General features: G+C 41.7%; 1 pseudogene; it reads left to right on the top strand.

Moving 5' to 3' along the window:
- The first annotated feature begins 39,539 nt into the window (after positions 1-39,539).
- LOC126459659 (5S ribosomal RNA) lies at positions 39,540-39,657 on the top strand (annotated as a pseudogene).
- The last annotated feature ends 32,432 nt before the right edge of the window (positions 39,658-72,089 follow it).

Raw genomic sequence — 72,089 nt, 5'->3', positions numbered from 1 at the left:
GGTCCTTGTCAGCGCGCTATCGGCCGACGTTTCCTCACCGCTTTCTCTGGTTTTCAGTTCTTCGTCTTCGTTCTGGCGCTTATGGTTACGCCAGAACAACTAGAAATGCCTGACCTGCAGTAGGATACGAGGTGTCGAGGATCAAAATCTATACAAAACACGTTACTATAATAAACAAACTATAAATATTAGGTATTGCTTTAATGCTGGGGAGGGTTGTAACATCTCCCCTTTTGTGAATACCTCACTTTTAGTACGATTTTCATATGTAATGATGCAACTGCAGATAGCGCTCCCATTAGGTTCTGTGATGGGCATAGAAGCCTATGTTCGGTTGTAACACCAAATGAAAAATGAACAATTCAGTAATTTGATTCTTAAAAAATTAAACGTCTTTGCTATATGGACGTGATGGTACGCAGAGTGCTTGTGTGATTACAAAAGAGAAACAAATGAATATGACCTCCAGTTCCGTACTGTTGATCTAAAAGAAATAATCGTACATACTCAAAGAGTTACATGTCTGTGACCCGTCTGTGGTAAGGATGCAGTGCCACTCATTTCTGGAAGATGGTGCTAAAATTTTTGACGAAAATTAGTTCTAGGTCTCTGAATTTAAGTACATAATGAGATTTAACAACATAGTGAGCTTACAGAAATTAAGGCTTAATTTTTAACAATGCAACACATGCGCTTAGACATCACCAATCCAGACAGAAAGGTGTTAAATTTTTTACTAAGCAAGCAACAACTATTTATTCCATTTTCACGGGACAGACGAGCGTCGACGCCTTGCTCAAATTAATGTTAACTTCTAGGGCTATTGCCATAGAGATCATTATATGAAATTCTCCGTCGTACAGAAAATCGTACTCAAAACGCAAACAAAGGGAAAGACTAAAGATAAAATCTTCTAGAACCAGTAAACCCCTGATTCATTAAAGACTCGAACACCCTTCTGCGAAAAGACTTCAGAGTTCTGATTGCAAATGACTTAACACAAGAGCATTATGTTTAACGCTAAGCGCTCTCATTATCTACACTGAGTTAGTGACTCTCATTAATTTGTGGTCCATTTCACCAAAAGCTAGTTTTTAAACCATCGTAATGCTTACATCATACCTCCTGAAATATGTGTCGTATGACGACATATTTCTGCAGGAAGATTTAGTACTATGTGGGGATTCTACTGTCTGCAAAATGTGTTCTGAACAGAGTTGGCAGTAAAGAAATAATAAATGAAAACGTTATGCATGATCAAAACGTTTTACTGTGTGAACAGCGAAAATGAAGTAAACTGTGAACTTTATTTCCTTTCATCATTTTGTGCAGGCTGTTAGTGTTATAACGTTTTCTGAAGGTTTGAAATTATGTAAAAATTGTTGGAAATCACTAAGTCCTCTCATTCTCAAATACTAGGTGAATATAGTCTGGGTAATTTGTGACCCATGAGTTCCATTGTCCCAAGGAAATAAATAGTTTATAATTGTAATTATTAAAATTATCAATATATTATGACAGCATTTTAAATTTTTAAATTTGGGCCTCAAGCCCAGCTAACAAAGGCGGGAGGGGGAGGAGAAACAACTCTTTAAAAAACCTTGGCTCACTTGGCCCAGGTGACACGACCTTGTAAGTGTTCCTTGCCTGGGTTACTATGGGGATTGCAATGGTCAATGAGGCATTGTGAGACCAGGCACTTCGTACAATGACTCGAAGAGCAGGAGAGAGAGGTTCCAATACCATGGAATTAGAGCTTATAGGAAACTTGAAACAAAGAAAAAAAAAACATGGCTGTAATAACGGAAACAAAGAAGAAACTGGGACGAAAAAAAGATTTAAATAATTACACATTAATGTTCAGTGGTGTTGAACAAATGAATAGTGAGTGTATTAGGCATTCTTACTAAATTCAAAAGTGATAGAGGACATTTATATGCCACAGAAGTATATACACTTGAAGAAGGAAAAACATGAAGATCCTGAGTTCTCTTTTGAAGAGCTGCAAGTAAAAGTAAATAAATGTAAAAAACTGATGATCTGTTAATGTTTGAAGACTTAAATACAAGAATAAGAAAGGTATCAACAGTAGGTACAATAGACACATTTTGTGAAATAATTTCAAATGTAAATGGCATGACATTAAGAGAGAAAGACATAAATAAACACACCTGGAATGTAAGAGGTTCACCCTTAGTAATTTACTATGTAATGGCCAAACAAAATAAAAACTAAAATTATAGACACTCATGTATTTAGTGGTAATAATATAGGCTTTGTTCATTTCCTAGTTACTTCAAAGATTGAAATAGGAGCAATATGGAGGAAAGAAGCAAATGTAAAGAAAACCCAAAGCCAAGAATTGAAATATAAAGTTCATCTTTTACAGGAAGACAGCATAATTAAGTTGTATTAACAAAGACTCACAGAGGAATTGCAGACGCTTGAAACTAAAGACAACAATGAAGAAGACAGGGAAGAATTAAAAACAGCAATGTTGAAAACAGCTATTGAGGTACTTAGGAAAAATAATGTATACACTCGAAAAGGAGTCTGAAAACAACTAATAATATTAGAGAAGAACGAAATGCTTATAAAGCCTGTTTACAAACAAGAACAAATGAAACCTGGGAAGTATATAAACAAAAAGAAATAAAACAAAGAATTTAATAAATATATACCATAGTCAATCCATAGATGGGTTCTTTGCTAATGTTGAACATGACAGTCACAGAAGATAGAATACAATGTTTAAACTTATGATGTATATGAATAAAATGGGGAATGACACTCCAAGCATTAACATAATAACAAAAATCGATGGAATAACAGAAAATCAATGGATACAACATTACTGAAATTTATGGTTTGATGAAGACAGTGAAGAAAGTTATTTCATAAAAGGTGTTGGTAACTCTGTACATCAAATAGACATAAATGAGGTAAAAGCAGCCTTAAATGCAACAAAAAATAGAAAAGCTACTGGCCTAGATGGCTTTAATGCTGAATTAATCAAATATGAAGGAACCAGTTTAGAATTTTTCTTCCTCAATTTGCTGAGTAGGTGTTGGAAGAACTTTTCTGTACCTGAAGCAAGCAACACAGCTAAGGTTATTCCTATATTTAAGAAAGGCAATAGGAAATTATAGAGGAATAAGTCTTCTAAATTGAAGATATAAAATTTATGGGAAAATTCTTAATCAAAGATTACAAACTGTTGCAGATGCAGTAGCCTCAGAAGAATAATCAGGCTTCAGAAAGGGACATTTGTGTGATGTTAATAACACAAATTATTGAAAAAACTGTCCCGAATTTGGCACAGAATCGGATTTAGCATTTCTTGCTTATATGAAAGCCTTTGATAATGTAAAATCCCTTTTTGTGAAAAATAGTGGAAATAAAATGTTTTTGTAGACAACTTTGTGATATTAATATATCTTAAAGAGTTTTTGTATAAATACAAAAATAGTTATGAGTTTGAGTTCTAAAATGTCACATGAAATTTCAATAAGTGAAGGTGTTCAATGATGGTGCGGTCTATTACTCACTTTATTTAATTTATATATTGATGGCCAGTTGTGAGATGGAAAGATAAAGTATACTTAAGAATTTAAATAGGATATAGTTCACTGTTATGTACTCTGTTATATAGCAATGACTTTTACTACATGTAATGTGCTAGAAATTAGAAGCTTTCACTTACTCTATTATTATTTGCTTTGTTTTTATTATTTCTCACGTAACAACTAATATATGAAATAAAATATGTTATTACGAAAAGAGCCCCAAAATACCTTTTAGTGATGCTGTGCTATGACTTTCTTTGGATCATTAATTTTCAACAAACCAAAATATATTATGTTCTTATTGTTCTGGATCTGGCTTTCTATTAAAGAAACATTTTTTCGTTACTGTAACTCGCCATAAAGTTCAACATATCTACATTACTTTATAGTTATTGAAAAGGTTAATGAAAATTACTTCGTTATCAATACTGATGTTACAGTACGCAATGATTGTTCAACATCAAAATTTTGCAGTGCATTTTTGTTAACAGTAAAACAACAATATGTACCATGACTAACACAAGAACATGAGACTATTATCGGAGAAAAAAGATGTTTTTACTTTAAGGTTTGCCAGACCAGAACTACGCACAGCAAGATGTCTTTTGTTATGAAGGTAAATTCTCTTTTTGCACTGTTAGTAAAATATTATTAGCAGCCCGCATCAACCTGTAAAACACATCATAAAATCTGCTGCTCTGCTCTGCAATTCCGAAAGCTGAAAGAAATAATTTTATTTCACTATTACCTGCCCGCTTCTTTGCGGTATGATAGATTTAATTTAATGCAGTTTGAATGCGCCGCGGCAGTGGCTCGTTCGTTCGTAGCGCAGCTCTGCACCATGAATAATATTTAAATAACTGAAAATGTCTTAAAGGGATGGGATAAAATACCAGGCAAGCTTATTACAAATCATAATGCAAGGTTTCACTAAGTAACTCTATTCAAAACATTTAAACAATTCAATTAATTACACCTTTCCAAGCCTATGTCTAATGGCGTCCCTCTTACAATCTTGACAAAAGAGTGCTACGCTAACGTACAATATAACGTCACAGGCTATCCTACTCACGTAACTCCAAGAAGAGGACAGAGAAATTAATGTTCGTTCTGTATTATTTATACTAGTCACATATACTCATCTTTGTTTGATATTTAATAAGTATCGTCTGTGGCGGTTTCAATACTCGCCGTCACAGATATTATCTAAAATAAATAAAAAAAAACAGTACATAATTTTATACAAGGAAAAAACCTGACACATAATGCTTTCTCTTTATTACATAATATGTCTTTTGCTAAGAGACGTTACAAAGCACTTTCTTCAGAAAGAAAAACATAAATAAGTACACCTGGAATCTAAGAGATTCACCCTTAGTAATTTACTATGTAATGGCCAAACAAAATAAAAACTTAAATTATAGACACTCATGTATTTAGTGGTAATAAAATATGCTTTGTTCATTTCCTAGTTACTCCAAAGATTGAAATAGGAGCAGTATGGAGGAAAGAAGCAAATGTAAAGAAAACCCAAAGTCAAGAACTGAAATATAAAGTTCATCTTTTACAGGAAGAAAGCACAATTAATTTGTATTAACAAAGACTCACAGAGGAATTGCAGACGCTTGAAACTAAAGACAGCAAAGAAGAAGACAGGGAAGAATTAAAGACAGCAATGTTGAAAACAGCTATTGAAATACTTAGGAAAAATAATGTATGACACTGGTAAAGGAGTCTGAAAACAACTAATAATATTAGAGAAGAACGAAATGCTTATAAAGCCTGTTTACAAACAAGAACAAATGAAGCCTGGGAAGTATATAAACAGAAAAGAAATAAAACAAAGAATTTAATAAAATTATACCATGTCAATCCATAGATGGGTTCTTTGCTAATGTTGAACATGACAGTCACAGAAGATAGAATACAATGTTTAAACTTATGATGTATATGAATAAAACGGGGAATGACACTCCAAGCATTAACATAACAACAAAAATCAATGGAATAACAGAAAATCAATGGATACAACATTACAGAAATTTATGGTTTGATGAAGACAGTGAAGAAAGTTATTTCATAAAAAGTGTTGGTAACTCTGTACATCAAATAGACATAAATGAGGTAAAAGCAGCCTTAAATGCAACAAAAAATAGAAAAGCTACTGTCCTAGATGGCTTTAATGCTGAATTAATCAAATATGGAGGAACCAGTTTAGAATTTTTCTTCCTCGATTTACTGAGTAGGTGTTGGAAAAACTTTTCTGTACCTGAAGCAAGCAACACAGCTAAGGTTATTCCTATATTTAAGAAAGGCAATAGGAAATTATAGAGGAATAAGTCTTCTAAATTGAAGATATAACATTTATGGGAAAATTCTTAATCAAAGATTACAAACTGTTGCAGATGCAGTAGCCTCAGAAAAATAATCAGGCTTCAGAAAGGGACATTTGTGTGATGTTAATAAGACAAATTATTGAAAAAGCTGTCCCAAATTTGGCACAGAATCGGATTTAGCATTTCTTGCTTATATGAAAGCTTTTGATAATGTAAAAGTCCCTTTTTGTGAAAAATAGTGGAAATAAAATGTTTTTGTAGACAACTTTGTGATATTAATATATCTTAAAGAGTTTTTGTATAAATACAAAAATAGTTATAAGTTTGGGTTCGAAAATGTCACATGAAATTTCAATAAGTGAAGGTGTTCAATGAGGGTGCTGTCTATTACTCACTTTATTTAATTTATATATTGATGGCCAGTTGTGAGATGGAAAGATAAAGTATACTTAAGAATTTAAATAGGATCTAGTGCACTATTATGTACTCTGTTATATTAGATAATTATGCAGTAAACAAAATATAATTTACAAAGAGTAACGTATAGACTGAGCCAAAGTGTGATATATTACAACTTAACTGTATCTGCTAATAAGACAAACATAATGGATTTCAAAGGAAAGACTCCAGTCATATCAACAATTAAAAGTAAAGAATAAAATTTTATCGTTCTTCAGCTTCTCCCAGCATACTTAATGTCGAAATAGTTCATGAACGAACTTGGACGCCAAAATCTGGCAGGTCACACGTGAACTATATTGACCAAAAAATTTTAGGACATGTGTCCCTCTCCAATTACTTAAGTTTTTATACTAGTTTGAAGTATGACAAAGAAATTGAGGAAAAGGTTAATAAGAAAATTTTAGAACACATTTCCCATTTAAAACTATTTAAAATTTTAGAACATGTGTCCCACTTCATATACTTAATGTGTGATATTATTTCGAACTATGGCAAAGACATTGAGAAGAAAATTAGTAAATATCAAGTTATCTGGAGAACTACTGGAAGAACTTGAAAAAGAAAAACAAGAAAAGGAACAAATGAAATTCTAGTACCCTCTCTTGTATATGGTTACGAATCATGGACAGTAACAAACAAAGGAAAATCACGCATACTGGCTGCAGAGATGAAGTTGATGAGATATAATGAGGCTGTAATAATATAGATAAAGCAAGGAATGAAACAATATCAGATTTAAAAATATATTCAGTTAATGACAAAATAAAAGAGAACAGAATGAAATGGAAGATCATGTTGATAGAAGAACAGGTAACGGGTTGCCAAAAAAGATAATGAGTTGTCGTACAGGTGGCTACAACACGCATTCCTTGGAAGGAGATATTATGCCAAGTCACACGCTTGACGTTTCCATCTCTCTGCTGGGACCTCCTTCAGGATCTTCTAGTGTTCACGCTTAGCTAACCGCGAAGTCAAACGATCCTGTAAGAGATCCCAGTATGGGATTGGAACGTCGATCGTTTAGAAGAAATTCAAAATTAACACAACGTGGCCTAACATCCTACAACATTTTACCTTCAAAGACAATGGCCACCAAAGTCTACAGACTTACATAAAAGGGGGTATGTTGCAGGGTACAGTGTTGCTTTTTGGTGTTTATTATCTTCTGTTATACTGAAGTCGTTATCATTCGGAGATTAAGCAATGCATCGAGGAAAAGTTGATCTCATTGCAGGAACTGCGCCGCAGAAGGAGGTCAGAGAGTTGTAATTTGTCGGGAAGCCGTAACGGGAGATGTGCCCCGTGTATCTCCGCTCGGCTGGGCGCCACCTGGCGGCGGCTCCTCCTCCGCTGCTGCATATGGAGCAGGGCTCCCCCTGCCTGATTCTGGTCCTGCTGCAGGCGCCGACCGCGAAATTGCGCCGGACAGCCGCAACCGCTGCCGCCGCGCCACCTTCGCCCGATTACGGCCGCGTCTGCCGAATTACTTGCCGCCCACACGGCCGCAGCCGCCGCCGCAGCCGCGGTACCACCACCACCAGCAGCAGCAGCAGATGCGACCCGCCTGCGCTCTGTAGACCATCGCGTCTGCAGGCCTCGCTTTGTCCTTGGCCGGCGGCGCACGCTACTGCGGTGAAACAAAGGCCAGGGAATGCCGCTACTGCGTCTCCAAGACCACTCAGTAAAATCCGCTTTCTTTCGCTACTAGTCGTGAGAGCCGTCCAGTAACAATGCAGCCCAACGAAAAAATACGAAATATCAGACCAATTGTGTGACTGGATCGAAGAGTTTCTAGCAAACAGGACGCAGCAGACCATTCTGAACCGGGAGCAGTCTCCAGACGAAAAGTAATTTGAGGCGTGCTGCAAGGGAATGTTATACGCCCGTTACTTTTTACACTGTATGTAAACAACTCGGTATAAAACGTCGGAAACCGTAACAAAATACAAGAAGACCTGCAGAGGGTTCAAGCTTGGTCGAGGGAGTGGTAACAAACAAATGTATTGCGATAGACAGAAAGATCGTTTATTGCATGACTAGCTGTACCATGGTCATACTTTGCTGTGGACCAATCTGCTTAAATCAAAAATATGCAAAAGAGATAGTAAACCCTTCTAATATGTATGGAAACTGTATATACGTTATAATCTCCTCCTTTCCCTTCTCTCTGTCCATTTTTCCTACCCCTCTCTTTGTCCATCTCTTCCTTTCCCCTCACTTTGTACATCACCTCCTCCCCCTCTCTCTTCCCATCTTCCTCTCTCTCTCTCTCCATCTTCTCTTGCTCCTTTCACGCACCGTCCCTCAGTGTATCACCTCATCTCTCCTCTGTCTCCCCCTCTCGCATTTCCTGCCCCTTTCTCTGTGGATCTTCTCTCCCTTTTATTCCCCATCCCCTCCTGGCCCCTCTGTCCTTCTCTCATTCACGTTTTCTACGTTAATTTCCTGTCAACCCTCTGTCCATTTCCTCTCCCGCCCGCACCCTTTCCTCTCTGACTTTGACCCTTATTTATTGTTATTGCAAATTCAGGTTTTGCTGTCGTAATCATAAACCAATAAACCACAAACAAAACTTTCCTGTTTGGTAATAACGTTTCACTGTTTTACAGTATATATAAATATATGTATTTATATATTTAAAATTGTAAGTATGTAGGTGTTAAACGGTTATTACAGTAACGGGTAAAAAGTCGAAGTAATTCGGAAAGGTGTTGTCTGATATCTTTGGTAACAAATGTATATATAATAAAGAATAGGGTACCTAAAACACGCCCTTTTGTTACATCATATTGCATACATACCAGCTGGCGTTCCAGTAGGTACATAAAACATTTGAATATTTGGATGCAACGTTGTGTCAAATTTCAATGCAATTCGTGAAGAAAGTTTGGAGATTTGAGATTTTCAATAGAAGAACATCTACGTTTTTCCGTGTATAGAAAGTGGAAATGTTCCTAATGGGAAATTTACGAAAACTTTCGACCAAATGCTTTGAACTTTTGACACAACGTTTCATTGGAATGTGTATGCATTTTTATACATCTATTCTTTTAAAGCAATGTAATTTGTAATTTTTGTACATGGAACAACAGGGAAACTTTATTACAAAAAAATCTTAAAGAAATAGGTACTTAAAAACAAATCTGTATTAGAATTAAATGTTGCGTCAAAATTTCAGTGCAACTGGCCAAGAACTTTCAGAGAAACACAATTCTGAACAAATCAACACTCACATTTTTATTTATATAAATTACACGATTGCAGAACAATCACTAGATGCAGTTATTGACATAAAATATCTATGAGTATGCATAGGGAGCGATTTAAAGTGAAACACTCACATAAAATTAATCGTGGGTAGGGCAAATGCGTAAGTGAGATTCATTGGAAGAATATTCAGGAAATGGAGTCCATCAACAAAGGAAGTATCTCACAAGACACTCTACTCGTTCGACCAATATTTGAATATCATTCGTCAATGTGGGATGTGCAGCAGATAGGATTCATATGAGTCATTTATTTGTTTGCTATTTTCTTTTAGTCTGTTATTTAGATACAAGAAGAGAGCAAATGTTTCGCCTGAACTGACACGAGTATAGCGAATAATAGGACTGATAGGGGTAACAGACAAGATCCGAAGAAGAGCAACACGTTTTCTTATAGGTTCATGTAGTAAGTACGAAAGCATCACCGAGAAGCTCATCATACTCTAGAGGCAGACTCTGTAACAGAGGCGTTCCGCATCACTGTCTGGTCAGCTGTTAAAATTCCGCGGGTGTACAGTTATGATCAGACGTAACTACAATCTTTTGGTCATAAATGTGCGGTCTTAGATTGCTCTGGGAGATGACTTATGTCACTTACAAAATATGAAATATTAGTTCACTATATTACATGAATAATAAAAGAATTTACATAACCTGACATAATCAGGAGCCCTTTATAATTTACAACTGTCATTGACTATTAGAGCATCACTTGATGCACTAACTAATAAATTGTTCTCTTGAAGTAAAATGTTCAACATTCACAAAAGTACATTTTCGACTAAGACTTGAATAACTCTCTAGTCCTATGCAGCGACGTTAACTGCTTCAGCTGACGTCAAGAGCTGGGGCAGAGCACTTTCATGCTCGGCTCTAAATTGACCTCCATGCAAGGGTGCTGCTGTGCTAAGAGAGAGGGTGTGTCTTCTTCAACCTCTCTCATTCGTCATTGCGGATTGCAGCGAATCATCAGTGGTGTCTGTGGTATCGATGTGCGTAGTCGACTTTGGTGTGCCGCTATGATCTTTGGGTGATACCACGTGTACAGTCAACTAATATAGGGTGTTCCAAAATTCCCATTATAAACTTCAAGGAGTTGTAGGGGGGAGCAACTATGTAATGTTCTGGATAGGAACCCATGTCGGCAAATGTACCATTTCCGTGCTACAGTCATTTGAAAACATGTTAGCTAGATATGTATCCAAAAGGGTAGTCATGGTGGGGGGTTGTTATGTCGGAACGGCTGAAACCATTTGACCTCCATCCTACCTCTCTGACCTGGTTCGATCCTCGTTCACGTCTCTGTGAGTGTTAGAGCAAAATGGTTGAGTACACATTTGCAGAAAACACGTACTTGATTCTTCTGAATGGCGCAGCTCACGGTAATGGGAGCGCTGCTCATCGCCTTTATCAAGATTGTTGTCCACAACGTCCGACTCAAACTCCATCGTATACGCTTTTAGCCACAATTTCGGAACAGCGTTGCCTTCATCTTCAGCAGGCGTAACTATGGTGCTCCGAGTAGATGTCGCACACACGAATTGGAAGAGGCTGTACTGCATCACGTTGAAGAGAACCTATCAATGAGTACACAACCACTTCCTTTGGCCAGTAATGAGTGGAAATGTAAAACCAGTGATGTACTGGGTCACTCCTAATAAGTTACTTGTGAAAGTGGTCGCATTACCAACTCGTTTTCAAATGGTAGTGGCAAGGAAGTGGTACGTTTCCGGCCATGGATTTCAATCCAGAATATTACCTGTCCACTCCAAGTCCAAGTTTGTAACGGGAATTTCCAAACCACCTGTGTATTTCCTCCACCTAAGTGTATTCCGCGAAAGGGCTGTGAAGATAAAATTCAGGAGATTCGAGCCCTCAGAGAGGCTTACCGGCAATCTTTCTTCCTGGCGAACCATGCGCTACTGGAGCGGGAAAAGGGAGAAGTGACAAACCACCCTCTTCCACAAACTGTAAAATGGCTTGCGGAGTATAGACATAAATGTAGATGTAAATGTAGAACATGGGTTCACAGAAGTTCTCTGTGCAGTTTTTCCTTGACCATGAACAAACCTTTTGCATTGATTGAAATGTTCGATCTGAGTATGACCACAGATGAATCATGCTCCTGTATTGATAATGTTATCAGGTCAGTAGCGCTTCCAGTGGACGCTAACGGAAGTTATTTTCATAGGAAAAAAGAAATTATACTGCAGTTAAACAGTCTTCAATTGAAAACACTTGATCGATTTCAAGTCTTCTAGCCTCATTGGCAGATACACATAAATTGAATCAATGTGTGGGATCTTCATCTCAGGACCACTTCTTAATGGAATTGTAACCTCCTCCTCATTAATCGGCCTATGCTGCTTGCGATATAAAATATGACCGTGGATCGCGTGTATGCCTAATGGATTTTTAATAATTGGATAAGGCTATCTTTCCCGAAGAAATTGGGTTGTTTGGGGAAGAAGACCAGACAGCGATGTCATCGGTCTCATCGGATTATAGGGATGGACGGGGAAGGACGTCGGACGTGCCCTTTGAAAGGAACTATCCCGGCATTTGCCTGGATCCATTTAGGGAAATCACGGAAAACCTAAACCAGGATGGCCGGACGCGGGATTGAACCATCGTCCTCCCGAATGCCGAAGAAATAATTCCAATGAATAGGAGGAAAATGTACAACAGATCCTTGTGATGGAAAAGTCTACTAAAAATAAAAAGTTATTAAACCGAACAGGGTTATGCTTCGGAAAAATGAAAGTTATCCCACTAGGGCAATTTAGATCCAAAATCCTGTACAAGATGAGGGGAAAGAAACGCATGAATTATTAAACACTGGCGGGGCAACTGAAGGTTCTCACTTTTTTTACACTAACTTTAAGTGTGTATGTAATAATAAAGAAAACTGGGAAGTCACTCTTACGTTATGTTTGTCACTAATTTTTGAAAAAAAAAACAAGAGAGTAATGATTTGAAAATATGCAATTAAACTGTATGTTAGTATAGAGCTTCGTTATGTGAACAATGACTTTCAGTGACCTCAACGTAACGTCATCAAAGAAATTTAGAAAAAAAAGCAAGCACTTTTTACTTTACCGTTACTTATTTTGCAAATTGTATTTCAAATTAATGTCTGACCAACTGAGCCTTTTTTTTTACTGACTTGAACAGAAATAAATAATAGAATACGTACTAAACCAAACAGCCGTTTGCTCCAAGCTATTTGCAAAATAAATAAAACTTCCGCACTTTTAATTTGTGCATTTGTTTAGATTTGGATTTTTTCCAGTGATTGATTCTCAAACTTGAAAAACGAAATTGCTTTACTTTACTCATATACTGAAACCTCTGTTGTACAACAGTTAATTGAAAGTAGACTGAGGCTAAAATTCTTAAACGTGAAATTATTCATTAATATACTGGCTGTAACTATTCAATTTATTTCTTATGACACTCGGTTAGCATATAAGGAAAAAAGGGACTAGGGCCCTGCCTGGTAACAATGTCTGAGGACAATGAGGGCACAATCGCCCTGAGTTTAACTGATTATTATTTAAATTAATTTTATCGATCAAATCACATTCAGTTGTGCTGCTGGGTTAGCCGTTAATACTTTCTGCCAATGAACAGTCTTATTTCAGTGCTGTGCATGCGATGAAGCTAGGAGCCGACGACGAATCTGTGTTGCTGGAACTGCTGCTGTTGTTGAAGACAGTAGTATCTTGTGGAGCACAGTTAATTACAGGAATGGGCAATCACAACTAATACAGCCTCTTCCTCCCGTCCTCTGTCCTTACTTCTGCCACTAGACATGTGGCCGGCGCACGTACATGATGCCACCGAAATGGCACTCTCTACTGCGAGAGCGTTAACACCACACTTCTGCGCACTACAAGCGCTGGAACCCGTCTCCCCTATCTGCGCGCTCCACGCAACAACTCCCTACCCAAAGATTTTACAACGTACAAGCACTGCTATTATCATTGCTAGTCGATGCAAATAACAATTCCTTTGGCTTTTTCCCAGAGCTTATAAGTTTCACAGTAAGACACAGATAAATACAATGAAATGTCAACAGACTTCTACCTAAATTTACACGTACAGTGAAGCAATATCCTTACTTATTAAAAGAAAGCATTTAAATTACAAATATTTACATACAATTCAGCAAAAAAATTTATATGTCGGTAGCAGGTGGCATGCGTCCTGCATTTTCGGTGTTACAACTTGTCCTGGGGTCCAACAGCGTAGACTGGATGACGTATACTGTGTCAGACGGTCACCTCATGTCACTTAACGTATGCAAAGTTCAATTTACGAGACTGCTGTAGAGACAGAGGAAGATCTGGTGGCACGAGCTGTGCCCACTGCACTAGAAACTGAGTAGACACCAGGCGGTGGTAGAGAGTGTGTACCATAACATACTTCATAGGTACAATGTCAGTAACAACGCTGGTGGTCGTCGGGAGCCGCAGTTGCAATGCGTCAATACTGTTCTGAACGTAGAGTATGCTCTTTTTGTTTTGGAATAATGTAAACACGTAATGTTTGAGTGTTAATGCAAACAAATGTGCTTAAGCGATAAATGCATGTTTCGTTGTTAACACAAACAAATGTGCTTAAGCGATAAATGTATGTTTCGTTATGTTTCCTTTCGAATTGTTACCGCCGGCCGAAGTGGCCGTGCGTTTAAAGGCGCTGCAGTCTGGAACCGCAAGACCGCTACGGTCGCAGGTTCGAATCCTGCATCGGGCATGGATGTTTGTGATGTCCTTAGGTTAGTTAGGTTTAACTAGTTCTAAGTTCTAGGGGACTAATGACCTCTGCAGTTGAGTCCCATAGTGCTCAGAGCCATTTGAATTGTTACCTAATAACTGCACTGCTCCACCCCTAGTTCAGTTCTTCATACAGGAGTGGGTGAGTTAAACATCTGAATTGAAACCGTCCAAGAACGGAGACGATACGTTTCAGGACATGGGTTCTTATTCAAAATATTATTTACTCACAGTCCTCTCATAGACCTAGTAGTGTACAACGGGAATTTCCAAACAGCCGTATATTAGGAAGCATAGACTGGCGAAACGTGAGCTTGTATTAATAGTTAAACATGAAATACGAGTAAATCGTCTGTTCTCTCCCTTTGGTGTACACGATACCTGACGATTGAAATCTTTAGTAGCAAAGAAGTTTATTTATTACCAGCACATGAATTTGAAGCTACAGTGACGGAAAAAAGAATCGCAACACCAAGACAGAGTAGTGCTGCATAAAAGAAAGTTGGTTGGCGTATTTCTACATCTGAAAACTGACGTCTATTCAAGTTTCGCTTCAGTCGCGTAAGAGTGACGATAGTAGCACCACAATGGGGATTCAAATCAGTTTTTCTTTACATACGCGCTGTAACGGTTATGAGCGTTAGTTATCTTTATGACTAAATGTGGTGAGATGTTGTTAGTCAGAAATGTCTTTAAGGCAACAAAGGCGTCATTATCAGAAGCTCACTGAGTTTGAGTGAGGTCGTGCAATAGGGCTACGAGAAGTCTTGCGACATTGCAGAAAGACTTGACAGGAATATAGCCACTGTACATGACTGCTAGCAGCGGTGGTCACGGCAATGTATGGTCGCGAGAAGACTGGGCTTCAGACGGCCAAGTGGCACTACCGAGAGGGACGACCATCGTGTTAGGCGTTTGGCACTTCCACATCGTACTGCAACTGCAGCAGCAATTCGAGCAGCAGTTGGCACCACAGTAACACAAAGAACTGTCACAAATCGCTTACTTCCCGCACAGTTCTGAGCCAGACGTTCTGTAACGTCGTTGCACTGACCCCAAACCACCGCCATTTGCGACTTCAGTGGTGTCGACAGAGAGCTCACTGGAGGGCTGGGTGGAGGTCTGTTGTGTTTTTTTGATGAACGCTTGCGCTGCCTCAGTGCCAGTGATGGACGTGCTTTGGTGACAAGGAGGCCAGTTGACCTCCTGCAACCAACCTGTCTTTGTGCTAGACACAATCCACTACAACTGGAGTTATTTTCTGGTGACAGCAGGAGCACTCTCGTGGTTATCACAGGTACCCTGTTTGCAAATTTGTACGTCAGTCTGGTGATTCGACCTGTTGTGCTGCCATTCATGAACAGCAATCCAGGGGATATTTTCCAACTGAATAACGCTCGCCCACATACCGCTATTGTAACCCATTTTGCTCTATAGAATGGCAACATGTTGACTTGGACTGTCCGATCACCAGATCCGTCTGCCTTTGAGCACATATGGATATCATCGGACGACAACTCCATCGTCAACCACAAGTAGCGCAACCGTACCTGTACTGACCGACCAAGTGTGACAGGCATGGAACTCCCTCACAAAAACTGACGTCTAGCATTTACACAACAAATTCATGCACGTTTGCATGCTTGCTTTCAACATTCTTGCGATTACATCTGTTATTAATGTACTAGCATTTTACATTTGTGATGCCTTCTGTCTCGCTTACATTATCCAGTGATATTGGAATGTTAATCAGTTAAATATGTTGTGATTCTTCAACTTCTCCCGGCGTATTTCTTGCTCGAACAGTCCACCGGTGTACTGCCGGTCCACAGTGTCCAACGGGCACAATATTTCGGCGATCAGACATGTCGCCATCGTCAGGTGCGCTGACGAACTGAGCTCCTGAGGGCGGGCGGCCGTCCTAAATCCCCTTCCCCCGCAAGGCGTTCTCTCTGCGGTCCGCGCCCGCGGCCGCGCGTCGGCGGTCGCTGAGAGGCTGGCGTCGGCGTCTGTGATGGCGTCGTACACCGACACTGCCTCGTCCACCCTGGTCGCTCGTTCGTTTTCTTTGCTGAGCCTCTTTTTAATTAGACTCAGTGCTGGTTCCCATGCCTTGCTGAGGTTATAGCCGCAATCTCTGTTGATGAGTCCGTCCCTGGTACGAGTTTCGATAGTCTCTCTAACGACGCTATCCCAGTATTTAGATGTCTGTCCCAAGACCCCAGTATGTTGGTAGTCCATTTCGTGATTCTCGTACAAACAGTGCTCTGCGACTGCCGACTTGTTGGGGTACATAAGTCGAGTGTGCCTCTGGCCCTCAGGAGGTCGGTTCGTTAGTGCACCTGACGATGGCGACGTGTCTGATTGCCGAAATATTGTGCCCGTTGGACACTATGGACCGGCAGTACACCCGTGGACTGTTCGAGTTAAATATGTTACCCAGAGAAGTGTATTCCCGAAATTTCATTACTCCACGTTAATTATTTTGTTGGTGTTGCAATTTTTTCTGTCCATTTCGTGATTCTCGTACAAACAGTGCTCTGCGACTGCCGACTTGTTGGGGTACATAAGTCGAGTGTGCCTCTGGCCCTCAGGAGGTCGGTTCGTTAGTGCACCTGACGATGGCGACGTGTCTGATTGCCGAAATATTGTGCCCGTTGGACACTATGGACCGGCAATACACCCGTGGACTGTTCGAGTTAAATATGTTACCCAGAGAAGTGTATTCCCGAAATTTCATTACTCCACGTTAATTATTTTGTTGGTGTTGCAATTTTTTCTGCCTGTGTATAACTATTCTCTGCGCTAGCGCCACGCCGTGTTAGAAATTACGAACATGTTCCTAACTGAGCTTTAACGGACGGTCAGAATAGAGCGTGATTCGTTATATTCCAAGCTGACAAAATGCACTTGAGGATGGGCCCGTATATTACACTACTGGCCATTAAAATTGCTACACCACGAAGAAATGCAGATGATAAACGGGTATTCATTGGACAAATATATTATACCAGAACTGACATGTGATTACGTTTTCACGCAATTTGGGTGCATAGATCCTGAGAAATCAGTACCCAGAACAACCACCTCTGGCTTTAATACCGGCCTTGATACGTCTGGGCATTGAGTCAAACAGAGCTTGGATGGCGTGTACAGGTACAGCTGCAGCTTCAACAGGATACCACAGTTCATCAAGAGTAGTGACTGGCGTATTGTGACGAGCCAGTTGCTTGGCCACCATTGACCAGACGTTTTCAATTTGTGAGAGATCTGGAGAATGTGCTGGCCAGGACAGCAGTCGAACATTTTCTGTATCCAGAAAGGCCCGTACAGGCCCTGCAACATGCGGTCGTGCATTATCCTGCTGAAATGCAGGGTTTCGAAGGGATCGAATGAAGGGTAGAGCCACGGGTCGTAACACATCTGAAATGTAACGTCCACTGTTCAAAGTGCCATCAATGCGAACAAGAGGTGACCGTGTAACCAATGGCACCCCATACCATCACGCCGGGTGATACGCCAGTATGGCGATGACGAATACACGCTTCCGTAGCCAAACACGGATGGGACTATCATGATGCTGTAAACAGAATCTGGATTCATCCGAAAAAATGACGTTTTGCCATACGTGGACCCAGGTTTCGTGTCCGCAGCTCGTGGTCGTGCGGTAGCGTTCTCGCTTCCCACGCCCGGGTTCCCGGGTTCGATTCCCGGCGGGGTTAGGGATTTTCTCTGCCTCGTGATGACTGGGTGTTGTGTGATGTCCTTAGGCTAGTTAGGTTTAAGTAGTTCTAAGTTCTAGGGAACTGATGACCATAGATGTTAAGTCCCATAGTGCTCAGAGCCCAGGTTCGTTGTTGAGTACACCATCGCAGGCGCTCCTGTCTGTGATGCAGCGTCAAGGGTAACGGCAGCCATGGTCTCCGAGCTGATAGTCCATGCTGCTGCAAACGTCGTCGAACTGTTCATGCAGATGGTTGTTGTCTTGCCAACGTCCCCATCTGTTGACTCAGGGATCGAGATGTGGCTGCACGATTCGTTACAGCCATGCGGATAAGATGCCTGTCATCTTGACTACTAGTGATACGAGGCCGTTGGGATCCAGCACGGCGTTCCGTGTTACGCTCCTGAACCCACCGATTCCATATTCTGCTAGCAGTCATTGGATCTCGACCAACGGGAGCAGTAATGACGCGATACGATAAACCGCAATGGCGATAGGCTACAATCCGACCTTTATCAAAGTCGGAAACGTGATGGTACGCACTTCTCCTCGTTACACGAGGCATCACAACAACGTTTCACCAGGCAATGCCGATCAACTGCTGTTTGTGTATGAGAAATCGGTTGGAAACTTTCCTCATGTCAGCACGTTGTAGGTGTCGCCACCGGCGCCTACCTAGTGTGAATGCTGTGAGAAGCTAATCATTTGCATATCACAGCGTTTTCTTCCTGTCGGTTAAATTTCGCGTCTGTAGCACGTCATCTTCGTGGTGTAGCAATCTTAATGGCCAGTAGTGTAATAGTATTTTACATTTGTGATGGCTTCTGTCGCTCTAACATTAACCAGTGATATTGCAATGTTAATCAGTTAAATATGTTACCCAGACAAGTGTATTCCCGAAATTTTATTACTCCACGTTAATTATTTTTTTGGTGTTGCAATTCTTTATGCTTGTGTATAACTATTTTCTGCACCAGCACCACACCGTGTTGAGCTTTAATGGACGGTCAGAATAGAGCGTGATTCGTTACATTGCAAGCTGGTAAAATGCACTTGAGGAAGGGCCCGCATATTATCTGTTGAGCCGCATTGCACCATGCGCTTTTGCGCTTCACTGTGTTCCGTGCGAGTGGTATCTGGCAGCCCCTTCGGAAATGGTTTTACGACGTGCGGATGACACTGTGCCGGCTCGGCTGTGATTACTTTGTACGGCGAGTAGTGTCCACGTCCGGCTCGCGGGGCGGGCGGAAGCCTGCGTTAATTGCGGCGCCGCAGTGGCGTCGGCGCCGGCCTGCGTCGCGTTGCGTCGCGTCGACTGTTCCCACGCAGCGGCTGCGGCGCCATAAACACGCCGTCGCTGGAGCGCCGCCAGCCGAGGCGGCTGGAGCGCGCACCAGCCCGCCGCCGCGACGTATTTCCATATTTATGATTGTGTCGCGTGTAGCGGAATTACCAATTTAAATGCGCCCGCCAGTCACAGAGAGAACTAGTTAATCTCGGTCAGCGAACTCGACCGATTTAGCTCTAGGTGGCGGCACCCTAAGCGTCATTGTCGGCAAGGAGCGATGCAGAACGGTCCCCCGCTATCGAGTTGTGTCCCAGGACAGAAATTCCACACGCTGCTACCTACGTCACCAGGGTACCTCTGCACTGTGATATTACACGAGCCGCCACAGCAAAACCTGTATCACGATTTGAATTTCATATTCTCAGTCATATTATGACTTCGAGAGTCCACAGGCGCAATTTGTTTCAACAAGTTTAACTGGCCAACTGCTATATTTTATTAATAAATACACTCTAGATCAGAGTAGATTTCTGAATTACAAATTCCATCATCAAATGGTACATGTGGGATTACCGGATATTCACATTAATTACAAAATTATAAACTTTGCAACGCGATGTTACAGTGCCTGCGTTGTTCTGAGGTACGACGCAATGTTCCTTCGGACACTCATACATGCATGTCGTGCTAACACCGGGCAAGCGAGTTTCCAGTAAAATGTCTTCCCTGCACTGGAATATACATAATGAACGTGCGAGTGCAAGTCGTAGACACTTGGTTGACGATATTTGAAAATTTTGGTCGGGCCATAGAGCGTGCTCAAATAGCCTAATAGTAAGGCGACCACTCGCAATAAGCGGAAAATCCTGGTTCGAGCCCCGTCTGGGACAAATTTCCATCGTCATTTAATTATACAGCTGATAGTTGTCGATATTCGCAACTGCGAATACATTTCATGGATAAACTCTCCAGTCTCTCTCCTCTATTGTTCAACCTGTATGTGTGCAATGAAATGATGGAAATGAAAGATCAGAAATAGGAATAATTTTTCAGCTGAAAAGGAGCAGAGCATTAGGGGGTATAGTAGCTAATACAACGATCTTTTCTCAAGGTTACTGACAGGACGTCCGGGAGCACCCTCCCCTTTCCCCTGGCACGTGGCGAGATCATGCACCTCGCGAAGGTCGAAAAATGTTGATCACCCGACCACTGTACCAGCACGAGGCCAGGTAACAATATTGGATGAGATCACGGAGGCAATTGCATTTGTTCAAAAATAAAAAGGTGGGAGAACGAACCAAATCATGCCCTCTCCATTTCTCCACCACCCCGCCTCCTTTTTTTTAAAACTAGAACCTTGTCATTTGCTCTCTGTATTGTGTAGGAAGAGGAAGGAGAAAATGGCAGCAAAAAATAAGACAGTACTGCATGTGACTAAATTACTATGACAGGTTACAAGCGGTCTGGCTTGCCTCCTTGCGTTAATAAGCTAACACTACATGATCCTTGTCATGACTGGAGGTATACGGGACACATGTTTGTGATCACTTTATTTAAGCCTGATTACCGTCCTTGATTCTGAGTAATGTATTTCATAAAAAGTGCAGGGGTCATCTGGACTTATATTACTACGGACAAGGGAATTCATGGGAACGTTGCAGTTCGTTTCCGCAGGAGTTGGAGGAATGGCCGATTCACACAACACTGGGAGTAATGGGTAAGTTTGCTCGCTGTTCAGAGAATTAAGTCGCGACTTATGAGGGAGGGAGGGAGTTTACCATTTTATAAGCGTACACCGCTGCAACAGCGCCGTTATGTTCCACAAGAGTGAGGCTTGTAAGTCACTCAAAGGAAGAGGAGATTTGTGATGTTGCGGCGTACTGTCAGATGCCCGGCTAGCCGGTGTGAGTGTTAAGGGCTAGTCCTGCATCTGATAACATATGGACAGAACTCACTATTCTTGAAGCGGACAGGCCTGGTGGAGTTCCAGTCGCGTTCGCTTCGCGTGTTGGAAATCCTGGGTTGTATAAACAACACTTTGCTTCGCCTATCGCTTCTTGACATGGGACGAGAACTTCCACAACAAACTTTGAGAGGGGAGTGTGCCGTGATTGGCCCTCTATTTGGTATTGTCTGTGGTGCGAAATCATTTGACATTGAAGTTTGATGAAAGAAGTAAATAATATTTTCCCTCATTGGTGCTTGCCCCCGTGTCAGGGAAGGCGGTTCAGGGACGCACGATCGAGAACACTCTTGAATAGGTCGTCTTAGAGGTGACTTCACACGCTCCATTGCTTTGGGGGGGGGGGGTGGGGGGGGCGGCGATCATTCTGGTTTTCTGCCCTGGGACGTCGTTCCGACGACTTAGCGCGACCCGCTGATTCCGGGGTGGTGCAGATCTCGTGCTGCCCCACATCGTCAGGTCCCTCGAGACATATTGTCCACTAATTGCTCAATAGGTGGGAGTTTACCATTTTATACACCGATGCAACAGCGCCATTAGATACCAAGATAAGTTTTCATTTTAGTTCGGACAACGAACCACTGCATAGTAAAATTGAGATACCTGGAATTTATTCACATCATTCAGGGAAACTGCAGCTTGAATCCATTATCCTTCTCTGGACATAATACTAGTGTTGATTAATTGTCTAAAAAGATAGATTCGTATTGTAAGTATATCGGTCTTTTTGTGTACTAGGACAAACTTCTATAATGAACCACCACTTTATTTGGATTTGAATCTCATTTAAAGTAGATGGTGTTCCCTTTAGCTAATCTCATTATTATTTATTTTTAAAGTACAGTTACTAAGCATTACCATTTCGTTAAGGTTATCACCACTAGGGTCTTAAGGGATGTGGCAGAATCTAGATGGTCTCTGGCTGCGGTAACAATTTCTAAGTTTACATACACACGGTATTGCAGCTACAAATTAATCACGTCATCAAATTTTCTGTGAGCACTCCCACCTCCGACCGCCATTTTCTAATTTCGAGTAACTTCTTTTTTTCTGAATTTTCAGCGATTTCTTCCACTTTTCAAGATAGTGAGTCAAAGACGTACATAAAATATGAGATTGAATAATCAGCGTAATATTATAGTTAAACAAATTACACCAACATTCCACATTAAAAAATTTCCGCACTGCACATCCATGCCCAAGGCAGGATTCGAACCTGCGACCGTAGCAGTCCCGCGGTTCCGGACTGAGCGCCTAGAACCGCTAGACCACCGCGGCCGGCAGAAACACTTCGGTGGTTAGCGTCTTCAAGACGATGAAGAAGTCAAAACAATGGTGATGTAGTGGTTAACAAGTCAGGCGGCAGACTTCTATGAGGAGGGTATTCAAAAACTGGTACAACGTTATGACAAGTGCCTCAATATTGATGGAAATTATGTAGAAAAGTAGATTAAGGTACAGGCTTTCACGTAAAAATAAAATTATTGAGATATCTCACCACGTCTTTTTTTAATTTCAAAACGGTACTTACTTAAAAAACACGCCTCATATTAAAAAAATAAACTAAAGTAACTTACGTTTAATACTCTTCGTGCTCATGCGCAACGTACCAGGAAACCGGTCACCGAGCGCCTGACTCCGCGGCCTGTGATACGCGCGATACATCCCGCCCACGCTATAATCTTTCCAGCCCTGATAAATAGGCAGCTGGTCGACGACATGTGCTGAGACCACCGCCCACGCCTCTCGATCGATTGCGGCCGATTCTGGGGTGGATAGCAATCTAAAACGAGGTCATTCGCTGCCATTCTCTCTCTCTCTGTCTCTCTCTCTCCCTCTCTAGACCAATAAGCATCAAGCTCCCTATCCTCACCCTCCCCCCCCCCCCTCCCCCACGTCATCTTTAATTACTACAGCCTCGACATTTGTGCTCTGTTCACCGCAGTAAGAGGAAGGATTATCATCATCTACACAGTACTGAAGTTCTACAGTGTTGCTGGAAGCATTAAAAACCGTCAAATAACTTGAAGTAATCATCTGGTTCAAATGGCTCTGAGCACTATGGGACTTAACTTCTCTCCTAGATTTTTTTTGTAATAGTAAATTTTTCCATTATGCACAACGCCTCTAATTCAGTGGCTGCCACCTAGGGAACATAAATATAGATACAATAAAGTGGCGCTTTAATTGTAACTTGGCGGGTGTACTGCATCTTTGGACAGTAAAACGACTCATACTGCAAAACTTAAACGTATCTGCAAAGTTTCTTCAATGCTTGTGATTCCACACAGGAAATTATCGGATAACGTGCGAAGTGTTTAGATGACTGTTTGGGGAAGCACATCGCCACATAACCCATGATTCGTTCAGACAACTCCTGCAAGCTTGCAATACATTTAGCGTAACAATACCTGTGTGATCAGAACGTCTACCCCCAGGAAATGCTATTTTAATGATGACAGTTGTCCATACGCGTAGCAAAACCGTCTCAAAGGTGAAGTTGTTGCTAGCCTCAGTTGCCAGTGCATCACCCCAAATAAAAATGTTTCCCAGTCTTGGTTCCATCGGATACTTAGCAAGGACCCGAACCCAGTCAGCTGACTGCGGAGTCGATGTAATACAAGTTACTGAAACGGTTAACACAGTCTGCATTGTGTGGTCGCTGACAACGGACCGTCCACTCCGCATGCAGAGCATATGAGAGATGGGAAAACAGTGGCACACTCATACGCCAAACAAAATACTTCTCGGTGATGCACTGTGCCGATCACGTTGTTGTCGGTGTCGACTGTCATGTAATATTCTCGAGATCGTATGAAATAAGAGCGACGGCCCTTTTATTAATCCAAACTTGTAAGGTTCTCAGGCTGACGAGCAGATACTCTTAAAAAAGATAGATGTAATAGACGTCATGTAGCCCACTTTCCCAAACGACCGAATTACGTTCCTTCAGATTTCTATACAACCCGCATAAAGTAACTTTCTCACAGGTATTCTGAACTCTTTTCGCTACTCTCTTACTACAAGAGACCGCTAGAGAACATTCCTCTGTGCGGTAACCAGTCCCAATACTAATTAATACTTCAATAACCTACACAGCCACAGTGGCTCGCCTTCCATGTATTCTTTTAAAAATTTTTGTGACTAAAGCCTTTCTGGCTTGATTTTATTTTATACGTGGCATGTAAGCACTGTCTCTTTCTTGTACTGTTAGTCAGTACTTACACTTTTGTACAAAAAAATTCCTATAAATTTGTACTTGTGTTATAGGCCACTTTAAATATTTAAATTCTGATGAAGGCACTCATAGAACTGTTGAAACCTGGTCAAAGAGACTACGAATTGTGACCGAGGGCTTATTTAGTTAAACTTTAATTTATAAACGGTCACTGAACCAAGCAGCCATGTTTAAAACTCTGAATATGTTGTAGTCCACCACTATGGTGTATCCCCCGTTGCGACAAAATTATGAGCTATCCATAAGAGCAGTTTGCACATCTGTCTACTGATTAAATAAACCGATATTTATTCGCGGTAGAAAACAGCGGCGGTAGATGCCAGTTTTAAATCCCGGTAAGGAAAACTTTTTTTTTCTCGTCATTTCAGTTTCAGTAATGTCAGAATTGGTCAAAAATTTCAATTTATAACATTTTATTGTGCTTAGCCGGACGGAGTGACAGAGTGGTTCTAGGCGCTACAGTCTGGAACCGCGCGATTGCTACGGTCACAGGTTCGAATCCTGCCTCGGGCATGGATGTGTGTGATGTCCTTAGGTTAGTTAGGTGGAAGTAGTTCTAAGTTCTAGGGGACTGATGACCTCAGAAGTTAAGTCCCATAGTCCTCAGAGCCATTTGAACCATTTTTGAACTGGTAACTCCGAAAGAAACAAGAAGTGCTGCCCTGCGCTCGGCATGTTATCGTTTTGTATCTGCTCGCGGACCAGTGGTATACATCGACTGTGAGACCATTTTCTATTTTATTTTTTAAACTACAATTCGCCTCTTTACTATGTCACTCTAATGGAAGTTAAAAGCTAATTTATTTACTTTTAATCCGCCAGTGATAGCAAAATTTCCGAAAATGTTACCGCAAAAGTGCCCGCAACAGTTTGTACGTACCAGAACAATTTCTGCGTGAGAATTTCCTCTAGCTGTAGGAGATGCGTATTTTAGGCGACCAGCCGTCCTGATTCAAGCCGGTGAGTGTCAACTCATATGATCGCGATGCTTCAGACATGTCAAGGCAGTGGCGGTAGTCGGAAGCATATATGTCGTGCCGTCGAAGAAATCGCCTCAGGGAATAGTTATCTTATTTCTGGTAGGGTACTTTCCAAGAGAATTGTTCGTCATTCTGAAAGACAGTGGGCATTAATGAAGGCCGTCTTTATCGTTTCCACTATAGACCATACCATTGTACCCGTTAATTGCAAAATGCGATGACCAAGTTCATGTAACCGCAACACGAAATTTGCTCTCAGTGGGTAAGGTTCTAAAATTGGGTCTAATTCAGAGCAATAAAAAATTATGCTTCTTGTTGGACTGGAATCCAGTCATGTGTTTTCTGTGAAATATTCTGAACAATTCGTGCGTAAGATGTGACAATTGGCTAGAATTTTAATTTTTCGATTGTAAGTTTTCGTGTATAGTACAGTTTCTACCCAATTTTATCTTGCTAGATGTAAGCCAGGACGCTCTTTTCCTTTAGTTAATGCAACTATAGCCATATATTCGAAATTATCTGTCGCTTTGGTATATTTCATACCAGTTACTTCCTTCTTCTCCATTTCAATTGGAAACAACCACAACACAAGCTTAAGAACGTCGCTGAATTCATCCTACATTTATGTCAGAACAAACGAACACCATTTGATAACTAATACCTTATGAAACTATGTTTTTGTCGAGCTTTCCGATTAAATTGCCTGATGTTAGTTGCAGGTCATGTGAAAACTGACGGCAATGCGTGTTTCCGTTTCAGTAGTATGAATCTGGAAGCTAGCTGAAGGTAGTCCGACTTCTGCAGATATGACGGTGGTATAGATTGGTGATTTTTTGTACCGTCGTCTTGCGGGTCAAGACGATGCTGCTTAATATTATCCAAACAATTTCGTTAAAACCATAAGGAAGGGAGTTCATCCGGGTCCCCCGATAAATTTTTCCCATAATGGTACAACTGCGTTTCTTTTTTGGATGGCGTGCTGCATTGCACCGGGATTCGAATGATAATAGTAGCTATTGTCGCACACTACTTATCAAGATCTCGTGTTATCAAAGGGAATGCCTAAAACGGCTGGGAGAGACCTTCAATAGCACGCACCTGGAGCTTTTTCGTCGTGCAGAAGCTTTTTCAACACAGAAATGCTTACGAAACTGGTGAATTTCGTTTGATCCTAAAATGTTTAATTTTTTTCATCACCTCATACCATCTAAGACCGTTGCCTCATCACAATTCGGCATCTTAATGACTTTTTCAAGTTATTCCACCGTGATGTCAAAAGTGGGATGTGCAGTCTTTACGTCTATTTGTCGGTCTGGTTTGCTTTATCTAATGAGACCCCAACCTCTAAATAAGCGAGAACAGGTAGAAAAGTTTATATCTGCATAAGCTACATTGAAAGTGCTATTAAGCATTTCTAATAGTATTCAAGATGAAAAGAAAATTACAGTTAGTATTGTCCACTGGCTCAGAAACCGCAGCAAGTAGTGTAGTATTTAACGTGTGAGTCTGTTGTAACAATTACACCTCGATAATTTCCATAGCAATGAACTGGTAGTTTAGCAGAGTCGTTAGTGGGGAGAAACCTGGAACGAAACTATACTATCGTTTGTGAAAATTGCAACACCAAGAAGGAGACACGGGATTTCAACGAAATTTACTTTACGTGTTAGGGACATGACAATATACAAATGTTCTGAATTAGAGAGCTATACGCATATTCTGACCGTGAGAACTCACTACGGTGTGAAGCCACCACTTGCTGCACTCAGACTTTCTAGTCATCGTGGCAGAGAATCAAACAGCGACTGGATTTACAGCTGGGATACACATCGCCATGCCGTTTGCAGGCACGTCAAGAGAGCATCGACAGTGGTTGCAGCACGATCAGAATGAACAAATTACGGACAGCTCTATAACATCCTTGGTGTAGCACTTGCTGTTCAAATTGCTCTCAATACGAAGGAAGCCAGATCGAAAGCAATAGGCAATGGCGCCCTAAGACATCACACTTGACATTTGTCCGCTATGCTGCTCAACAGGGGAAACTGCCCAATCATGGAAGTGTATAACACATACACAGCCATCACTATAGAAGACATTGGAGTGGGACTCGTCTGAACCACTACATTTTGCTACTCGGTGCACCAGGGACCAATGTTCGCGTGCTCATTGCCGAGTGGGGCTTCGGTGATTTGTGGTCAGTGGAAGCCGATGCAGTGAAAAGCGTACCACCAGTCCAGGGCTGCACGGATGGCTTTAAACTGTCGACGCAAACATGTTTACTCCCAGTGCAGTGCTTCATAGACGAGCCAGTACAGTGGACGAAGCTGTTCTGTCGGTTACGGCTCGCGGCTGAGATGGTGGTCATCCTGGGCTGTGATCATGTTTTATGGTCCAGTACTTTCTCATCGCTGTGTGTGAACATTATTTATCTACAGGCTGCACACAGGCATCACTATCGCAGCAGCGTGCGCTGTACGAGCCATAATGTCTCAATGTAACAAATCAGTTTACTGGAGATCAATCACTCTGCCCCATTCCAAGACACTGATAATGAGCCCTTTACGTGGGCGAGACGTTCCGGCACTTGCTTCCGCTTTTTCGCTTCGCTTGACGGCTTTGCAAAGAATGAGTGTGGTGTAACACTGACCTGTTCGGTTTTATAAAAGAGGCCGCTGCTGGGCCTACTCTCTGGAACCTTAATCACTTGTTATAGTTCTACACATCCTCCGATTTTGGAGTGCTTCAGACGATTCCGTGGAGTACGAACGAAATGCGCAAACTATGAGGAAACGTATAGAAATATGTCTTTTGTTCACCTAGGTTAAACTCTTTCTGTTCCTTGGTTTGTCTCTGTCGTTAAGTGTCCTGAAAATAAAAAGCTCATCCATTCCAATTTTCGCTTTTGTTGGCAAAGCGTCAACAGCAGTTACATTATAAAATTGTGGGTAGATGATTCTTTTCTTTCCTATAGTTCATATGATCTGAATGACAATTTTTATTACGATCACGTATTCGACACGTTGCTGACAGTGTCCTTGTGTTCCTTATTACACATTCTGATAGCAACTGCTACTTCTTACACGTAACCACTAACTGGAATAGAACTTGCACTTCACTCATTCACGTGTTTCATTTTATTCACGGCCTTCTGAGTCCAAATTTTCGATCAATGTGCCTGATTTCCTTGCACGGTTTGCTGTTTTTTGTTTGACGTTTTATGTTGTTCAGAGTACATGAAATTTATTTGTGGAAGTTCCTATTATTACATCAGTGTTTGGTTGCTGTTCATTTGTGTTATTGTATGTTAGAGGTGGTGCTAGTGAAAGCATCTTTAAGAAAACTGATATTATTTGTGTAATATTTACAAGAAAAGGTTATTTAATCATACTGTTAATTGCGCCTGGTGATGTTGATAAGTGCCATTCGCTTCCGACGATTGGGTTTTAGTTTGCAGCAAGGTTAAGACACAAAACAAAAATAGGTATGACACCTACTGAGGAGGTATTTCTAACTCACGGCACTTACAGTTTCTTGCACCGCCCAGCCCGCCGCGGTAGCGCTGCCATCGCACTAGCACTTGGAGAGGGGGCGCGGTGGGACAGCGTGAGACGAGGCTGGGGCTATCACTTGCTATTTTCAAACGTGCTACACCTCCAATAGTCGCGACCATGGCCGAGGTTGCTGGCTGCACTTCGAGGTGCGTAGTTCGGTGGGAGTCTAGAGCTGGCCTAGTAGTTTCGGAAGTAGCAGTTACGAGCAGTGTGGTGAGTTGGTAGATGACAAGGAACGAAGCAGCGACTACAGAGCCAGGCATGGGGAGCCTCTATATGCTGGATCGGTCAGCGTGTGGGGCGGCCGTGTGTGGGTACGACAACGTGGTGGAGCGAGTCGTATCTTTTCATGCGCTTTTCTCCACCACCAGTGGAGGTGGAGAAAAGCGCTTTTGCATGCCAAGAGTAGAGCTACATGCTTGCTTTAGAAGCTGCTTGTTGCATTCCGCTGGTTAAGTGACTCAATACAGTATGCAGTGCTAAGTACAAAGCCGTGTTGAGTGTATGGTAGCAAGTAATATTACACACAGAAATCTGTCGTCATCGCGTGGCAAGTTGTTGTTGTTGTTGTTGTTGGATGGCACACCGTGCGTACAGTTGTGTTCTCTGAGAAGCAGAGCCAATCTGAAAGACAGAGCCAGCTGCATTCAGCGATTACTGTTTCTCTGTATGACACAAAAGATGATTTTTTTGTATTACTTTGTGAGCGTGACCGGTTTGTTGATGCCATTAATACAAAGTAAGTCACCTTGTCATTTGCTCTGCGCGAATGATCAATTGTGCATTTTATTGTCGTAGTAGCTGATTGGTTATGGCAGTAATAGTAGATCAATATTCAAACGAAACTTCCTGGCAGATTAAAACTGTGTGCCCGACCGAGACTCGAACTCGGGACCTTTGCCTTTCGCGAGCAAGTGCTCTACCATCTGAGCTACCGAAGCACGACTCACGCCCGGTACTCACAGCTTTACTTCTGCCAGTATCTCGTCTCCTACCTTCCAAACTTTGCAGAAGCTCTCCTGCGAACCTTGCCGAACTAGCACTCCTGAAAGAAAGGATATTGCGAGCCATGGCTTAGCCACAGCCTGGGGGATGTTTCCAGAAAGAGATTTTCACTCTGCAGCGGAGTGTGCGCTGATATGAAACTTCCTGGCAGATTTAATCTGCCAGGAAGTTTCATATCAGCGCACACTCCGCTGCAGAGTGAAAATCTCTTTCTGGAGATCAATATTCATTTACATACTATGTAGATGGCCTTAATTAAATCTGAGAGTTGTTTTAGTATGTTACAGTTAATTACATAAGATATATCTATTGTATTTCCTGTATGAGGATGAGGACCACATATTGTAATCGTTACTGCTGTTTCCCGATTCTATGTGCCGAGGCAAAGGTTTAATTTTAATTCTGTTTACTATATTCAAGCCAATTTAATTGTGTTCTCTTGTATGAGCCTTGCTTTAAAAACTATATGGGGATACAGTGTAAGTTGTCTTCTGCTGTTGTTGTATTCTTGGTCAGTTATTAAGAAGACGTTTATGTTTAGCCCGGACCCCACTACGCCTAAATCATATGCCACAGAAATGATATACATTTATTACTGTCCGAACCTATACGGTGAAGTCAAATGAAAGTGATCAGCGCTTACGTTTGACATCAACATGCAACAACTATTCACAGAACGGTTCAAATGGCTCTAAGCACTATGGGACTTACCATCTGAGGTCATCAGTCCCCTAGACTTAGAACTAATTAAACCCAACAAACCAAAGGACATCATACACATCCATGCCTGAGGCAGGATTCGAACCTGCGACCGTAGCAGCAGCGCGGTTCCGGACTGAAGCGCCTAGAACCGCTCGGCCACAGCGGCCGGCTTTCTGGAAGGCACAGAGGATCAACACAAGTATACATCTCTCTTTGGGACCATGTTGATCCCTTAATGGGGTTTGTTTCTCCTTGGCGCGATGACATCTACCAGGAGGACAATGCAACATGTTACACAGCTGGCAGTGTACGTGCGTCCTTCGAAGACCACAAGGATGAGTTTGCCATACTGACAGGGATGTGGAGCCCTGTCGACTCCACTGTCGAGGACTCAGCAGAGCTCTACGTCCCTGTCAGTACCTTCTAGAATCTCACTGACTCTCTTCCTGAAGGTCTTGCAGTGGTCCGAGCTTCAAAATATGGTTTTCAGGCTGATGACAGGTTGTCATATTAATGTGTATACAGTAATAAGCTAGAACATTATGACCACCAACCTAACAGCCGATATGTCCACCTTTGGCATGGATAACAGCAGCAAAGTGTTGTGCTATCGAAGCAATGAGTCCTTGGTAGGTCGCTGGAGGGAGTTGTCCCCCGTCCGCATACACAAGTCACATAATTCTCTTAATTCTGGGGAGTGAGCGATAAACTCTGACGCCACGTTCAATCACATCCCAGATGTGAGTATTCAATGAACTGTGGATGAAGCTCGATCAACAGCCATTACATGCACTGATGAAAAATGATAGTGCATTGATAATGGCCAGTTTCTAGCTGAAATCTAGATCTGCCAATAAAATTTCAAAAGGACGACTGATAGCTGAAATCTATTATTTACAACATCCCAGATGTGTTCGATCAGGTTCTAACCTGGAGAGTTGGGGGGGGGGGGGGGGAGGGGGGCAGCATATTAATCGGAAGTCATCACTGTGTTCTTCCAACCAATCCTTCATACTTCTGGCCTTGTGACATGGCACATTACCTCGTTGAAAAACGACACTGTAGTCGAGAAACATGGTCCCCATGAAAGAGTATAAAGCGTCTACAACCAGTGCACGATAATCCTTGGCCATCGTGGTACCTTGCACGTAGATGTCCACGTAAATGTTCCCAAGAGTAGAATGGAGCGGCCGCCAGCTTGTCTCCATCCTGCGGCACAGGTGGCAAGGAAATGTTGCTCTGGAAGACGACGGATTCGCGCCCTCCTATCGGCATGAAGAGGAAGGTATCAGGATTCTTCAGCCCATGCAAAGCTGTCCCGCTGTGCCAACGTCCAATGCCGATGGTCACGTACCCACTTCAGTCGCAGTTGCCGAGGTCGTCGTGTTGTCGGCCGCGGAGGCCCATCGTTAGGAACATTCGGTGCCCTTTGTGTTCAGACACACTTGTCATTTATCCATCAGCAAGATCTGATGTTAGTTCCACCACAGTTCGCTGACTATTCTGTTTTAAGGGTCTGCCCAGCCAACGACGTCTGACATCTACATCTACATCTACATCTACATTTATACTCCGCAAGCCACCCAACGGTGTGTGGCGGAGGGCACTTTACGTGCCACTGTCATTGCCTCCCTTTCCTGTTCCAGTCGCGTATGGTTCGCGGGAAGAACGACTGTCTGAAAGTCTCCGTGCGCGCTCTAATCTCTCTAATTTTACATTCGTGATCTCCTCGGGAGGTATAAATAGGGGGAAGCAATATATTCGATATCTCATCCAGAAACGCACCCTCTCGAAACCTGGCGAGCAATCTACACCGCGATGCAGAGCACCTCTCTTGCAGAGTCTGCCACTTGAGTTTATTAAACATCTCCGTAACGCTATCACGGTTACCAAATAACCCTGTGACGAAACGCGCCGCTCTTCTTTGGATCTTCTCTATCTCCTCCGTCAAACCGATCTGGTACGGATCCCACACTGATGAGCAATAGTCAAGTATAGGTCGAACGAGTGTTTTGTAAGCCACCTCCTTTGTTGATAGACTACATTTTCTAAGCACTCTCCCAATGAATCTTAACCTGGTACCCGCCTTACCAACAATTAATTTTATATGATCATTCCACTTCAAATCGTTCCGCACGCATACTCCCAGATATTTTACAGAAGTAACTGCTACCAGTGTTTGTTCCGCTATCATATAATCATACAATAAATGATCCTTCTTTCCATGTATTCGCAATACATTACATTTGTCTATGTTAAGGGACAGTTGCCACTCCCTGCGCCAAGTGCCTATCCGCTGCAGATCTTCCTGCATTTCGCTACAATTTTCTAATGCTGCAACTTCTCTGTATACTACAGCATCATCCGCGAAAAGCCGCATGGAACTTCCGACACTACCTACTAGGTCATTTATATATATTGTGAAAAGCAATGGTCCCATAACACTCCCCTGTGGCACGCCAGAGGTTACTTTAACGTCTGTAGACGTCTCTCCATTGATAACAACATGCTGTGTTCTGTTTGCTAAAAACTCTTCAATCCAGCCACACAGCTGGTCTGATATTCCGTAGGCTCTTACTTTGTTTATCAGGCGACAGTGCGGAACTGTATCGAACGCCTTCCGGAAGTCAAGAAAAATAGCATCCACCTGGGAGCCTGTATCTAATATTTTCTGGGTCTCATGAAGAAATAAAGCGAGTTGGGTCTCACACGATCGCCGTTTCCGGAATCCATGTTGATTCCTACATAGTAGTTTCTGGGTTTCCAAAAACGACATGATACTCGAGCAAAAAACATGTTCTAAAATTCTACAACAGATCGACGTCAGAGATATAGGTCTATAGTTCTTGAAGACTGGGACTACCTGTGCTCTTTTCCAATCATTTGGAACCCTCCGTTCCTCTAGAGACTTGCGGTACACGGCTGTTAGAAGGGGGGCAAGTTCTTTCGCGTACTCTGTGTAGAATCGAATTGGTATCCCGTCAGGTCCAGTGGACGTTCCTCTATTGAGTGATTCCAGTTGCTTTTCTATTCCTTGGACACTTATTTTGATGTCAGCCATTTTTTCGTTTGTGCGAGGATTTAGAGAAGGAACTGCAGTGCGGTCTTCCTCTGTGAAACAGCTTTGGAAAAAGGTGTTTAGTATTTCAGCTTTACGCGTGTCATCCTCTGTTTCAATGCCATCATCATCCCGGAGTGTCTGGATATGCTGTTTCGAGCCACTTACTCATTTAACGTAAGACCAGAACTTCCTAGGATTTTCTGTCAAGTCGGTACATAGAATTTTACTTTCGAATTCACTGAACGCTTCACGCATAGCCCTCCTTACGCTAACTTTGTTTGACATCGTTTAGCTTCTGTTTGTCTGAGAGGTTTTGGCTGCGTTTAAACTTGGAGTGAAGCTCTCTTTGCTTTCGCAGTAGTTTCCTAACTTTGCTGTTGTACCACGGTGGGTTTTTCCCGTCCCTCACAGTTTTACTCGGCACGTACCTGTCTAAAACGCATTTTACGATTGCCTTGAACTTTTTCCATAAACACTCAACATTGTCAGTGTCGGAACAGAAATTTTCGTTTTGATCTGTTAGGTAGTCTGAAATCTGCCTTCTATTACTCTTGCTAAACAGATAAACCTTCCTCCCTTTTTTTATATTCCTATTAACTTCCATATTCAGGGATGCTACAACGGCCTTATGATCACTGATTCCCTGTTCTGCACTTAAAGAGTCGAAAAGTTCGGGTCTGTTTGTTATCAGTAGGTCCAAGATGTTATCTCCACGAGTCGGTTCTCTGTTTAATTGCTCGAGGTAATTTTCGTATAGTGCACTCAGTATAATGTCACTCGATGCTCTGTCCCTACCACCCGTCCTAAACATCTGAGTGTCCCAGTCTATATCTGGTAAATTGAAATCTCCACCTAAGACTATAACATGCTGAGAAAATTTATGTGAAATGTATTCCAAATTTTCTCTCAGTTGTTCTGCCACTAATGCTGCTGAGTCGGGAGGTCGATAAAAGGAGCCAATTATTAACCTAGCTCGGTTGTTGAGTGTAACCTCCACCCATAATAATTCACAGGAACTATCCACTTCTACTTCACTACACGATAAACTACTACTAACAGCGACGAACACTCCACCACCGGTTGCATGCAATCTATCCTTTCTAAACCCCGTCTGTACCTTTGTAAAAATTTCGACAGAATTTATCTCTGGTTTAAGCCAGCTTTCTGTACCTATAACGATTTCAGCTTCGGTGCTTTCTATCAGCGCTTGAAGTTCTGGTACTTTACCAACGCAGCTTCGACAGTTGACAATTACAATACCGATTGCTGCTTGGTCCCCGCATGTCCTGACTTTGCTCCGCACCCGTTGAAGCTGTTGCCCTTTCTGTACTTGCCCAAGGCCATCTAACCTAAAAAACCGCCCAGCCCACGCCACACAACCCCTGCTACCCGTGTAGCCGCTTGTTGCGTGTAGTGGACTCCTGACCTATCCAGTGGAACCCGAAACCCCACCACCCTATGGCGCAAGTCGAGGAATCTGCAGCCCACACGGTCGCAGAACCGTCTCAGCCTCTGATTCAGACCCTCCACTCGGCTCTGTACCAAAGGTCCGCAGTCAGTCCTGTCGACGATGCTGCAGATGGTGAGCTCTGCTTTCATCCCGCTAGCGAGACTGGCAGTCTTCACCAAATCAGATAGCCGCCGGAAGCCAGAGAGGATTTCCTCCGATCCATAGCGACACACATCATTGGTGCCGACATGAGCGACCACCTGCAGATGGGTGCACCCTGTACCCTTCATGGCATCCGGAAGGACCCTTCCCACATCTGGAATGACTCCCCCCGGTATGCACACGGAGTGCACATTGGTTTTCTTCCCCTCTCTTGCTGCCATTACGCGCCTGACGTTGGAGCTCCCAACTACCAGTAAGCCCACCCTCCGAGACCGCCCGGATCTTGCAGACTGAGGGGCAAACTCTGTAACGAGGCGTGACCGCACAACCACTCAATGTCTGGCTTAATTTCGCCACGTGTCGGAGACATTCATCACAGAATTCCTTGAAGACCCAACATGTCGTGGGGTTACCGAAACGATTTTGTCGAGCCTCCAGGCCATCACAGTCTGCCCTTGGTCAAACTCAGATAGATCGCCAACAGTCTAAACAACAACAGCTCGCTTACTGATACAACATATACCGTGCATGTGCCTAACTGGCAGTCATTCCTTGCCAGGTGGTGCTCGTATCGCCTGACTGATCAGTGTATGTTCTACATATATGGAATATTTGAAAACCTGTGTAGAATTGTATTCATGGAATGGTGGTCAGGCATGCATACGTTCTTTTAACCACGGTGGTTGGTCATGTGAGAACGTTGAGAAGGAAGCCAGCAAAGGAGTTTTATTTTTAAGACTCTTCTCGTCGTTGTTCTTCGAGGAGTAAGGTGTTATCGTGGGGTGTCGTTGGACTGGATAGAGCCATTTCAGGGCAACATTTGCAATTTAGTGAGCTAATATGTTGTTTCTTGTGGTCGTCAGTTCGAAGACTGGTTTAATGCAGCTCTCCCAGTTGCTCTATTCTGTGCAAGCCTCTTTATCCCTGAATAACCGTTGCATCATACATCTCTCTGAATCTACTACTTTATTCATCTCTTGGTGTCTCTCAATGATTTCCCCCCCCCCCCCCCCCAACATTGCCCTCCAAAACTAAACTGGTGACCTCTCGATATCTCAGAATGTGTTCTGTCAACCGATCCCTACTTCTAGTCCGGTTGTGTCACCAATACCATTTCTCCCTAATTCACTTCACTACTACCTTATTAATTACGAGGTCTACACACGTTATCTTCAACATTCCTCTGTAGCTTCACATTTCAAAAGCTTCTAGTCTCTTTTTGTCCTAGCTGTATATTTTGGACACGGAATATTTTTGTTGCTGAATGGGTTATGCAGAAAGACTTGAGTGAACTGTTATATTTGTGGACTTTGTTCAGTTTAACAATCTGGTGTACGGCACAGATGCCTTTGGCACAAGTTAAAAGTTGCTTGCTCTGATTGCACTGCCATTCCAAATCAAATTCTGTGTATAATGTTCGCTCCTGCGTGGTCAACATTCAGTACAAACTGTTTCCTCAAGCTAAATAAAACTTACATTGAATATTAATTCTGTGTGGCAGACCGGGACTAGAACCAGGGAAGTTTGCCTTGTCTCGGTCCGGCACACAGTTTCAATCTGCCAGGAAGTTTCATATCAGCACACACTCCGCTGCAGAGTGAAAATCTCATTCTGGAAACATCCCCGAGGCTGTGGCTAAGCCATGTCTCCGCAATATCCTTTCTTTCAGGAGTGCTAGTTCTGCAAGGTTCGCAGGAGAGCTTCTGTAAAGTTTGGAAGGTAGGAGACGAGATACTGGCAGAAGTAAAGTTGTGAGGAGGGGGCGTGAGTCGTGCTTGGATAGCTCAGTTGGTAGAGCACTTGTCCGCGAGAGGCAAAGGTCCCGAGTTCGAGTCTCGGTCAGGCACGCAGTTTTAATCTGCCAGGGAGTTTCATATCAGCGCACACTCCGCTGTAGGGTGAAAGTCTTATTCTAATTCTGGACGACTTTCTATTTGAAGTGTCTCCGTAATGCACTATCACAGGATATCAGATCGGGAATTAGGTGGGGGGTGGGGGGGGGGGTGGGGGAGGGGAGGGGAGGGGAGGGGGGCCATTGTAGAGGGTGCCGGTAACACTGGTGATCGTATTCCAATGCATCTGTATCTGAACACATCGGTAGGGTATTCCCTTACACATATCGCAAAATAGGCTGACGCCCCATCTTGTTGGAACCAGATACGACCAAGAAGTCCAAAACCTCCCAATTCCGGTAAAACCAGTCACGCAGCATGGAGAGATACGTTTCCTAATTCACTGGCATGGCAGCATGAGTTTCAGTATTTTCTAAGAAGTATGGGCCAATAAAATGCGTGGCACACATTGCAGCCCACATCATGACACGAGGTCTGTTCGTTTCAAACTCCTCAAAGAAGTGCGGGTGCTCCTTATTCCAGAAATGAACATGTCTATCTGTTTTAGTACGGTACACAGACATTCGTCTGAGAACATAACTATTCCACGTTTCGGAATTGTGTCGAACACTTCCAGAAAACGCGCGCAGGCTTCACGTCGATTCTCCAAGTGTTGGTCACTCAGTTCACTCCTAAACGAGGCTCTGAACTGTTTTAGGTTTACGTCTGTTGGCATATGTCGCCATAAAGCCGTTAATGGGACGGCCATTTCCCTTGATCGCTTGCTTAGTGACTTCTCCGGCAGACGTCCCACTGATGTTGCAACTTCCGCACATGTGTCTGCTCTCCTTCTCGATCTTGAGCGTGGTCTGTCTTTTACGGAACCAGTTTTAAACAGTTTCTTTTCCCAGTGTAATATTGTTGGTTTCGGTTGTGCAGTAATATTAAATCTAATGATGAAATTATGTCGAACTCTCTCAGTGTTTGCCGGCCGGAGTGGCCGAGTGGTTCTAGGCGCAACAGTCTCGAACCGCGCGACCGCTACGGTCGCAGGTTCGAATCCTGCCTCGGGCATGGATGTGTGTGATGTCGTTAGGCTAGTTCGGTTTAAGTAGTTCTAAGTTCTAGGGGACTGATGACCACAGCAGTTAAGTCCCATAGTGCTCAGAGCCATTTGAACCATTTTGAATCTCTCAGTGTTTTCCCAGTGTCAGGTCGTTCATAAACCCTGGTACTCATGACGATTCGTTGTTCCAGGGTGTAATTGGACTCATCAGCCATTCTTCTCACAAATCAATACCATCTGTGAGAAGAAAAGCAATTAGTACACAGTCAGATGTGGGGTAAAGGGACTCTTGGTACAGACTCTACAATTCTGATGTACAGTAGCTGTTGCATTACGAAATGCTACGGGGAGTAACACAATAATGCCTTTACTGTGAGATAAGGGTGTTATGGTTACATCTGGTACACATGTTAATTTTTTGACTGTGGATACCCTTCCAAATACTCACTTTTCGTTTATCTCGAAGTTAATTTGTAAAAAGCAGTTATGACGACGTGTCTAACTTCAAAGACGGATGTAGACACTACTACCTTGTATAAAGTAGTAGTCTGTTTGCCTTTATGTACATTCAAGTTGAATATTGGCCAGTAACACGCTTCTTAAATATTTTTCAGATCTGAAGATGGCAATTTAGTGTGCTGAAACTCGCTATCTTTGTACAAATGTTCGCGATCTTGGCTAATAGAGTATTCCCACAAGGAGACTACAGAATCCATAATTATGCAGGTAGATCTCTTTTGTAGAACAGAAAATGTCAGGTGATAGCAATATTTTCTAGTCCTCAAACAGAAGGGATGAAGATGCGATACAGTGAAGGAATACAGTAGGCACCGCAGAAGCTACTAAACACCCTAGAAAAGAAAGATTTCGAGGATGCTTTTAAAAAGTGGCAGAAGCTTTGAGATCGGTGCATTTATTCCCCAGGGAACTATTTTGAAGGTGACGGTGTAGATCCCCAAAAGGTAATAATTTTAATCAAAATAATTTGGGAACTTTAGTGTACCACATCGTAAATTTCTGGGCATTGTAGCGAAATGAGCGGTACTAAATGAAAAAATCGGAACAGAAGAGAATTTAAGAATTTCAATCTTGCTATTACGGAAAGAGGCAACGGCCTCGCCGCAGTGGATACACCGGTTCCCGTCAGATCACCGAGTTTAAGCACTGTCGGGCGTGGTCGGCACTTGGATGGGTGACCATCCGGGTCGCCATGTGCTGTTGCCATTTTTCGGGGTGCACTCAGCCTCGTGATGCCAACTGAGGAGCTACTCGACCGAATAGTGGCGGCTACGGTCAAAGAAAACCATCATAACGACCGGGAGAGCGGTGTGATGACCACACGCCCCTCCTGTCCGCATCCTCATCTGAGGATGACACGGCGGTCCCGATGGGCCACTTGTGGCCTGAAGACGGAGTGCTTTTATTACGGAAAGAGTCTGAGAGTTATGTGATGTGATAAGAAGTGAGGATATCCACTAAATGGACAAGGAAAAGAATATGAAGAAATCGCTGGCTAGAAGAGGGATGGGATGATAGCACATGATTGGAGACACCAGAAAATAGCTTTTATAACACCAGTGGGAGGCGTAGAAGGCAAAAACTGTCGGGGAAAACAGGGATTATAATAAATCTAAGAAATAAGTGAAGACATTTAGTACTGCTCTGAGATGCAGAGGTCGGCGAGAGAGAGCCGATCGTGACGGGCCACCGTATCATACCAGTCAGAAGCTCATGAAGCGAAACGTTAGAAAACACACAGTTGAAGATGGAATTTGTATTTTCAGAATGGATTATGTTTTTAGGTGAACTTATTGATAACGCGCAGCTATTGGGAAGTTTTTTCCTTCAACCGCGAAGCGAATATTTTATCACTGTCTATGAATGATTTTTCGTAGGGAAATACCTACAGGTTGTTCAACTATCCTAGAAGAACACCGTATAACATTTGTGTCTTCATTGATTCCCTTCTAGAATTCGCTTGCCCAGCCAGAAGTAGGAGGCTCTACTGTTTAACGCAAAATCCGAACTACACTGTAACGCGGATTTTTTCAAAACAAGGAACATTAGTTGCTAAAGTGCGTTTTTCATTGAATAATTTATCAACATCTTATGTAATAGTTCTGTGCAGCTTTCAGAAACTTAAAGAATACGACTCTGAGAACAAAAAAAACTTATGTAGAAATTTCATCCTTGAGGATGGAATTTTCGATACTTTCTGATTGTAATTTGGTTGACAAGTACATCACAGTATCATTGGCTTACCTCTTGACGTTCTAATTATAAATGCCGTGTCGAAATGTTTCGATGACAACATGTCGTTCAGACACGTCTGATATTTAACGTTTACTTTTGATCTTTGCACTTGAATAGTTCTACAGCTGAAATCCCGATAACGACATCAATAAATAACGAAAACGTACTGTCAAATAGTGTCAATGATTTCATATAAAACTATGTTATAATTGACGCCCCAACAAGGGAAAAACGTATGACGTTTACATGTTCTATAGCGAATGGAATTACCACATATAAACACCAGGCAATGAAAAAGTCGAGTGGATGTTTTAAATTAACACAGTTAAAGTACGGTATACAGTGGATAGGAACTTCAGATATTGTCGGATCAGTTATATACCGTAGGCTATTAAGTGTAACATAGATGGTCAATACAATACTGCCACAATTAATCTTATCCGCGGTAAAGGCGACGTGGAAGAAACAAATCATGTGCGAATGCACAGTCATGATCATTTTCACAACGACTAAATTAGATATGACGCGAACTGGAGCGACTTTGTCACATTGAATTTGCTGACTGGACACATAAACATGATGTAAAACTCTGATATCTTGATAACGCCTCCCTCACGTAACACATCAGACTGTTACTCTTCTTAGAATCTGCAAAACATTTCGTACTCCATTCAAATTAGTAACGTTCAGAACAACAAGTTAACAACAACGAATACAACAAAATAGTGAAGCTGTTAGAAAATAACGATGACAGTTTTAATTTGATTATTGCCATTTTGGTTAACTAAGGTTTGCTCAAAACCTTTTCTAATTCTCTGCAGTCCATTTAGCGATTTAAATTACAGTAAAATAATGGTTTGAACTTTTATGAATATATGAAATAAATTCGCAGTTATGAATATAAACAACGATCAGTTGTATAATGAAATGATGACAATGAAAATTTGTGCGAGACCGGGACACGATCCCGGATTTTCCGCTTATCGTAAGCGGTCGCTTTACCATTTTTTGTCTTTCTTTTCTTTGTTTTTTTTCCTTGTCCTTCGGTCCTGGCTGATGTCACATGACGCCTGTTCAAGCTGATCGTTGAATATTTCACTCAATTTTTCTTTTTATTACAGAGGATCGGCTATTTTACCGCTAGGCTGTCCGAGTACTACTCACAGCTAGAACAATAACTTTCATATGTCGTTAACCATGTGTCTACAACGTGACTCGTACATTGATTATGTATACTCCCGTACAGGGGAGACATTATAAGTGAAAGTCGCTTGCCCTGTTTCGGCGGATAACTACGATATTGCAGTGTCTGCGTTGTCCAGAAGTAAAGTGCAAGGTTCCTTCGGTTGCAGTGCCTATATTTTTCGGACGTAAATGCATGTCTGGAGTGAAGAACGTCTAACACATGGAAAAAAATGAAACGAAAAAAAATGGGGCAAGATATTAGCACTTGTGTTAAGAGGTCAGCGAATAACTGTAGGAAACTGTAGAGGGTAAAAACAGACTGAAATACATCCATCAAATGAGGAAAAAGGGTGCAAATGAAACTCTGAGGTAAACAGGTTGGCAGTAGACGAGAGTTAATGGCGGGCCTTATCAAAGCACTCAGAAAACTGATGATTCAAAACAGAAAAAAAGTCACAAAATCAATCGACATACGCTCTTCCAGTCTCATTCTTTCTTAACTGAGGAAGCTTCCTATTCAGGCGGCGAAATCTGAGTTACGTTTAACATTTTCAAGACTTTTTCTATCATCAGTGAAACTTAACTTTTAAATAACTTCAAAAGTAACGATATATGACACACTTACGAATAATTTATATTTTATCAGCATACTGTAACACTCATTTTAGTGAAGAGTGGAATATTGTGCTGCTGCCATCCTACCCTCGACCGTTAGAGATAAAATTACATTGTAAGAAATTAAACGAAGTTTAAAATTTAATACAACACACTAGTACAGGTTTTGTCAGTGCGGAATCGCAGGCTGCCGCACTTATCCTACTGCAGCAGATATTGTCAAGTGTCAGCTTTGTTCTGTTTGCTTCTTTTTGTTTCGTTTAGGTCATGGCCATATTTTGGCTTCAACGTTTTAACTGGCAAACGAGGGGAGTAAAACATGGCCATGTAGGTTGTCGTGTTCAAGCACCGGGAGATGTTTTACACGCCATTATGCAGCTGCTGCCGCACGTGTCACGCTGGCAGTAAAGATTGCCGATACAGGAGCGGAGCGCCACACGTGGGCGTGACGAAAACCGTCAGCTGCAGGACGCGTGTCGTGAAAGTTGTGTGTCATAAAATTCATACGTAAGGATCTCAGTGACAGCATTTTTCAATAACGATCGGTTGTAGAAGTTGATATCGAAATGGCTATCAAAAATGAATAGTTCTTGGAATTAACAAGCTGTTAGAAGAAGAACAATTGTATAATGATAAGTTCATTACAGACGGTCGAAACTACACACCCAAATTCAAATCCGGGAGTGGAGTTGTTATTTTAAGCATCGGAAATATATTCGCCGTAAGTCTGGATCGTAAGGATATATTTCCTTATGAACATAATGTCCAATTTCTAAGTTAGGGTATGGTCGAAAGTCCACGTCCAGTACACTCACGAACGATTGAATTAGAGATGCGAAGTGATTAGGTAAGCATCACATGCCTAGAATATGATTTCTTGGTTTACAGACCACGTCACAACCGAGTTAAAATTCAAGCTTTCTAAAATAATCAAATTCATTATTGCCCGGAGATAAACTTCCAGAATACTAAAATCCTCTTTCGCTCATCAATTTACTGGCCCTCTAAAATAAAAGAAGAGACGGAAATGCCCCAATAATTAACACAGAAGAGACAAAGAAACTGGTACACCTGCCTAATATCGTGTAGGGCCCCCGCGAGCACGTAGAAGTGCCACTACACTACATGGCATGGACTCTACTAAGGTCTGAAGTAGTGGTGGAGGGAAGTGAAACCATGAACCCTGAAGGGCTATCTACAAATCCGTAAGAGTACGAGGGGGTGGAGATCTCTTTTGAACAGTACGTTGCAAGGTACCCCAGATACGTTCAGTAATGTTCATGTCTGGAAGTTTGGTGGCCAGCGGAAGTGTTTAAACTCAGAAGAGTGTTCCTGGAGACACTCTATAGCATTTGTGGACGTGTGGAATTGCCCAAGTCCGTCGGAATGCACAAACGACATGAATGGATGCAGGTGATCGGACAGGATGCTTATGTGCGTGTCACCTGTGAGGGACGTATCTAGACGTACCATGGGCCCCATATCACTCCAACTCCACACGCCCCGCACCATTAAAGAGCGACCACCCGTTTGAACAGCCCCCTGCTGACATGCAGCATCCATGGATTCAAAAAATGGTTCAAATGGCTCTGAGCACGATGCGACTTAACTTCTGAGGTCATCAGTCGCCTAGAACTTAGAACTAATTAAACCTAACTAAGGACATCACACACATCCATGCCCGAGGCAGGATTCGAACCTGCTACCGTAGCGGTCACGCGGTTCCAGACTGAAGCGCCTTTAACCGCACGGCCACACCGGCCGGCTCCATGGATTCAAGAGGTTTTCTCCATACCCGTACACGTCCATCCGCTCGATATAATTTGAAACCAGACTTGTCCGACCAGGTCACATGTTTTCAGTCATCGACAGTCCAACGTCGGTGTTGACAGGTCGAGGCAAGGCGTCAAGCTTTGTGTCGCGCAGCCATAATGGGTACACGAACCCATATTGATGATGTTTATTTTAATGATTCGCACGCTGACACTTGTTGATGGCCCAGCATTGAAATCTGCACCAGTTTGCGGAATAGTTGCACTTCTACAACGTTGAACAATTCTCTTCAGTCGTTGTTGGTCCCGTTCTTGCAGGATCTTTTTCCGGCCGCATCGCTTTTGGGGATTTGATGTTTTACCGGTTCCTGATATTCACGGTGCACTCGTGAAATGGTCGTACGGGAAAATTCCCACTTCATGGCTACCCCGGAGATGCTGTGTCCCATCGCTTGTGCGGCGACTATGATACCACGTTCAGACTCACTTAAATCTTGATAACCTGCCATTGTAGCAGCAGTAACCGATCTAACAACTGCGCCAGACACTTGTTGTCTTACACAGACGTTGCCGACCGCAGCGCCGTCTTCTGCCTGTTTACGTATCTCTGTACTTGGAAACGCAGACCTCTGCCAGTTTCTTTGGCGCTTCAGTGTAAGTAGATAAAGTGGTTTTTCACAGTGTTACTAGGAGATGAGCACTTGAGGCGATGTCTCTTCAAAGAAACAAAACAAAAAAAAAGTAAGTCTTAAGGAGACATATGTTCTTCGGAGATGCCTTCTCCTTCAGCACTTTCTTCAGCCCTTTAACTGGTGACGGATGGTGGAGGGATTTCTCGTAGTTGCTCATTCGAATTGCGCTCTCCACATGTCATCCGATCAATAGCAAACCTGAACGCTACAATAAAGGTGACAGACTTTGCTTGCGGAAGACAGTCATCTCCTTATAAAAAAGATGGTGATTATCTTCAAAAGCTCCTGATTAACTCAGATCAGACGTGATGTGCACACGGACAAGATTTGATACATTTCTTGATGCAATAATTTAGCAACAGCAGTATGTATTGTAGAAATTTATTTTATGAACTTCTTATGTGCTAACAGTTTCGGCATTACATTGATGCCATCTTCAGGCCATACACGTCATAGTCGTAAAATCGCTATACACGGAAGGAGCCATATTACTGGATCTGTGAATAAAATCTTTATGCAACAGCTCTTGGTGGCCACCAAGAGTGGTAGACTCTTGAAGATAGACGGAAACTATCGCGCAAAGAATACTAAAAGGGATCAAGAAATGGAATTAAATGGTGGCTCTAGCCTCGGAATATACTCATACTACAACACTTTACGTATCGCTCCGTAGGCATCGTGAGTACAAAATTAGATTAATTACAGCTCGCACCGAGGCATTTAAACAGTCATTATTACCGTGCGCTATCTGTGAATGGAACGGGAAAGAATCAGAATACCTGAGTAGAGTTGGGTGTAACCTCTGTTGCTGTTTGAGCCAACCGCCATGCGTAACACCGTGTTGATGCCGGCTGCGACGGTACCTAACGGCTGCTGCTAGTATAATTGATCTTCTAAACAGTATTCCATACCAACTACGTCTTTACCCGTGGTTTGTCGTACTTTAGGCACTTGGGCTATGCACAGCTCTGCTTGATGTTAATAGCTCGATGTATCCATGGAGTCTAGCCGTGCAGCTAATTTGCTGTAAATAATAGTTGTAACAGTGGTCCTGCGGTCAAACAGTCTATCCATTGGCTAGAATTGCCAGTCAATAAAATATAAAATAAAAGTTAAATGAATAATTTAGTAACACGGACTCTATTAAAACGTTTGTAATTGATGTAGACGTTAGAGAATTATATTGAATAATGTTTATTCAAGAAAGGACATCTCAGATAAGTGGGAAGTGGTCCTACGATATGCAGTTAAAGTACAGACAAAAAATAATCTTATAAAATGCATAAATTGATGGTGATAGAGTTACAAGAACGGCAGTAAAGTCCCCAAACTAAATAATCAAAGATATGCATAAACTTAAAATAGATCAGAGTTCAACATGATGATCTACAAATTGACATATTCGAAATGACGAGTAGAAAATTATATTATATCTGTCCTCAGCTCCGTAATACAAGCGGGAAAAGTCAGAATCTTACTCTTAAGCACATTCAGACCTCTAGAAATACAAAATACTATGAGAATTTAAAGTACGGTAGTGGTTATTCACGTCACAGAACCTATCACTCACGCCATCGATAATCACAATACCACAGGCAGTTGTGCTGTCTTCCAGAATGAACGTCCAAGGGTCCAGAATCGCTCCCTTGAGCTCTTCGCTCGAAAACCACCAGTCTCCACTTGATTCCCTTGACTTCGATACTGTTTGCTTTTCCATTGGCTGTAGGCTGTCTTAAGTTTTACGGTCTTAATTTGAATGAACATGACCACTTCCTGGACTTAATTAATATATTACAACAATATTTAAATAAAGAAATGTTGTAAATTTTCCGTCATTCTTAGATCGTTCACAATAATTAAAAATAAAGATTTGTTCATAAACAAAAAAGCTAGAATTCTTGCGCAAGTGCGCTCAAGTTACATGGCAACAAACGGCCGTTAAATATTGTTTCATCATTATGTATTTCTTCTTAAGAGAAGTGTCTGTTAACATGTACGATGACCAGTTTTAAATTAGAACAGTTTTTTTGCAGTCAACATTCAAATAAAATTGTTGGAAAAATAGTAAACTGTTCATTACATAACTACACAATTACGACAATGTATGAGGTATTCATGCTGTATTCATCCGCTGTGTAATTGGGGAGAATGGAATGTTCTGACAAACATTTTCACTAAAAAAAGCTATGAAGACGCCGTAAGTCAGTAAATAAAATGGATACAGATGAAAGGCTATCACTCAAGCTGTCTTATGAGACATCGTTTTCTGAAACTGCATGAAATGTTGGGAAGTTATTAATTGAGACGTTCACTGTGAATGTTTAGCCACTGGCAAACGTTAACTTCTGTAGCTTTAAAGATATTGAAAATTTTACAGTCTTGAACATGGCTGTCTTTCAGTAACCATATATAAGTTTCGATGGAGGAATAACACAGCCAGTCGGTTGCAAATAGTTGTTCAAAACATTTACCTACGTTTCGACACGTCTAACGATATCTTCCTCAGAATAAAAATTTAAAGGTCCTATAAAACAATGCATAGAAAAATAAATTTGTCAGAAACATTTGCCAAGACGCAACATGTCAAGGTAGAAAGGTTAACTACTTAAAGTTACACTGGGAGAAGGCAATAGTCAAAGTATAGAGCAGAAATGCTCAAGTAAAAAATTTGACATTAAGAACGTTCCAGTCTTTGGAACATACATCTTGCAAGAAACTTCTGATTGAGCGGCCCACTGGCTCACATTGTTGCTACGAAAACAGGAAACAAATTGTGTCGCCTATTGGCCTCAGACAGTAACATATGCCCATTTGAGACATTATAACAGAAATAATCGAATTACAGAACAGCTGACTACAAAAAAAATAACTAAATTCAAATGATGTAGCTTTAAGTCATCGAAAAAATTTTTGCTGCGTGATTGTGTTCGTTGGCCATATGCTTGAAAATTTCAGACCTTCGAGTAACACTTCAATTAATCCGTCCTTTTTCTTGCATAAAGCACTAATTTTATGGGAAATAAGTTTTTGAACTAGATAATGAAAAGTTTTTGGATCCTTCATGCACTGTCTGATGTTGAGATATGAGTAAATGTAATTTGGTTAGAGTCCATTTTCTTCGCAGCGATTATTAAAATTGATACCCATAACTGTGTTTTAATTTTCTTATTATGTCTTTATATTTTGATATAGTCTTAGGTACCACGGTGGCAGAAACAGACCTACGTTTTCTATCTTGTGCTCAATAAAATTTTTCGCATAAATTTTAATTTTCAAATTGATGCATTTTGGGATTTTATTAATGACAAGAGGGATAATCATAAGAATTGTATTGCTAAAAGACAAGAGAAGAAACTAACAAAACTTAAAAGTTTTTTCCCCGCACAAAGCCTGTTATTAGTATTATTCAAAGGTCTGAGCATAAATTTTTTAACAGGATTCTAAATAAGACTGAAATAGATTTCACACCATAAGAAACTGCCTTGTTGGGAAAAGGGCTTAAATACAATGAAATACCTAACCTGTCAGACGAAAATTTTGTGGGAAGTATGAAGGTAGATCTCAAAATAGGCCTCTATAGCTTGAAAATGTATGCTTCTGGACAAAAAAAGTAGCTAATGATGTGTGTAATATTTTTGAGAAACATGCCATTCAAAACTCCTCTCAATATGATTGTGATAAAAAACTGATTAAAAGTATTAATGTCAAGCTAAAAGAAAACAATGCCTTTATAAATAAATCTGACGAAAGTAATGCTGTAATCGTTGCCACTCAGAACAGGTATATGTCTAAAACATTACAACTTATTAAGAGAACAATGTTTCGGAGCTAGATGAGGATCCGACCGTCACGACCACAAAAGAAATTAGACTTGCCATTTGCTTAAACCTTACAGTACGAAACAGCTTATTAATATAAATCCACAGGCCTCAAAATCTGGTTCCCAGTTTAAGATACATAAAATTCACCATCAGATACGTCCGAGTGTGAACAGTATGGAGAGTGCACATCACAAGTTAGCAAGGTTTCTTCACGATAAAATAAAAAAGTTCTTTGTTTTTCGAAATAATAATTCGGCATAAATAGGCAAAATATAGTCAGTAAAATCAAAGATTTGAAATGTGATCAGGATGCTAAACTGTTCCAGTCTCAAGGGGCTTTCTTCTTTACGTATTTTGGGCTGGATTATGAGTATATGTTCTACTGAATTTTTGCGCTATGTTTTTGCTCTGTGTCTGTAAGAGCGAAAGGTTTCGAAATTTTTCATGTTTTTTTTCAGCTTCATTTGGAATCCAATAGTCGATCAGAATTTAAGTTTCCAATATTATTTTTTTTACTTCACCACTGCGTTATTAATATATTCCTGTACATCCAAGACCACTACAGTGTTACTTGTGCTTGCTTTTGTAGCTATTGCCCGCTTTCATACAGTTTTTTTCTGCTTTGAATTTAATTGTTAAACCCTGTTTTTCATTTTCCTCTTTATTCTTCTAGTTTTGTTGTGTCTAATGAAGCCATTTACTATGTTTACTATCAGTTCTTTGATTTATTTTTGTATTTATATTTCTATCTGTGTTTTTTCTTTCTGTACTGCATTATGTTCTGGGTCTGTGCCTGACATCAGCATTTGATAATTTGTTCTAGTTAATGTTGTATTTAAGACCTTTCTCTAACAAATATGTTTATGCTTCATTCAACTGTATGACAGTAAAATTCATCAGTCTTGTGCAAAATCAGTGTTGAATGTCTTAGCTGCGTGTTGTGTTTAGTTATTCTGTAATGAACGCATTTAGTTTCTTATTTTCCCTGTTTTCTGCTCTTCTGTTGATATATTCTTTGATATCTGTTCCATCAGACTGTAGACTTGTTCATATATGTTCTATAGGTGCCAATTGAACTTTTTTCATACTTCAAGTTGTTTTTCCATATTGTTGCTTATTATCACTGTTCAACCAAGAGCTCTGTGCTCCTAACTTAGCTTGTGGGCTGATTTACAGTCACTATTAAACTTTGCATAAATGTAATTTGGAATCGAGTGATACTGGTTACACTTTTTTTCATTTCAAATTGTTTATTTTGGTGTAGAATTAGATGAGTTTCGTCTTCTATTTGTTGACGGTTATTAATTGGTTCATGTGAAATGATGTGTTACGTACTGGTCTCATCTCGTTAAGGTATTGGTCTTATTGAAACAGATTTTTAAGTTCCTTTAAATTAACATCATTTCTCTAGCTGAAAGCTTTTACTGTCGAGTTTTAAAAACTTTGTTTGAGTTTAGAGGACCTTTATATTTGCATGTAAGGTTCATTGTTTGTTTTAATTATGGAATTTTTTTATTAATAAATCATTTTGTGTGCTATAAATAGTGAATGACCATCCAAAACCCTGAGGTCCAGTCCTTCCACTAAAATCCTTATTGGCGACAATGGGGAGCCGAGGTTTCCCCATTACAACAGTCAACTGATAGAGTCGTTTCCCAATTTTTGAACCACATAAATAGTTTTTTTAACATTTTAGAGCTGGGAAGCTTCTCTCAATTAAGGCCGTATATAATCGCACTTCGTCGATTTGCTGTGCGGCAAAAGTCTGTCCCATATAAATTAACAATAGTCAATTTTCTTCCAGTTTAACAGAATTGTCCTGTTCCCTTCCGTAGCATATCACACAGAAATGCCAGCTATATAGCACGCCGCAGCTACGTAGACTTATTCAGAGCGCAGAAAACAAGACAAGAGAACTAACAACACCCGCGCATGGTTTATACAGTAAAATTTAGCAACAAATGTAGCTGCGTTAAGCCCTCTTTGGTTTCCCTGAAGCGCTAATTTGCTGCTGGCGTTATTCTGATGATTATGTATCGATAATTGTATATCGATAATTATATACCGAAAATTTTAATTAAAACTTTTTCAACGCTATTAATTATTTCCGATATTATCGATCACCTCTCCCCTATATGAGAATAAGCCTGATAATGTTGTTCTCAATTAAAAGAGCGGTTATAAGTAGATGCAGAAATAGTTAAAAGAATTTCAAAGAGTTATGGTGTTTCGCAGTATGCAATCTAGATTCCATTTCACAATAAACTCCAACAAATTTATGAACCATTCCTCAGGAAATAAATCCAATAATAATTAGTTGTGACATTAAACAGGGAGAAACAAAAAATCCATAATAGTCTTACAGTGATTGTAATGAAAGTTAAAACCAACAATATTTGTTTTGATCCAAATGGTAAATATTTAAAAGTTACATAAATAATAAGTATGGAATCATCTTGCAACTAGCCCATCAATTTTTCCAAAATTTTAAAATGAATTCTTCTAAATTTTGTTTCCAAGTTGACTATAGCATATGCTTAGAACGTTTAGTTACAAGTTCATCCATATGTCGGCCGTGAATGATGCTTTCGCATATGCTTTTAAATCCGTCACGCAATTTGAACTTCTTCCCTCACCTTTTCGTCTGGGTATACCATCTTCTTGAAAAGTGGTACAAGTCACTGCGATATAAGGGTTCCCCCAAAACGAAATGCAGAAATCCAAAGACATTTCTTTACTTCCCCATATAAAGCACAAGTTCTCCTGGTTGACTCGAAAAACGGTAGTAAGACAATTCAGAGTGAGGAAAAAAATTCTACGGTCTTTGACACAACTTGCGATAGCGCTGAATTCTGTCGATCAGCAGCCCTAACAATAGCTCCATTGTAATTCTTAGTATCTTCATGATTTTTAAAACCCTTTCATGGATTTGACCAAAAGCTGAGACGTAGTGAAGAACTGAGGAGACCTGAATGTAAATACACACGTCAGATATTTCATCCAGAATAACTGACAAAATTCTGTTAAGTATCCATTTTCTTATTTTGTTCATGAGTGTGCTTGAAACAAAATCATTCAGATTATTCCGTATTAGATTTGGCACTCCAGTAAACACCTGAAATGTAATAAATATTGTTTTAGTTTTTCAGCATATTGATTGAGAAGCAGTGAGTTTACCATTGTGGAGTTGGATGTGAAAACCATGTATGTAAGATTGCTAGTTGCACTACCTGCTTCAGCCATAGATCTGCCGTATTGCATTATGTTCTTCTCTCGATAGAAATTGGGGCACGTGGGTATTAGTCATTTGCCTTAACCATGAGTGTGTTCTGAGTAGCGCCAGGCAAAACATTACAAACTTCGCTTCTAATATCACACCAAGGTCCACGGTTGCTTCACGGTGGGACCTGTCGATGATGGCTGGATGTAGCAGGTAGCCATATTTCTCAGAGCTCAATCGGGCGCTTACAAAGCTCTTTCGGTAAACAACCGTAGTAACTCGGAATTTTGCTGAGAATCATAAAAATCGAGAGCGCTAATCCAATAATGTGCTATAATATCGCATTTGTAAACCCATTAAGAAATGGTATTAAGCTTTAATTTTTACATTAGTTTTTGCTTTTTTCAGTTTATGCTGAGTGAGTAGTGCATATTTGCATCCAACAAATGCACGCCATAGATTTCTTTTCTAAATGGATGCTTAGTAGAGTGAGTCATTACTTAAAAACTACTAAAACGTTAGTTGACTCAAGCTAGATTTTCGTACCCATTGCTCCCTGTACATTATTTGGAATAACCGATGGTGCCCCCACATTTCAGACAACACAATCATCATAATTCAACTCGTTTGCCTTCGAATACGGTGGCTTATTAGCCCAAAACTGTAGTAAATAGTAAGTAAACAAACAGTTCTACGTTTTATTCACAAACGCTGAAGACGCACTTTCAAATGTAGTTAAAAAACTGGTTATTGATTTAGCTGTAGAAATGGCTGTAACGCCGAATATCTTTTGCTCATAAAACTCAAAAATACGAAACAAAGCCCACTAGAGCCTTGTGCTGTCACATGTTGGCGACATCCACAAGGTAAACATGTTAATTTGTTAATTACCATATTGCGTTCATTCTATTTCCCTGTTCTTTAGTTACATCTTCATCAATGGGTGTTTCTGTTAGATAGATAACCTGTAAGTCTATTTTCATAAACAGCTGTTAAACTTTCTTGTTATAGGAGAGACACCTGATACACTTCTTCATTTTGTCGTTTGTATTCTGGGTTATTTTCCCTCCATTTTGTGACTATTCTAATTTTTCATTGCGTACTTTCAAGACTGGTTAACAATAATTTATTCCTTAATTAAACTTACGTTATTACGTACTATTACATTTGATAATAAGTTTTGGCGGGGGAATGAAATGTCATTGCCATGTCTCAGGTTGGTGGACAATGAGTGAACTGAAGTATCTGCTATATCTGCCATCGCCGATCACCTGCGAACGATACAGGAATCAAACAGTAACATCATATGGTTTCCCTTTTTTACCGACTAGAACCCACAAACATCGGACCAGTCCGTCGCTCCCAGACTGGACGAGAATGGTGAGCAACATGTTAGCGGTATGAGGGTGTTTGAATATCCCGATCACAGATGACATAAATCCAACTGAGCACACTTGGGTCAACATCGCGATAGCGGTACTTTGTAGTCATCTCAGACCAGTAACTGTGTGTTGTGTGGACGGTAATTTTGCTATCAGAGATCAGGATGGCTGTTGTGAAACGTGGAGAGAGTTGCTAGTAGATTTAAGGCTATGAGTACGGACGTGATTCGTGATGGGGTGGTTGAGTCGTTAAGAGCTTTGCCCGGGAAGGGCAAAGGTCCCACGTTCGAGTTTCGGCTCGGCACAAAGTTTTAATCTACCCAGATGTTTTTAAAAAGGGCACTCTGCTACAGAGTAAATTATCCGTTCTTTAAATTATTCCCTACGCTGTGGCTAAGCCATTAATTCTTTATATTCCTTCTTTGAGGAGCGTTGGGCCCGTAAGTTACGCCGGAGAACGTTGAAGTTGGTAAAGTAGTGCAGGGATACAGGCAGAAGTGAAGCCGCGAGGACAGGGCGTGAACTGTGCCAATATGGCTCAGTCGTAACAGTACTGTTGGCGAAATGCAAGGTTGCAGTTTCGTGTCGTGGTCCATCGCACTTAATTTGCCAGAAAATGTCAACTTTTTCAAGCACGCCATTCATTCTTAGGTAAATTGACTTTGGGATGACAGGTATCCAGGTTCTCACAGTCACCGCATAGTTACTTTCTATTGCACAAAAACCATTGCTTTTGAAAACGAGTTTTCAGTTTTCATTTTTTTTTTAAATTCTGTGTATTTTAGTGGTTTTCCTCCTTTACTTGTGTCCCTTCCAAACACAGGAAATAATTTCTACAGCTAAGTTACAGGTGATGTACACTCCTGGAAATGGAAAAAAGAACACATTGACACCGGTGTGTCAGACCCACCATACTTGCTCCGGACACTGCGAGAGGGCTGTACAAGCAATGATCACACGCACGGCACAGAGGACACACCAGGAACCGCGGTGTTGGCCGTCGAATGGCGCTATCTGCGCAGCATTTGTGCACCGCCGCCGTCAGTGTCAGCCAGTTTGCCGTGGCATACGGAGCTCCATCGCAATCTTTAACACTGGTAGCATGCCGCGACAGCGTGGACGTGAACCGTATGTGCAGTTGACGGACTTTGAGCGAGGGCGTATAGTGGGCATGCGGGAGGCCGGGTGGACGTACCGCCGAATTGCTCAACACGTGGGGCGTGAGGTCTCCACAGTACATCGATGTTGTCGCCAGTGGTCGGCGGAAGGTGCACGTGCCCGTCGACCTGGGACCGGACCGCAGCGACGCACGGATGCACGCCAAGACCGTAGGATCCTACGCAGTGCCGTAGGGGACCGCACCGCCACTTCCCAGCAAATTAGGGACACTGTTGCTCCTGGGGTATCGGCGAGGACCATTCGCAACCGTCTCCATGAAGCTGGGCTACGGTCCCGCACACCGTTAGGCCGTCTTCCGCTCACGCCCCAACATCGTGCAGCCCGCCTCCAGTGGTGTCGCGACAGGCGTGAATGGAGGGACGAATGGAGACGTGTCGTCTTCAGCGATGAGAGTCGCTTCTGCCTTGGTGCCAATGATGTTCGTATGCGTGTTTGGCGCCGTGCAGGTGAGCGCCACAATCAGGACTGCATATGACCGAGGCACACAGGGCCAACACCCGGCGTCATGGTGTGGGGAGCGATCTCCTACACTGGCCGTACACCACTGCTGATCGTCGAGGGGACACTGAATAGTGCACGGTACATCCAAACCGTCATCGAACCCATCGTTCTACCATTCCTAGACGGGCAAGGGAACTTGCTGTTCCAACAGGACAATGCCCGTCCGCATGTATCCCGTGCCACCCAACGTGCTCTAGAAGGTGTAAGTCAACTACCCTGGCCAGCAAGATCTCCGGATCTGTCCCCCATTGAGCATGTTTGGGACTGGATGAAGCGTCGTCTCACGCGGTCTGCACGTCCAGCACGAACGCTGGTCCAACTGAGGCGCCAGGTGGAAATGGCATGGCAAGCCGTTCCACAGGACTACATCCAGCATCTCTACGATCGTCTCCATGGGAGAATAGCAGCCTGCATTGCTGCGAAAGGTGGATATACACTGTACTAGTGCCGACATTGTGCATGCTCTGTTGCCTGTGTCTATGTGCCTGTGGTTCTGTCAGTGTGATCATGCGATGTATCTGACCCCAGGAATGTGTCAATAAGGTTTCCCCTTCCTGGGACAATGAATTCACGGTGTTCTTGTTTCAATTTCCAGGAGTGTATTTCCGCAGCTCGTTCTCTAAAGGTTAACATTGCTGCCTCTAGATCAAGAGATCTAGAATTCGATTCCCGGATGGGTCAGAGATTGTATCCGCTCGAGGACTGGGTGTTGTGGCGCCAAATAAAAGGACTTGCACCAGACAGCCGAAGATGGGGTCTCCTTGCCAATGTTGCCATACGATCATTTCAGTTTAGAGCTGACACCTACTATTTAATTTAATTTGCAGTAAATTCTTGACATGCGTTGTACATTCTGTTCGCATCACATTTATTCACACTTTCGGTCCTGACACGATCACTCTCAGAGTAGCGGTACTGTTGGCAACAGAGCTCAAAAACGATCACTCTGCACGTGGCTTCGTAGTTGGTCTTAATGCAGTTCCCCTCAGTTACGGGACCGAAATAACAGTACGTGAGGAATGAAGAATTCCGGCATAAGAAGACACCCTCGTTCTGTCACCAGCCTTGTAAGTGAGTGCGCGGAAGCAGAAATAATTTCAGGGCACTCTCTTGCCCTTGGATTGCGGTACTGCCCTCAAAAGGCGGATAAATCAATAATGATGAACGGTATGAGGATGCAGAAGCCAATGGAAACCACCGCATTAGACACACATAACGTGTACCCACAGAACATGTAGCCAGTGACTGAAAAAGTGTCATGATGATCTCTCCATTGGCGAAAGATTCCGGAGTAGTCCCTCATTCGAATCTCAGAGAGGAAGACCTTGAGAAAAAGACGGAATACCAGCTATAAGCTAACATACGGATCGGAGCATGGAATGTCAAAAGTCTGAATTTTGTATGGGAGCTAGAAACTCAGGAAAGGCTCAAAATGGTTCAAATGGCTCTAAGCACTATGGGACTTAACATCTGAGGTCATCCGTCCCCTAGACTTAGAACTGCTTAAACCTAACTAACCTAAAGACATCACACATATCCATGCCCAAGGCAGGATTCGAACCTGCGACAGCAGCAGCAGCGCGATTCCGGACTGAAGCGCCTAGAACCGCTCGCTGAAAAGACCCAATCTGGATGTAGTGGCATCAATGAAGTGAAATGGAAAGAAGATATGATGTTTTGGTGAGACGAATGTAGTGTAATATCAAGAGGATCAGAAAATGGTATAACAAGATTAGGATTCGTTATGAACAGGAAAGTGATACAAAGAGTTAGCTAGTATGAACAGTTCACTAAGGTTCTCCTTATCATATTCGACAACATACCATCAACAATTCAGGTATCCATGCCTATGTAGCAAGCGGAAGGTGAAGAGAGAGTAACTATATGATGATATTGAACGGGTAATTCAGCGCATAAAGGGAGATGGAAATCTAATAGTCATGGGGGATAGGAAAACGGTTCCAGGGTAAAGAACAGAAGAAAAGTTTGGTAGAGAGTATGGACTCGGCTGTAGGAGTGAGAGAGGAGAAAGAATGATTATCGATTCTGCAATCAATGTCAGATGGTAATAGCGAACACTCTGTTCAAGAAACAAAGGGGAGAACTTATACTTTCACTTGTTAAGCAAGTATCCTTATCACTGTACTCCTCATGTACATTGTCCGGACAGTCGAGCGCATATACGACATCACACATTTCAATGACTCATTTGCAGAAACGCGTCTACCACTTCTTTCTCACTCTAAGAAATTCCTTGGGTTCCTTTCTGACGGAATGTCAGCTTGTACATAAAATGGAATGCTGTATTTATCGTTGCCATTGCTCTGCTTTGTATCACTAACATCGTAGCACTGTTGTTACTCGTCGACTAACAGTTCAACTACACTCTGTAGCTTCATGCCGTGCTCACCATTTGAAAGCAGCACCTGTTGTCATTAGCAACCAATATTGTGACTGCATGATAGACAATAAGTGCGGCGTCGAATGGCGTAAACACTTTGGCCATTTTTGGCCTCGCTTTCAATGGGTGCCTTGTCAGAGAAGACAACAGGTAGGACGAATGGGTGATTGAAGATATCTATGAGTGCGAGGATTTGTCAAATAATTTTACAGAGGAGGAAATTGGAGTCGATGTGGAATACGTAGAGGAACCAATATTAAAAACAGTTTAAAAGAACTTTGGAAGACTTGAGATCAAATAAGTTAAAAGGAATAGATATCATTTCCTTGTAAACTCTAAAATAAAGCAATAGATTACTAGAGTTAGTGTACAGAATGTATAAGATTCGCGAAATACCATCAAATTTTCGTAAATATGTCACCCACAGCTTTCCGAAGAAAGAAAAGCAGGTAAGTGCGGAAACTGTAGCATAATAAGCTTAAAAGATCATTCATCCAAGCTGCTTACAAAAATAATGCGTAGAAGAGTGGAAAGTCAAAATGAGGATCTGTTACATAATGATCATTTAGGCTTTAGGAAAGCTAAAGGCACCAGAGAGGCAGTCCTGGCTTTGCGCTCCATAATGGAAGCAAGGCAGAAGAAAAGTCGAAACACGTTGATAGAATGAGTCAACCTAGAAAAAGTGTTCGACAGTTACAAACTGGGCAAGATGTTTAGAACTCCGTGAAAAATATGAGTAAGAAATAGGGGATATGTACAATACAGGAACCAAGAAGGTACAGAAAGACTGTAAGACCAAGAACGAAGTGCTCGGATTAAAAATGATATAAGACGGGGCTGGAGTCTTTTGCCCCTACTGTCCAGACATCGAAAAACCAGTGATCGAAATAAAAGAAGCGTACAAGAGTGAGATTAAAATTGGTAGTAATAAGATTCACCGTCAAGCAGACGAAGACTACTACCTTGGAAGCAAAATAATACACGAGGACGAAGCAAAAAGGACATAAAGAGCCGACTGTAACAGGCAGATAGGGCATTCTTAGCCAGGAGCCGTTCACTTGTGCCAACGTAGGTCATAATTTCAGAGAGAAATACTTGGAGCCTGCGATGAATGGTAGTGAATCATGAACAGTGAGAAAACCGGAACAGCAGGGCATCGATGCGTTTAAGATTTGGTGCTAAGAAGAATGTTGAAAAATAGGTGGTCTGAAAAAATGAGTGAGGAAATTCTCTGCCGAATTGGCGAAGAAAGGAATATATGGAAAACACTGCCAAATAAAAGGAACTGGATAATAGGGCATGCGTTAAGGCACCAGGGAATAACCTCCGTGATATTAGAGAAGGCTGCTGGGGTTAAAAACTACAGAGGAAGACAGAGATTGGGATATATCCACAAATAATTGAGGACTTGGGTTGTAGAAAAAAAATGGTTCTAATGGCTCTGAGCAATATCGGACTTAACACCTATGGTCATCAGTCCCCTAGAACTTAGAACTACTTAAACCTAACCTAAGGACAGCACACAACACCCAGCCATAACGAGGCAGAGAAAATCCCTGACCCCGCCGGAAATCGAACCCGGGAACCCGGGCGTGGGAAGCGAGAACGCTACCGCACGACCACGAGATGCGGGCATTTGGGTTGTAGATGCTGCTATGAGATGGAGAGGCTGGCACAGGAGAAAAATTCCTGTTGCCCCTTATCAGACACGTCAAAAGACTGGTGACTCAGAGAAACAAAACAAAAAAGTTATATAGAATTACAGTTTTACGTAAGTACATTAGACACATGTACATTTGATTCAGTTTTGCCAGTGAGGAATATTAAACATGATAGAAAGTAAAGTTTGATATCCTGGTCCTAGACGGGTCAATAGTGCCCGAAAGGTCGTCGTGTCATCCTCGACCAGTGGTATGGAGGGACATGTGGTCAGCACACAGTTCTTCCAGTCGTTGTTAGGTTTCTTGACCTCGGAACCACTACCAATCGGTCAAGTAGCTTCTCAGTTGGCCTCACGATGCTAAATGGACTGCGAGGTGGCGCAGTGGCTAGCACACTGGACTTGCATTCGGGAGGACGACGGTTCAATCCCTCGTCCGGCCATCCTGATTTAGGTTTGCCTTGATTTCTCTAAATCGGTCCAGGCAAATGCAGTGATGGTTCCTTTGAAAGGGCACGGCCGACTTCCTTCCCTGTCCTTCCCTAATCCGATGAGACCGATGACCTCGTAGTTTGGTCTCTTCCCCCAAACAACCCAACCAACAGTTCTCTCAACAAGGAAAAATCGCTAGCAGTATCGGGAATGGAAGTCGGATCCCGAGAATAGCAGTCAGCCGCACTGGCCGCCCAGCTATGGACTCAGACTCCCAGAAAAATAGATAGTGCTGTTTAATAATTAACACTGAAGTTTGCATTTGTCACTACTGACAAAAGCGGAGAAATAATAGGAAAATATTGGACGAAAACCACTGGCCTGGAAACGAAATGTAATTTCGAAGAAAAAGAAACAAAAGAACAGTAAAACAAGGGAAATAAGAATTTTTTGGGTGTTTATAAATAAAGGATGACAACATGTCCATAAAAAATCTTCAGTATGAACAAATTGTAATTATCATTACGTTATATCCACAAAATCGGGACGTTTCAGATAAACATTATCAAAACTTGAAGGAAGAAGGAGTAGTGTTTGACGGCCCATAGACAATCAGATCATTAGACAGAAAACAGAAGTCGAGACGGAAAAAAGGATGGGGAAGTAAATCAACACCAACAGCGCTAAGACTGCCTTAATTGAATCAATTAAACCACAGTAAACCTAAATCGGAATGACGATAAGAGAATTCGATCCCTGCTACTTCCAAATGTGAGTTCAGTGTCTTAATCTCTCCGCCTCCCCCGTCACGAAGAATATAGAGAAACAAGATGCAAGACATGCTTTTATATCTAAAGTGTTGAAATTAGGATCATTACGAGCCGTAAGGAAAAGAAGGAACAAAGTAGAGGCGAGAATTAGGAGAAACATTGGAAATAAGAAAAACATATGAGTTCTCACGGAATCTTCTCTGGTTATCACGCGAGTGATATCTTCGATCTGAAGCGTCTAGAGTAATTTCCTGCTTACCACCTGCAGGCTACTCGTTCATGGTTTATTGCTACAAGGCGGTGCTATCTCTCGGCTGATAACTCATCATAAATTTCAACAGTAATGATCGCGTTGTTTGCCTACTTTGCGAGAGAGTCACGTGGTGATCAGTGTATTTATTACTGGTGGCGGTTGGCCGCCGTTCCGATGCTGGGCTGTTAGCTGCTGTCTAACTCGGCCCTCACAGGTTCAACTATGCTGCTGGTCCGAGCGCTGGACCGGGCAGAGCTGACATTTAATTAAGCTGGCAGCAGCCGAACGGTTGCTGTGACTCGGAATACGCCGCACTGCGTGACGTTATAATTAAACAGCAGATCTACCAGGGATCCAGTTTGCTGTTGCATAATGCATTTCGTGTACGATGTTATAAATGAATTCCTACCCCAAACGAGGCTGGACGAAATGAAATTCGGACACTTCTGCAGTTTCAGATAATTCTTGGCAGTTAACATTGAAATAGTTGAAATAGTTAGTCCAATTATAGAATAAGTCATTCACTATTGTAGTACATTCAAAACGAGATCCGGATCCAACAACTCACCGAGAACACCGAATAACTTTGCATTGTCGTTATTTAATGAAAGAAGCGGACTGTACGTGCATTGATGTCTGAAGTAGGGTCCAACACATTTCATAAGTTTCGCATTTATTCTCTCTCCTCTTTTTTTGTCTCCTTGCGAACACCTCCGTTAATCTTTAATGGAGTGAACGTCAGTGAACCATTCACTACAGTTGCCTTCATCAGCGTCATCCTTCACTAGGTACTTCACAATCTTTATTTCATTAAATTTTTCGCAGGTCTTTATGGCAAAATTTCAGAAAATTACATTGGCACATTGGAGGAATTACAGTTCTTGGAGTAACGAGATACACTATGTATCTTTGGAATAATTCATTTATTTAATCTGACAAGATAAGGGCCATCAGACCCTTTCCTACGTCCAACAAGGCATTCTATATTACGAACAAGGAATTAGACGACGCGTAATCTACAAAATTATCACATATTTAGCAGTTATTAAAGTGCAGCAAAAAAAGAAAAAAATGGAACGTTACAGGAAGGTAAGTTTAAGCTATGAAGGTCAGCAGACAATGTAGTGGAATAGTGAGAGAAAAAGAGGTGTGATTCGATACGTTGAAGATAGGCCAAAGAAAGTGACGTGGCTGATACAGAAATGGAATCAGAAAGAAGCGTAATTGGGAGAAGATGGGAACACTTACTTTACTGTCTGACACAGGGAAGAACATAATATACATTAATTTTTGGGGAAACTTTATGAAGTTGATAGACGGAAGTGCTTCAGTTTTCTCTTAAAAGGAATAGGGAGTTTAATTGTACGCGGAGTGCACGGTAACATTCCGCAAACGCGAACGGCACCAACAGAGAAAAAGTTTGCGAATTTCTTTTTTATACATGGGCACAATTAGGTTACTAATTAAGTGAGACCTTACTTTTCGATTATGCTATGTTCTGAAAAATATGTGGTGTTTTATGCACATCATATCTTCATAACAATTTTCCCCTTTCGTTATGTCCCCATAAAGATAAGCAATGCGTAATTTATTACCTCTTTCGTTATGTCCTCATAAACAGAACCATTACGTAATTTATAAAATTTAAGCAAATTGTAACCAGTTTGGTTTTGAATTAATAGCTATTCGTAGTTGTGGACATAGCATAATGAATTCCTCAAGCACTGAACAAATTATCCAGTGCTATGACCGGAATAGTTTTACGTCTACATCTGTATATATGTCTACATCCATACTCCGCAAGCTACCGTACGGTGAATGGCGGAGGATAATCTAGTGCCCCTACTAGTGATGTCCTTTCCTGTTCCATTTGTAACTAGAGCGACCGTACGAGCCCTGATATCTCATATCTTCGCAGACCTCACGCGAAATGTACGTTGGCGGTAGTATAATCGTTCTGCAGTCAGCCTCAAATTCCGGTTCTCTATATTCCCTCAATAGCGGCTACCGAAAGAACGTCGTCTGCTTTCCAGACATTTCCATTTGAGTTCACGAAGCATCTCAGTAATACTTGCGTGCTCATTGAATCTACCGTTAATAAATATAAAAGCTTGCCTTAACAAATCAAGTAGCATGTCTCTGAATTGCTTTGATGTCGGCTTTTTAATCCGACCTAGTGCGGTGCCCAGACACTGGAGCATTACTCAAGAATAAGTCGCACTAGCGTTATATACGCCGTGTCCTTTATAAATGAGCTGAAATTCCCTGAAGGCCGTGCGGTTCTAGGCTCTACAGTCTGGAACCGGGCGGCCGCTACGGTCGCAGGTTCGAATCCTGCCTCGGACATGGATGTGTGTGATGTCCTTAGTTAGGTTTAATTAGTTCTAAGTTCTAGGCGACTGATGACTTCAGAAGTTATGTCGCATAGTGCTCAGAGCCATTTGAAATTCCCTGAAATTCTCCCAATAAACTGAAATCGAACATTGGTTATCTCTGCTGCCGTCCTTCCATGATCGTTCCATTTCATATTGCTCTGCAGCGTTACGCGTAGTTATTTGGCTCAAATGGCTCTAAGCACTATGGAACTTTACATCTGAGGACATCAGTCCTCTAGGCTTAGAACTACTTAAACCTAACTAACCTAAGGACATAACAGACATCCATGTCCGAGGCAGGATTCGATCCTGTGACTGCAGCACCAGCGCGGTTCTGGACTGAAGCGCCTGGAACCGCTCGGCCACAGCGGCCGGCCTAGTTATTTAATCGACGTTACTGTGTAAAGTAGCACATTACTAAAGCTCTTTTCGAACATCACGGGATTGTCGTTCTACTCGTCTCCATTAACTTAAATTTTTCTACATTTAGAGCAAGCTGCCACTCATCACACCAAATACAAATTTTGCCTAACTTAAGTCACTCAACGAGGATACGTTTCCGTGCACCATGGCAACAGCAGAAAACAGCTGCTGATTGCTGCTCAGCCACGTATATAGAAAATAAGAGAGATCATATTACACTTCCCTGGTGCACTGCGCTGGTCGTTGTTCTCCTTGGAAATATTGCCCGTTTGCTCGGCCGTTGATCTGCTGACTGCTGCTGCGTAAACTGCGTTGGTCATCGGTTTTGTCACGTTGGGCAGAAACGTGGACAGTGTCGACACACGTGCCGACTCTTCTTGTTCGACTGCTACCGCTTCCGAATATTGTGGCTTAACGTGTCTCTAAAATGTTCACTTAACCCATAAGAAGTCTTTACGTATTTTTCTGCTTTGAATAACCATAAATAACACATAATTGTTACACACCCTACAGATGAACACTCGCCGACGAGGATAACGTACTGGGGTGTATTGTATAATAGATCTTCGAGCCACTCACATATCTCCGAACCTTATATTAATTTCGGTAAAATGGTATCACTCTTCAGAAAACGATCATATCTGATAAGAGTTCAACTTTCTTGTCATAGAGATAGACAAGCAACTAATGTTTCGGGTACTTGCGTAAGCCCCAGAGGAGGAATTCTGATAATTGTCAGACTCTTCTGCTTCACGCTGTTCCACAGAGCTGCACTCTTTCGCCCACACGCTGTTAAGTTCCCTTTTCGCGTGTCGGCTGGACACCGGACAAATCAGTCTCTCGCTTAATCACTTATATCTACTACTTTCCAGCAGATTCTTGGATTCATTTGCTGACAAAAAGGTCATTCATTACCAGCCGCCACGTTCTCGTGGAACAGGAGCCGCTAGTATTGTGTAGTAGACTGCAAATAGAGGTCGTACGGGTTCGTCTGCTCAAGTGCACACTGCTACTAGTGCTGTAAGGGGGGTTGTACCATTATCTACCGTAACGGGGAAGAGGAAGGCGTCCGAACACGACGTTGCAGTGAGTCCCTGATCAGGAAATTAGTACGTATCCGATCAAACGTCTTCGCTCTCACCAGTACGTTTCAGGCTTCCACACCCTCGGCGACGTCTCTCTTCATTACATTCCTGAATTCTGAACCTTGCCTTATTTTACTTTTCTTCTCCTTCAGCGAAATCGATATTAAGTATTGGAACGCCCTGTGAAAAGAAACAACAGATCGGTAGCCTTTTGCAGCCAGTGGTGTAAGAGCCTATAGCAGGACGCAGCTACCGATGACTTGATCAATACTTAGCTTGCCATGAACAGATAAATCTCCAAATAAGGAATCAAGCATTGTGCCTTTAATAACTTGTGTCATAGGGTGGTGGGGTTTCGGGTTCCGCTGGATAGGTCAGGAGTCCACTACACACAGCAGGCGGCTACACGGGTAGCAGTGTATTCCACAATCTCCAGTAGTAGTTCCATTAATATTTAATATTCTTTTGCTCCTTTACCAGACAAGAGAGTTTCCTCCATTGCTTAAAAAACTGACAATAATGTAGGATCATCAGTATCTTTGTTATTACAAGATACCTCATGAAACCCAAGATATGATTTTTCCAAATGTGTAACTTATCCGCCTCCTCCTACTGAAGTATTTATTAAATACTTCAGAAATTCATTTGTTAGATACGTATTTCGTCTACTGTGAATGTTTCTTCACGTCCCAGAGTACAATGGAAAGTAAAATTCTATGTATCGACTTGACAGAAAATCCTAGGAACTTCTGGTCTTACGTTAAATCAGTAGATACTAAACACCTTTATCCAAAGCTGTTTCACAGAGGAAGACCGCACTGCAGTTCCTTCTCTAAATCCTCGCACGAACGAAAAAATGGCTGACATCGACATAATTGTCCAAGGAATAGAAAATCAATTGAAATCACTCAACAGAGGAAAGTCCACAGGACCCGACGGGATACTAATTCGATTCTACACAGAGTACGCGAAAGAACTTGCCCACCTTCTAACAGCCGTGTACCTTAAGTCTCTAGAGGAACGGAAGGTTCCAAATGATTGGAAAAGAGCACAGGTAGTCCCAGTCTACAAGAAGGGTCGTCGAGCAGATGCGCAAAACTATAGACCTATATCTCTGACGTCGATCTGTTGTAGAATTTTAGAACATGTTTTTTGCTCGCGTATCACGTCCTTTCCGGAAACCCAAAATCTACTCTGTAGGAATCAATATGGATTCCGGAAACAGCGATCGCGGTAGACCCAACTCGCTTTATTTGTTCGTGAGACCCAGAAAATGTTAGATACAGGCTCCCAGGTAGATGCTATTTTCCTTGACTCCCGGAAGGCTTTCGATACAGATCCGCACTGTCACCTGATAAAGTAAGAGCCTACGGAATATCAGACCAGCTGTGTGGCTGCATGGAAGAGTTTTTAGCAAATAGAACACAGCATGTTGTTCTAAAAAAAAATGGTTCAAATGGCTCTGAGCACTATGGGACTCAACTGCTGTGGTCATAAGTCCCCTAGAACTTAGAACTACTTAAACCTAAACCTACGGACATCACACACATCCATGCCCGAGGCAGGATTCGAACCTGCGACCGTAACGGTCGTGCAGTTCCAGACTGTAGCGCCTTTAACCGCTCGGCCACCCCGGCCGGCCTGTTGTTCTCAATGGAGAGACGTCTACAGACGTTAAAGCAACCTCTGGCGTGCCACAGGGGAGTGTTACGAGACCATTGCTTTTCACAATATACATAAATGACCTAGTAGGTAGTGTCGGACATTCCATGTGGCTTTTAGCGGATGATGCTGTAGTATACAGAGAAGTTGCAGCATTAGAAAATTGCAGCGAAATGCAGGAAGATCTGCAGCGGATAGGCACTTGGTGTAGGGAGTGGCAACTGACCCTTAACATAGACAAATGTAATGTATTGCGAATACATAGAAAGAAGGATCCTTTACGGTATGATTATATGATAGCGGAACAAACACTGGTAGCAGTTACTTCTGTAAAATATCTGGGAGTATGCATACGGAACGATTTGAAGTGGAATGATCATATAAAATTAATCGTTGGTAAGGCGGGTGCCAGGTTGAGATTGATTGGGAGAGTCCTTAGAAAATGTAGTCCACCAACAAATGAGGTGGCTTACAAAACTCTCGTTCGACCTATCCTTGAGAATTGATCATCAGTGTGGGATCCGTACCAGGTCGGGTTGACGGAAGAGGTAGAGAAGATCCAAAGAAGAGCCGTGTGTTTTGTCATAGAGTTATTTGGTAAGCGTGATTGCGTTACGGAGATGTTTAGCAAACTCAAGTGGCAGACTCTGCAAGAGAGGCCCTCTGCATCGCGGTGTAGCTTGCTGCCCAGGTTTCGAGAGGGTGCGTTACTAGATGAGGTGTCGAATATATTGCTTCCCATTTCTTATACCTCCCGAGGAGATCACGTATGTAAAATTAGAGAGATTCGAGCGCGCACAGAGGCTTTCCGGCAGTCGTTCTTCCCGTGAACCATACGCGACTGGAACAGGAAAGGGAGGTAATGAGAGTGGCACGGAAAGTGCCCTCCACCACACACCGTTGGGTGGCTTGCGGAGTATAAATGTAGATGTAGATGTAGAACTTGCCCATTTTATGATTATTTTTACTTATATCATAAGACATAATTTTTATCTTATTAGCTTCCTAAAAATATTTAGTGAGCGTATTTACGAAATTTGAGGTTAACCTTTTCAGTGGGTTGGCGGTAATTAAATGAAAATTATAACATAAAATGCTTATAAAATGTTGAGATAGGACGCCAAAAATTGACTCAAACACGTAACTATGAATTCTGTAAAAGCTTTTAATATTAAAGTTACTTTTGTACAAAAATGTTCTAAGTTATTACAATTTTTGTAAACATTTGTACAATTTGTCAGATTGCGTATCATTTCCAATGAAGCCAAGGTAATTTGAAATAGCACGATGGATGGACATATTTATTCAGGAATACATATCATATTTATAGACTTTATCTACGAAATTTTCATGTAAGCAGAGAAGTTGGTTTGAAAATATTTTTTAAAAAGAGTGAGTATTCCGTGAATTTACGGTTGAAGAAATAGTTTTTCAACTGTTCATAAATACTTCACATATTCCTCGAAATAAAAATATTGTGGCTTCCTAGGTTCCCTTATATTACGCAGAACAGGGCCTGTTAAAGTTATAAAGATAAGCAGGTAATCCCGATTTGTAAATAGGTGATAGAAACGCTTTCTTGGCGTACGTCAGTTAAGAGTCTATAGGTGAAGTTGGACGTGAACAATTCGATTGTGGCATCTGAAGAAAAGCTTTTGTTATAGCATGGACTGCTTGCGGTATCGAAGCATCTTGCGTTGAGTAAGTAACTTTTCATCCGTCAGTGATTTGACTTCGTGAATGTGTAAGTAGCTCGTTATAATGCAGAAAATTATGACTATTTCTTCAGATACTTTGGAACGATACATCACTAGTGCGTGCAAAGCATAGAAAAGAGGCGAGCTTTGTGCTGCATGTTAACATTCGTTTAGAGGCTGTTGGTAACAGTATAGAGATGTGTTGCTCCGCATACCTCGTTACGGCGCGTTATACCATTTGCTTTACTCCTCATTTTCAATTTAGAGTGTTTCCTGATTATAACTAAACACTGTATTATAATTGACGCGATCCAGTTGTTTTAGAAACCGCGTGGCACACCACTCATTTCAGTCTCCGTACATCGTCATTAGTGTTCTGCCAAAAGGAAGGTATTCACATGGTAGTTCTCCGTGCTCTCCGGTCTCCTGCCATTCTCTTCAGATCCAAATAATTTTCTCTTCCCTTTATGTCGTCTATCATCTTGTATCTCATTCTTTCTCTCAATCTTTTCCCACAAACCAGTCCTTCCAAAGCATTTTCTTGCAACCACTCCCTTCTCAATGAATGTCCAACCAGTTCTTTTTTCTTTCTCTTATAACCTTAAGCAGACATCTTCCCTGACTAAGTCTTTCCAATACTCTTTCATTACTTACTCTTTCTGTCCAACGTATCCTCTCCATTCCACTCCACTTCCACATCTCAAATGCTTCTAACCTTTTTTTGGTCTTCTCGTCTCAGCGTCCATGTTTCTGTCCCATATAGTGCCACACTCCAGACAAAACATTTTCCAAGCATTTTCCTTAGACTTTTATTTAATTTGCCACGTAACAGTCTCCTCTTTCTGTTGAATACCTCCTTCGCTATGGCAATTCGAGTTTTCACTTCCTGGTGACATCTCAAATATTTAATTATTGTGCTTCCAAGATATTTAAATGCACTTAGTTGGCTAATGGTAGCTTGTCGTATTTTAATATTGGACAGTCTGCGTCTTGTACCGATGACCACACTCTTTGTTTTTGCTGTGTTTATTTGCATCCCATATTCAGCACAAGCTTCATTCAGATCTTTCAGCATGTTATTCACTGTCCGCTCACTTTCTGCCACTAATACCATATCATCAGCAAATCTTATACATTCTGGTCTCTTTCCACCAATACATATTCCTCTCCGATTCTGCGTAGAACCTCGTCATTCCTTACCTTATCAGTCCACCTAATTTTCAACATTCGTCTATAGCACCACATCTCAAATGCTTCGATTCTGTTTTGTTCCGGTTTTCCCACAGTCCATGTTTCACTACCATACAATGCTGTACTCCAGACGTACATCCTCAGAAATTTCTTCCTCAAATTAAGGCCGGTATTTGATATTAGTAGACTTGTCTTGGCCAGAAATGCCTTTTTTGCCATAGCGAGTCTGCTTTTGATGTCCTCCTTGCTCCGTCCGTCATTGGTTATTTTACTGCCTAGGTAGCAGAATTCCCTAACTTCATTGACTTCGTGACCATGAATCCTGATGTTAAGTTACTCGCTGTTCTCATTTCCACTACTTCTCATTACCTTCGTCTTTCTCCGATTTACTCTCAAACCATACTGTGTACTCATTAGACTGTTCATTCCGTTCAGCGGACCATTTAATTCTTCTTCACTTTCACTAAGGATAGCAATGTCATCAGCGAATCATATCATTGATATCCTTTCACCTTATATTTTAATTCCACTCCTGAACCTTTCTTTTATTTCCATAATTTCTTCCTCGATGTACAGATTGAAGAGTAGGGGCAAAAGGCTACAGCCTTGTCTTACACCCTTCCTAATACGAGCACTTCGTTTTGATCGTCCACTCTTATTATTTCCTCTTGGTTGTTGTACATATTGTATATGACCCGTCTATCCCTATAGCTTACCCCTACTTTTTTTCAGAAACTCGAACACCTTGCACCATTTTATATTGTCGAACGCTTTTTCCAGGTCGACAAATACTATGAAAGTGTCTTGATTTTTCTTCAGCCTTGCTTCCAATATTAGCCGTAACGTCAGAATTGCCTCTCCCGTCCCTTTACTTTTCCTAAAGCCAAACTGATCGTCACCTTGCGCATTCTCGATTTTCTTTTCCATTCTTCTGTATATTATTCTTGCAAGCAGATTCGATGCATGAGCTGTTAAGCTGATTCTGCGATAATTCTCGCTCTTGTCAGCTCTTGCCGTCTTCGGAATTGTGTGGATGATGCTTTTCCGAAAGTCAGATGGTATATCGCCAGACTCATATATTCTACACACCAACGTGAATAGTCGTTTTGTTGCCACTTCCCCCAGTGATAGACATTCTGATGGAATGTTATCTATCCCTTCTGCCTTATTTGACCGTAAGTCCTCCAAAGCTCTTTTAAATTCCGATTCTAATACTGGATCCCCTATCTCTTCTAAATCGACTCCTGTTCCCTCTTCTATCACATCAGACAAATCTTCACCCTCATAGAGGCTTTCAATGTATTCTTTCCACCTATCTGCTCTCTCCTCTGCATTTAACCGTGGAATTCCCGTTGCACTCTTAATGTTACCACTGTTGCTTTTAATGTCACCAAAGGTTGTTTTGACTTTCCTGTATGCTGAGTCTGTCCTTCCGACAATCATATCTTTTTCGATGTCTTCACATTTTTCCTGCAGCCATTTCGTCTTAGCTTCCCTGCACTTCCTATTTATTTCATTCCTCAGCGACTTGTATTTCTATATTCCTGATTTTCCCGGAACATGTTTGTACTTCTTCCTTTAATCAATCAACTGAAGTATTTCTTCTGTTACCCATGGTTTCTTCGCAGCTACCTTCTTTGTACCTATGTTTTCCTTCCCAACTTCTGTGATGGCCCTTTTTAGAGATGTCCATTCCTCTTCAACTGTACTGCCTACTGCGCTGTTCCTTATTGCTGTATCTATAGCGTTAGAGAACTTCAAACGTATCTCGTCATTCCTTAGTACTTCCGTATCCCACTTCTTTGCGTATTGATTCTTCCTGACTAATGTCTTGAATTTCAGCCTACTCTTCATCACTACTATATTGTGATCTGAGTCTATATCTGCTCCTGGGTACGCCTTAAAATCCAGTATCTGATTTCGGAATCTCTGTCTGACCGTGATGTAATCTAATTGAAATCTTCCCTTATCTCCCGGCCTTTTCCAAGTATACCTCCTCCTCATGTGATTCTTCAACAGGGTATTCGCTATTAAAGAGTTGGACTATTTCTTTTCTTGCCTTGTTTCCCAGACTCTTTAACAGTTCTGCTGGCAAATCATCAACTCCACACGCCTCCCTATTCTTCATCTCCTTCAGCGCCTTTTCTGCTTCTGCTTCCAAGAAGGCGAATCCCTTTCCATCTTCCGGTACGTATTGCTCCTCTTCAATCTTAATTTCTCTTTGTATTTCATGCTCCCTATACAGACATCCAATATATTCTTGCCATCTCTTCAAAACCTCCTGTGGTTCTTCTGCTAGAGTACCATTCACTCTTTCTATTTCAATATTATTCCTCTTTCTTTTACGTTCAAAACTCTCTCACTAGCCATCATTTCATACTTTCCTCTTTCTCCATTTTCTCTATTTCGTCGCATTTCTGTTTCATCAATTTTTCCCTTGTTTCTTCAGTTTATCTCCTTAATTCATTATTCAGTTGTCTGTACCCCTTTTTGCCTTCTTCAGTTTCTACATTTTTCCACTTTTTCCTCCCTTCCATCTTTTCAACATGTTCTCTGTTATCCATTCTTTCCTGTTACTTTGGGATACTCTAATTCCTACTACTTCTTTTACAGAGTCCATGAGTCCTTCCCTCATTTTTATCCATTTGTCATTAACACATTCATCAACACTACTTCCTTCCCATTTTTCCATAAATCTGTTTTCCAAATCCGATACCTTTCCTAACTCTTTGAGTCTTTCTATATTTAGTCTTTCTTTTGCTGTACCTCTCCAGAGTCTTTTGATCTTCACTTGTATTCCCACTGCTAGGTTGTGGTCCGTATTTATATCCGCTCCTGGTTAAGCTTTGGCATTCTTGAAACAGTTCCTAAACGTTTTTATATCAGGATGTAGTCCAACTAATATCTTTCTCTATTCAATTTGATATCCAAGTGTAAAGTCTCATTTTGTGGTGTTCAGATACTATGTTACCTAGTCCTAATGAATTTTCTTTACAGAAACTAATTAGTAGTTCCTCCTTCTCATTTCTTATTCCTAATGCAAATTTTCCTACTGTATCTTCATATATTCCTTCACTGCATTCCAGT

This window comes from Schistocerca serialis, chromosome 2 (genome assembly GCF_023864345.2).
Source record: "Schistocerca serialis cubense isolate TAMUIC-IGC-003099 chromosome 2, iqSchSeri2.2, whole genome shotgun sequence".
Lineage (NCBI taxonomy): Eukaryota > Metazoa > Arthropoda > Insecta > Orthoptera > Acrididae > Schistocerca > Schistocerca serialis.
The sequence above is the reverse complement of the archived record's forward strand: the minus strand, read 5'-3'. Positions and strand labels throughout refer to the sequence as shown.